The sequence below is a fragment of the Anopheles moucheti genome, chromosome 3, assembly GCF_943734755.1.
Source record: "Anopheles moucheti chromosome 3, idAnoMoucSN_F20_07, whole genome shotgun sequence".
Classification (NCBI taxonomy): Eukaryota; Metazoa; Arthropoda; class Insecta; order Diptera; family Culicidae; genus Anopheles; species Anopheles moucheti.
This window is the reverse complement of record NC_069141.1, coordinates 40551784-40623872: the sequence shown is the minus strand read 5'-3', so window position 1 is coordinate 40623872 and position 72089 is coordinate 40551784. Positions and strand designations below refer to the sequence as shown.

General features: G+C 41.9%; 3 protein-coding genes across 3 annotated transcripts; 2 read left to right on the top strand and 1 right to left on the bottom strand.

Annotated features, from left to right (window-relative positions):
• The first annotated feature begins 21468 nt into the window (after positions 1-21468).
• Positions 21469-25413, top strand: LOC128304678 (tubulin glycylase 3A). Its single transcript, XM_053041887.1, has 3 exons — positions 21469-23002; positions 23646-24158; positions 24236-25413. The coding sequence occupies exons 1-3, from the start codon at positions 21469-21471 to the stop codon at positions 25411-25413; spliced, it is 3225 nt and encodes a 1074-aa protein (XP_052897847.1).
• Positions 25414-26286: 873 nt separating this feature from the next.
• On the top strand, positions 26287-32483 carry LOC128304270 (tubulin glycylase 3B). Its single transcript, XM_053041431.1, has 3 exons — positions 26287-27628; positions 31411-31932; positions 32019-32483. Exons 1-3 carry the CDS (start codon positions 26287-26289, stop codon positions 32387-32389), a joined length of 2235 nt encoding a protein of 744 aa, XP_052897391.1. The 3' UTR covers positions 32390-32483.
• Positions 32484-33637: 1154 nt separating this feature from the next.
• On the bottom strand, positions 33638-39312 carry LOC128303313 (UPF0430 protein CG31712). The gene is made up of 5 exons (XM_053040229.1): positions 39056-39312; positions 37750-37909; positions 37092-37292; positions 34964-35047; positions 33638-34885 (listed from the first exon to the last, which is right to left on the bottom strand). Exons 1-5 carry the CDS (start codon positions 39190-39192, stop codon positions 34718-34720), a joined length of 750 nt encoding a protein of 249 aa, XP_052896189.1. The 5' UTR covers positions 39193-39312; the 3' UTR covers positions 33638-34717.
• Between the last annotated feature and the right edge of the window lie 32777 nt (positions 39313-72089).

Genomic DNA, 72089 nt, shown 5'->3' with positions numbered 1-72089 from the left:
TTTTTCATTTTTCATCTTTGCTAACTAATGGCCATACACAAGGTGCCAAGAGAAATTACAAACTTCCTCCGGGCACTACGAAAGCAACACTTTTGAGTGAAAAAAATGAAGGAAATGTGTGTTCGTAACAAATTATCTTAATACCTCTTTTGCCTTACAATTAGCCACTTGTAACACACAAAAAAATACTTCGCATTATTGCGAGTTATACGTTTTTCGCGATTTTTAAAATTCATATTTTTATATGCAGCATGAAGCTTACAAAAAAAATAACCAGCATAAACCTCTAATCCATTTTATATTCTTCAGTGTCATGATAAGAAACGTAATAAACGTCCTTAAATATAGCACTGATGCAAAACCCCGCGATAAAAACATATCTATCAAGGTAATGCGTCGCAATAAAATTATAAGTAGAACACAGCATGTCTGGGTTTGTAATCCATGATAATAGTTACAGATAATCTGAATATACACGGATCATTCTCTACAATGACTGTTCCATTTACTGTTTATGTTTGTTAGAAAAACGTGCCACGACACAATTTAAACACTCCTAAAATGCGATATTTAACAAATTACAGTATACCGCTCATACGAATACATTTTTTTAAGCACTGTCCGTCTACATGTAAATTTTACATGTTTATATTAATTAGTTATTCTCAACCTATGATGATTTCAACGAAAATTAATGTTAACTGTCTGTACCCTTTTTTAAGAATGTTTTCCAATTCTTCCACTTTGCTTTGATTAGAACCCCTTTGAGTTGTGCAGCTCTGGTTGAAATAGCACAACTTTTCATCGCCGTTTAACCGTACTAATGCATTCGAACACAATGTGTAAGTAATTTTCCCAACGCTTTTTCACACGCCATAAACAAACTATTGACAATAATCACAGAATGTGGAATCACGATCACACTGATAATTATTCAATACACATCAACTACTACTGCACGATCATTTTCAACACTTTGTTAAAGATTGATCATGTCGATTAGAGTAACTTCACTAGCAATATCACATCTATCTGGTTAACACCATTTTTTTTTCTCTTCATTCTACGCAGGTCTATCCTGGACCACATATACAAACAACTTTACACAAAATATTCACCAACCGTATAAAAAACACGACAGCTTGTTAAAACATCAGTATCTTTCAAGTAACTTGCAAAGCAGAGATCAGACGGAATAGACTCAAGCTTTTACGCGCAGTTTATTTTACGTCTCAACGTGCATAACGTACGCCACCGCAGCGTTTCCCGACCGAAAGTTCAACTGAAACTGAGCGCCTAAACCGATCGCGCAACGGAATCAACCACGTCGCGCACGAAACCAACACATACCGCTTGGCCGCGTGTGCTCCCGCGGCTTTTACTCCCCTACCAGCCCGCCTGCCTACCTTAAAAAAGCCCTACGAAAGTAGCCAAACGCCAAACAATCCCATTATACGATTCAAGCATCGCGACGCACCCGTCTACCTTCTGCGTGGCGCATTCGTCGTAAGGGTAAGGGAAGCTCAAGCTGAAAAATGGAGATGCGTCTCGCGAGCGATTGTTTTTCCGTCTCCTCTCTGCTTACTCCAACATATTTGCTGTCCTGCTCTTCCGGTACGACCGTCGGGCGAAAGAAGTCAGGCGTGTGTGTTGCGCTACATAAAAATTAAACTCGCGTTTCAAGCCACAAAATGCTTCAACAAGCTTGAAAGCATGCTAGCAGGGGTAAACCGTACTTAAGGCTCTGCATGTTACGTGGCTCCAACATCCGAGAGCAACACACAACGCCGAACCCTGCCTTGCGCTACGGACAAACATATGCTACAGCATAAACATTCCATCACACCACCACGTCAATTGCCGCACGATATGGTTGTGAATGGTGCACGGTGGGAGGCAACATCATCAACGCCGTTACGAACACCATGATGCGGACGTACACACGGCACCGATACTACAGGTGGATTGGGGTTTAACAGACACCAACATAAAATCGTGCACTGATCAACATCTGTAGCATTTGCCGCCAGCTGACGACAAACAATTCAGTCACTGTGCGGCATGGTACAAACGAACGATTATGTACCATCTTTTGTATCTCCAATAAAAAAACATTCTGACTTTTCATATTGTAGTGAAAAACAATGTTAAAAAATTTGTAACATGAAATTATTAATAATTTTAACTAACAATTTACTTTGAAAATTAAATATAATTTTCACATGATATGTTGTTTTAAAGCTTCTCAGAACAATGCCACCAAAGACCAAATCGTTAATGTTCTTGAAACATTGGCCACTAGTTCAGCAGTGGGAATTGAGAGCGTTGATATCAAAGAGTTAATTAATCCTTTTGAAACCTCCGAACAACTTGTAGAGTTACCGATAGCAAAAACCAATATTCTGTATCAAAACATAGAACCTAAATCTTCCGAACACAAAGGCATTGAAAGCTTGGGACTTTCCACATATTCTATCAAACATAATCCTGTATGGGCCAAATGCTGCTTCTTATTTTTAGTCAATATGCAAATTGACCATTACTCCATTACGGAAATAAATTCATTACAAGTTAACAGTAGTATAACAATGCAAAAACCTAGTAAATGAATTGTAAAATGCCAGTTAATACGCAAGCATGAGTAGTAGATCATTATGTCCAGAATAATAAGAACACTAGTTCAACAGCAATAATAAAAACGATCAATTTCAACATGTTCAAAATGAATCAGTCTGGATCGCTATTAAAATATCCTCGTGGGTAAAACATTATGCTATCACGCGCTTACTTTATCAACTTCATCTATTTTCTACAGGCTCATCGAGTGTATTGTTTAATTCCGCAAAGTACAATCATTTCAATAATTCTAGTTTAAAATCTCGACTAAACCCCCTTTGAATGGACAATAAATCCACATTATAAACATAAAACAATGCCTACCTCCTATATATCAACACAGTTTGCACCCAAATATCAGACCAAAGTAAAGTAAACTTTAGAACATTCACAAAAAGAACAATATCGTCTACTCGTGAAAATGGATACGTCACGAAACCGGCAGCAAAAACGTGATATAATGCCATCGGTAACACGAGCACTTCACGTGCATTACGTGCGGATCTATACGAAAAATATCGTGCACACTTTATATTCAAAACACGTTTAACTGTCATCAAAGAAATCTTGCCCAAAATGCAATTCTTCAAAACTCCCTGATGTTTAGCATGTTTGAATAAAAAATCACTTAATTAATGAACGCACTCACTGGTTTCAAAGTACAATTTTCATCAAATACTTGAATGTTACTCTTAATTACCGCAAATGATGTCAGTCACAGTTTAGTTACTCACCTGAAAAGAGAATAAAAAAATGGATTATTTTATCATTTGTATACAAGTTTTGGTACTTCGGCGAAATACGTAAAGAATACAATCGAATGAAAGTATAATAGTTTTTAAGATCAAACAACTTGACATTTAGCAAATCAGAGGTACAGGTATTTCCAAATGTACTACGCTCCACGTTGCCAGTTTCGTAACCACCTAACCAACTACTCCCTAAGTACTGTTCATATAATTCCCTTTCATGAAGTGATAATTCCTGCTTCCAAACGTAGCGTTCACGTTTGGTAGTGTTATGTTTGGAGTGCTTACATTTAGCACTTTGTACACTCACTACGATCGAATGCCATACTCCCTCGTCCCTCGTGGACACAAGCGACAATGACACGTTTGTCACGTTGCTACAGGTTCTTCTGGGTTCTAAATCCCACAGCTCTCCACGAAGCTGTGCGAAACGAACATGCTACCCTAAATATTGCTACACGTAGCCGCATATAAGCAAACCAGAGAAACGTGACATTTCAGAGTCTCACAGTGTGTCTAGGGAAGGCAAAGTCTAGCAAGCTGGATGACATGTGTCAGCTGAGTGAAGAAAAGCCGAATGAAAGCTTAGCTATTTTTAATTTGCCACTACCAAAGCCACGCGAAAGTTGGCTAACTGGTGACAGGCTTTGGTTTGCAGCACTATACCTGCTATGGAATACTCTCTAGAAATCCTGTCGACCATTTGGAATATACCTTAACTTTAGTCTTGCTACGTTCCAATGGCCCCAAACACAGAAAACCGAATTATTTAGGTATCTAATTGTGCCTGCGGTAAGCGCTTTCTTTCCATTTTTTCCATCCTCAGCAGCTGTAATTCTCCACATACATCAATAAATGTGGATTATATTTACAACTTGAACACCGTATCCAGTTATTTTGACAAGTCTGGTGACTTTTGCATGACTTTTGCATTTAAACCTTATCCAGCTCTTCGAAATTGTTGCGTTAATCATAACAAATATTCGAAAAACTAAGATCTTCAAAATTTTAGTGATTAGTCATATTTTGTAGTATTGTAGGCCCTTTTGTGAATCCAATTTACTAATAAAAGAGCAATTGGGAGAGTACATCAAGATGGTTTATTTGTTTAACACATTGAGTTTGATGTGGCGACCAGACTGATCATTTCTTGTAAGTGTTGAAGCCATCAACCACTCGAGGGACTTAGATAACGTTAAATGCTTAATAAAATATCTTCAAGTCACATAGAGGGACAAGTTAAGTACATCATCATTATCAATACTGCATAAAAAAATATAAGCAATACTGAAACACAAATGAGAAATTTTCTGAAAAGTTCATTCATACTAATTCAATATTTAAATATTTTTAATCAAATCATAGGCCATTTATACCGTTGATGTTTTAAACAAAGTTTGAATATAAAATTAACCTAATTCCCATTGCATTCGAAAGAATATTAGAAAGAATTATTGATTCAACTAATTCAATCAATATTATTTTCTATATATGCGAACGTAATACCAATTATAGCCAAGAATGCTAATAGTAGTCCCGTGACACATATTTCCTGTAAGTAAATTGGAGCATTTGTTCCAACAAGTTACCGCAAATACGGTAGCCGATCATGCAAAAATATGGCAGTTCGCCTTTTAAAAGATTAATAATTGCTTCGTCTGAATCAAACAACCCCTCTGGAACGCGACCAATATTGAAAGGAGAGAGCGAATATCTCAGAGGAAAGTAGCCCTATCTAGCGATCGTCCGCTTTAACCCAGGTCAAAGAAATGATGCAAATAACATGTTTCAAGTCCGGTCACTCATTTGAATAATAGATCAACGATTATTAAACACGCTAGTCTTCATCTTACTAGCGTTGATTAATTACCCTTCTTAAGAAAGTAGGTGCTGTTAACGTCTTTATCTGTAGGTCATTTATATCGCTATCTAATCGGTCTCCTTCTATTGATTCTGTAGCGCAGATATATTGGAACAATAATCATTTATATCCTTCAGACATAATTCTTAAGTGAAGTGCAAATATGTGTAGTAAACTATCGTATGTATAGCATAACTTAGTACGTCGATTAACTAAGAATATGGTAAACAAATATACAAATTAAAAATTCTCTTGAAATAAAACCATCACAAAATAAATCATCATAACCCACCATCATATTGAATGATGTAACGTAGATAAAATAAATTTCAATCAACAGCTAAATTCAATTTAAACGATGAACCCAATATTCTCATTTTAGAGAATTTACAAGAACTGTTTTATTTATAGACTGTATCGATCGATGGTAATAGCAAATAGCCATGTTGTTAGACAACCCATATGCGTTCAACGCACTTAGGAAGGATTGTGAATTACTGGACGAACTTAAACTCTTCGGTGGCCATTACATGCTGTTCTAATCGAATGCTTTTGAAATTGCTCATAGGTAGAACGTGTACATGGAACGTATGTACCCAATAGCTGAGAAAAGTCTATTTTAGGTTCAATTTTTTCAGGTCACATACAACCAAATGAGGTGTGCTAACAACAACCTGGTAATAATAAGAGATCTTCACACTGCGTATAAAACAATAAAAAGAACATATGCTCTATGCAGTTAAAAATATATCTCACATTGATACAATCCTTCAATTACTTAATTGCTTAAAGTGTTTGAAATAACTTCCCTACCAAGTAATATATCGCTCTAGTGAACACCCGCCGGATTTTGACCATACACATTATTTAGAAAAATTAAATAATAGAGTGAAACGATCAATTTTTGCTTACAGAATTTCAAAACACAAATACATTTTTAGATTAATAATAAACGATAATAAATAATGCTCGTCTCTGACTTCTATGAGAAATCTATATAATTCTACCATGAGCAAGAAATCCTGCGAGGAAAACACGATATCTCAACCAATTGATACCATAATGGAAACCCCGTGGCGTGTAAGTCACCATTGGTCGATTCATTTTCTTACGATACACAAAGCAAACATACAGAAAATAGTGACTCAACAAAACAGCAACACCATGCCCGCATATTATGGTGGAGAACAGAGGAAAATGAAAAAACGAGCGCTTCCTGCCATCGTCCAGGGATATAATCCAATAAAAAGTTGTTCATATTCGTAATTTTCTAAAGTCCACACGGCATTTGCAGTATGCAAATACGTCCTACCACAAGCCGGAGTTCCGGTTATAAAACGAAATGCTATTGCCTAGACTAGAGCTGCTAGACTATTCCACCACCAGTTCCTGTTGGTAAACACTCCTACGTGGCACCTGGTGGAAAGTACGTAAAAATCGATAAAAATGTGTTTCAACACATTTCATATTTTTGTCACGGTATTAGCTAACACAACATTGATTAAACCGTTACCCAAACGTATTCACTTCGACATAGACAACGATTATCACTGTGAAAGGGTTTTATTCCAGCGTATTGTGTTCTCCAAATTTTTCATTAAATAGTCTCATAAATATAAAAATTCGCTTTCGTTTTTAGAATGCGGAAGAAATACACGAGGAAGTAACATCGCCTGGAGGATTTTGGCCACAAATTAAAATTCCTTCGCTGTGCGATCAAACAACCTTTCCCAACGTACCATCGACATTCGGCATCCAGCGTTGAGTGCCTTCGTCCTGTGAGAGCCGTCCACATCATGCTGTTGTTGCGATGAACGACCCGAGGAGAAAAGCGACGCGCATACTCCTTTCCCACTGACTGTAGGATGCTGACGTTTGCCTCCACCAGTACTTTTGTTATTGTTATGATAGTTGTTGGAGCTGTTGCTGCCATGATTCATCGGCTTGGATGACTCACGGTGATGGTATTTCGCTTCGTCCACCTTTGCTACTATCCGATTCCGGTTGCAATCGGTGGTCGATGAGTGGATCGATGATGACGAACATGGCGAAGAAAGGCCACAGTTGCCATTATGGCCAATGTCGTTTCCATTTCTATCTCCATCGTAGCAAATTGCATCGGTGGTATCGATGTACCGTTGGCCACAATGCGACAATGTGTTCCCATCGTTGCTGCTAGCAGTGGATGTATTTGTTGCAATCCCAGAGGCATTTTGGAGAACCATCGCAAATCCACTGGGCGATGGACACTCCTCAGCCTTGTGGACTGTTTTCCAACGGCGAAATATCGTAAATGACAGAATGTACTTAAAGAAGTTAATCCTTTTCTTCTTCACACCTGCCTTGCACCGCTGCACGCGATTATCAATGGTGACAACTTGTTAATCTAACACGGCGTTGGTGAGCTTTCTTCGGCAAAATTATTAAGATCTAAATCGTGTTTCTGACGACTATCAAATGCTTGAATTAATTCGAAAAATAACTAATTGCAAACTGACACTGTGTTGCATTTGTTTTATCTCATTTAATTTTTTTGTAGCATTCAATAATAATCACAATAAAGCTCAGAACATCACACCACGTTGGACATATGTTTTCGATTTGTGGGACCTTCTACAAATTACTCCCCAGCGACACAATCAAACGAGTGTGGAGCACGAAAAATCCATCGAACCGCAACATGGGCACCGTATAAAGCAAGCGCGGCATCCGTAGGGAAAATAGCTTCGCTAAATAATTCACACACAAACACAAACAATACACCACACGCTTAACCGCGACGTATCGCCGCCCCTCCAAATGGGTAAAATGCACGTTCTCACAAAAAAAAACTCGAAATTAAAGTGGAAACTTTCACTTTTCAAAATTGGTCGAAATCACGGAAGGACAATTTTCATCGCTTCCTGCTGCCAAACACGAGTGCCTGTAACACTTGCTACTGCCAAACGGCATCTGATTTGAGAGTGTCGGCAAAAGACGATTGTCAGTTCGAAAATTGTAACACAACAACGATGGCATTCCGAGCTGACGAAGAGATCACAAAGCCGTTTCGGGCCGACAAAGGAGAGCCCACTATTAGGTATCAAGGAGTATTCGAGCAAATTTTCCGGTGGGAGTGAAAATGTGTCTCGATGCTCATTTTTTTCATGAAAGTGCGACATCGTGAGAGTAAAAAGGATACCACAGAGAGTGTGCGAGCAAGAGAAAGAGCGAAATAAGACCATATTGAGAGCGTGAAATAGTACAGAGGAAGCCGGAAAACTCTTCAAAGGACGAACATGTCGGCTAGGATGCTAAAAAGGCCGGCTTTCCAGAATCATGTTCAACCGTAACATGGGGAAAAATAAACAAAGTTGTGCTTTGTGAAACACTCCTTGGTACATGGAAAGCATTTTCTTCATCGAAAAATCATAATTCAATTGCAAAAAACAAAACTTTTAGTGAGAAAACTTAATTCGCCACATTTTTGCCTTTTAGAACAATCATGTGAGAAAAAATTGTAATCATATGGCTAAGGGGAAATGACAGTTACTGTGAAAAATAAACCTCACGGATCCCGAAGCTATGCTAGCAGAATTTTAATAACGCACCACAATTCGTTTCTTCCGCAATGAAGTCCATTTACTGATGAAAGATTTTGTGGAATTCACAGGAAAAAAGATATGCTACTGAGCACTATTATAGGAACAGATTGCTGCATTCATTTATGATTGTGAAAACTATAAATCCATCTAATCTAAAATATTATTCTTTATGTGGGATAGAGTTCAGAACGTGATAACTGCATAACCAATTTTTTTATGCCAATTCAACTTAAACCAAATCATCCATAGAATTGATTAAAATGAATGGAATATGGTGATTTTTTGGGGGAATTTCAATTCAGTCGAGATTAAAATGTGTTCATCAGTTATTGGTGTATGAGAATAAATTCTAAAATAATTCAATGTTATAGTAATTATAAAAATAATTCTTAATAATAATATACAACATATAATGAGACGGCCCGGTGGCATGATGGTAGCGGAACCGGTCTTCACACGAACGGACCGGACCAAAATCCCATCCGGACCAATCCCCCGTAGCAAGGACTGACTATCCTGCTACGTGGTAAAATAAGTCGATACGGCCAGGCCGTTCTAACGAAACAAAAAAAAATATATACAACATATAAGGTAAGAACCACACAGTTCAGACTGGACATTTAAATTTAAAAAATAGTTTAACTGGTTTAAAATAATCTTATATTAATAATTTCATAATCACAATTCACCCAATAACTGATGTATCGTCTTCCACTAATTTGAAACTGCCACACGATTTCTTCATAAACTATCATTGTATAACAGTATTATAGGTCGTACATGTTACAGTATATAAAATATATTCACAAAGAAATGTGCCGTAGTTAATTCAAAAGCAACATATTCTAGTTGTGGGATGCAAACGTAGACGAACTTGAGATACTTTTTTACTCTCAGTTGGACGCATGCCATCTGGAACGAAGCAGCTTATTTAATGGAGATGTAATCTGAAAGAAAAAACACTTAATGCAACATTGTGCGGAATTAAAAACTTAACAATATGCACATTTTGCTCTGCAACGCAACATGATTCTACGAATGCAGCTAGCTGCCAACCCTTGCACATCATGTTGGGCCATTCATTTCGTTTTTAATGTGCATTTTCTGTGCCAACCATGGCTATTATGCGTGCTAACTTCCGGTTGGATAATGGAAACTGTCATCCCTAATCTATACAGCAATATTTCATCGATTATCCACACGATACTAAATCTGAAGGCTACAACAGACTAAAAGAGCAAAAAGTGCGATCGATATTGACAGAGCACCAAGACTAAATATGAATAATGTGTAACGCCGCTGAGCAGCAGCACTTTCAATCTTTGTAACGTTAGATTGAATTTATCAACCTCACGTGAAGTCATGCCTCAGTTACTGCAACGTTCGTTCTAAATGTTATAAAATGTACCCCGAATTCTGGCCTACCGAATGGATAACCCCATTTTTACAGCTCCTTTTTGCGCAACGTTTGTTCAAAAATCGATATCGTGTCATCGGTTGACAGTGCCCGAATCCTGGATGCGAAAATTTAATTACTTTTCATCCCATCCACGACGGATATCGTGCAAACACTGTACGTTAGCAAATTCCTATGACCTAGCTGCTCTACTTAATCGCCATCAAAAAAATATACCAAAAAAGGTTGAAATGTTCATTTCTATTACATCGTCATCGCATCAAACGGGAAAATAAATTACACTAATATGTAGTTCAACTTGTTCAATATTGCATTTTTGTTATGATTAAAGGATTATACGAACATGTGAATTTGCAACAATTGATTCAACTATTGAAGAGCTACATACTATTTTTTTTCAGTTTTAATATTCAATTTAAAATTATAAAGTGTAGAATACAAACATTCAACATGGCGTTTTGATTCATTTTCACTAAAACAAACGAGTGAATATGATTTCGAAGTGAAAATGGCGATCACAAGGAAAGAGTTACTTGTTGCAGTAGTGTAGTGTACGAAGAGTTAATATAATGATTTTATAGCAAAAACCGTTGTTACGTAAACTATTTTTTTTTCATATTGTTATTAATGTGAGCTATTCATCTATTTTCAAATTTCAAATTATTAAAAGTAAGTGATAGTGGAAGAAATGCACTATAAATAAAGGTTCATAAAGAAACTTTCAAGGTGCAGTTAATAATCGTTATAAAGCAAAACAAATATAACTAACAAATCCAGAACCATTTAAAAAGTAGAAATAAAAACAGGAAAATAAAACATTTATTAAAATAAATGTGCATATAATTGCGTCAACGTCAACCTGGTATATTGTACTATGAAATGGATTTCCTAAAAACATATTTAGTATCTCACTTTAAATACACTGAAAACCCGTCGTACCCCGGAAAGTAAGCCGTTAATGAAGAGGAAATGATCAACCAGCCATTTGAGGCCATTAAACTTTTCCAAAGCCACATAACACAAACCACTAACAACCATCGTCTGGCGGTGTTTCTGAAGTAAAAGTAAATGAGAAAAATCTGTCTAAAAAAATGCTTCCAACGCCAAACCTTTCGCCGATGGCAATCCACCCTCAGAGCTTAATGAATCAGTCAATGTTTTACTGGGATATGATCCCAGTGCATCTTGTCGTTTAGCCGTACCGATCTAAATCATGAACCAAATACCAATTTTCTCCCACAGCAATTTTCTACGTTTCTGTTTCCTGGCAAAACGTTGGATCTCGTATTTTTATGTGTGATTTTTACGAATTCCTCATTTAAATTTTTAAACTAGCAAACGTCAGAAAAAACCGTAAATAGAAAACAAATAAATGAAATACAAAATTCCAATGGCTCGCTATGATCTTCAATGTTCTAATGTTTCTAATATCCTAATTCGTATAATCTGATATAGAATAACAAATTACTTTGTTAAGTATAACCCCATTATTTTCCAGACACATATAGAGCATATAGAATACAAATACAAATGATAATGGTTGATAAAGAAGATAGCAATCGAGAGTTGGGATTTTGTGATAACAATCAATGTTTTCAAAAAATCATCACATTGTAGCTGATCCCAACACTGAAAGACTAATCCGAAGAGTTTGATGTAGCCCCACAAACCCAAACACCACTCAAAATAAAACAAAATAAATATTGTGCAGCAAGCACTTTGGCTGCGATAAAAATACCGCAAAGTTGTGGAGAATCTTGTAGTGCCGTCGATCCCATCTTTCCTCACCCGATGGTTTGTAGGCCACTTGCTGGTGCTGCCATCTTTTGCCTATCACCGATTACATTTTCCTGCTACTTCCACATTTGGGCCAAGTTCCTCAACATTAGAAAACCGGCCAGCACCGGCCACTGATCACGTAGTCCAACAGCACGAAGTAAGGGAGAGAAAAAAAAACAGCAAAAACGAACTCGATACCTGTTTTTCCGGCTGCTGATGGTGCTGATTAACGGTGAACTCATCCGTTGCCGATTCGATACCACTTGCCGCGGACCAAGACGTGGAAGCAGAACCTGCCGACAGTGGCCGTTCGGGGGTGCACGACGATTGATGGTAGGCGGCCAACAATGCTTCCTGGCTGTCGGTACAACCAACGCCACCGGTGCTGATCTGCCAATCGTGGACAATCGTTTCGTCGACGATTGTCAACGGATGTGATGCCATTTCGGAATCTACGGTGCCCGGTGAAGTTGCCGGATCATAGGACACAGATGTCCTCATCATTGAAGACATTGGATAGTTGCAGCTGTCACGGCTGGAGTACACCATTGTGGACAGACGCGACAAATGACACCGATAATACACAAACAACTAAGCTACAATTAGCGGCGCAATCGCAATCACACAACCTTTCCACTCAAGGAAATTTGCGCCCTCTACAAAGACTAAATGGATCGTTGATTGACGGAAGGTACGCTCTATCAGTCGTGATACCACCACCTGCACACGTTGGGCCCTACGGATACTTGCGATAATTTTGCTAACGACCCTGGCTATCTCACAATACAAAAGCACTGTTAGCCACACATCACCCGATAAAGGTATCCACGATCAAGCACCTTCACATGATTCATGAGAGTGTAAAATTAATTGAAATTATTTTCAGCAACTCTGCTAAAACAGCCTTCGCACTATAAATACACTTTTAATAACAACGACGCCAACAGGCACAACACAAAATAGGTCACCCCACCACAACCAGACACAGGACGTGGACGGCTAATCTAGCTAATGCAACAAATTTTGGAACACCTTTTATCGACATTCAGCAAACGGATGAAAATTGCCACTATCCTTATATGCTTTCCCGACGTTCCCAGTGAAAAGGGATGAATTATGCACTGCCTATTTGTGTCGCGCAACAGGTTTCACATGTTTCGATCGAAGAGTCGGGTTTAAGTTTCGTTAAACCCAACCCGGGTTTGTTTTTCCACGATGGCAAACCTCGGCAAACCGGCGATTGGGCAGAAAAAGAAAAGAAAGCGCGCTCGAAACACGAATTACCCTAGCCGCGATACACCGGCGGACGCTGCGAAATGCACAACCGTGTGCTTCCGATGAGAGAAAGATACTGAACGCGACTGGCTGAGAAACGGCGCAGCCCGACTGCCTTCAGATTGCCTCAAGAGTCGATTATTGCACCCAAGAAGTGCGTACATGCTGTAGGGTGCCTGTCTATTGTGGGCACGGCGCAGTGGGGCGAGCTGAGAGGTTACCTCTTGCACAGTCAGCCAGATTGTGGCAGGTTGCTCCCGGGATGAAATCCACTTCCTACTACGGGATTCGTGAGTTTTGTGGGAGAAATTAGCTTCGTCATTCGCGTTCTCTTCCTGACCATCACCGGTTTTTTAAGAGGAGGGAATGGAATCTCAAGAGGTGCGTTGTGTTTGTGTCGCCCTGGGAACGTTTTTTTTTTCGGGGGAAAGGTGCTACAGCGAATTATTCCGCCGCTTGAACGCATACAGGAAAAAACAATCTTTGGGCGAGCGTAGTGACTACAGCATTCCGACCTGTCACAAGAAGTAAGTCAACGGTACGGCCTGCAACCGGATCCACTTCCTCCTGCGCGCGATTGCTTGTTGATCTTGGGTATCATCCGCACGCCGTTGTTTCAACAGCAGTTCTCGCAATCCTCTCCGGTGTGTAAAGCCCCATTGAGCATCAGCCCCATCGCCGAGAAGATTGAATAGAAGGTTGAAAATGTAACAGCCCAAGCCAATGCCCGACCTACTTTTGACGTTGGAATAATGGAACCCGTTTTGTTTAGCGTCATTGTCTTAGAGCTTCTAGCAATTGCAACATCATAAATGTTTCCCCTGTTGAAGGTTACCTTTAATAAGTATCATGTTCTTGTATCTTAGTAAATAACACACTGTAATTTTATATTATTGATTAGCACTATTCGGAAGTAAAAGAATTATATTACATTAGAATTTAATAGTCTCTTAATTAAAAAATAATCAGAATTATTATTCATTCCTTTAAAATAATCCAAAACAATAGATGTAAAGTTACAATTTACCTAGCTGAGAATCATTTATGAAAAACTTGAAATATTGGAGAAACAAGTTATCATATTTCGCGATTATAATACCAATTTTTCCAAAATAAAGTTTTATAGTGGCACGGTGTTATAAACAGGTATGAACTTATTTAAGCTAACAATGTTTACGTATTGATCACAGCCTCAACAATACTTTGTTCAGATTTGTGAGCTAAATTGATGTAAAATTTTTAATAGAAGAATTAAAATGAAAACAAATGTCCAATATTTTAATACAAAAATGCATTGAAAACGGGCGTCTTAAAGGCATATTGGATTTTTAGTTCAACCATTTCCAGACAAACGCACTACGCCTCTTGAATTTTATCAAATAATAGTGGAGTGCGTTTTTTATGCCCTCTTTTATTCTCTCTTTCTCTATTTTTTTTTCTTGCAAGCAGCCAACTGTTGGCGATCATCTTTGGGAGGAGCATAATGTTTCACAACCCGCCGATTGTTGAATTCAATAGCACTTCAATGTTGGCCATACATAAACATCCCGCGCATACATAAGATTATATCTTTATCGATGCTTTAGCGTAAATCAGTTCAAAGCAATAAGCACAATTCATTTCACAAACTTTATGAAGCCCACTCAAAATCGATCCACGGTGCGATCGATGTTTGAACATCAACCCAACCTAGATTCGTGAAGCGGGTCTTGCTAAACCGATTCATTAACTTAAAACTGTGTAACCCAGTAAAGATTCGATCGAAACGATGCAGAAGCTTAATCTCATATCAACTAAATATTTACGCCATTCTTGGAATATTATTATTAAAATAGAAAAAAAACGATCAAGATGTTGAGCGATGCGACATAAATATTCATTGCGCGTCAATAAGGCTGTTTAGTTTACTGTGGATGCCCTCTGCCGATGCTCTGGGCCCGGATCAAGAAGCATCCAAGCATGTAAATTTATTGCACAATGCACCTGGTGAAAACCATGTCACAAGAGCGAAAGTTGCCAGACAACAAATAGAAGAATGATCATTTCCGAACTGTTCTGCCATTTGGAAGCATGTTGAAAGTTGTGCGAAACTCCTTACAAAGCGCCTCACTGTTCCTTCGTCTGAGGGAGAAAAGGGTTTGCCGGGAAACTCATTATCATTATCATGACTGCTCATAATTGTTCAGAAAAGAAAATGGTTCCACCTTTGCCCACCAAACATTCCGTTTCGCGTTCGGGCGTGCGACCCCTTACGAATGAAACTCTGTGCAGAAGATATCAAATAAGTCGCACGCAATCATGCACTATCTCGTTCTGTCCTTCATTGACGGTGGGAACCGTCGCTTTATGCACGATTGCAACGTGTAAGCATTGTTTGCCACGAGGCAACTACAGTTTTGGTGCATCAGAGTCTACGTTTAAACGATACATACTTTTGCTTTCATTCAAAATAGACGCAGTTTCCATAGGGCACAACCTTGTTGAATATCATGTATCCCGCAATAGCAATGTTGCAATAGCAGTTCTGAGAAATTTGTACACCTCCAAAAAAACTTTGAAATTATTGTGCGAAAGTTTGTGGGTATCGAACGACTAACGTTATTGCCTAAATGACCGTTGATACATTGCATCAGATCCCTTCTCAAAAGCCCATAAAAACCCACGCATCCAGTGAATGGAAATGTACCAACGAGGCTAGCTAAATACAAAACAGATATTGCAATTCGTTTGCGGTAACAAGAATGACCGTGAGAATTGGTAACACATTGTGTATTACTTAAATTCTTATTGAATCACGTCGAAGCGCTAAACCACAAATGCCAATAAATTAGTTAGTAATAAAAGCACAAATACAAAAGTTGTTCCTAAATCCAATCTGATCCGATCGGAATCCGATTTCAACAAACCGTGGAACATGAAGGTTTGTTGAAATGTATGTAACTAACATCCTAATCGGATTCCTTATCGATATCTAAACCCGGATGAAATTTTTCCACAGCGATGCGAAATATTTACAGCTGAACATGCCTGATATGAATTGTGACTTGCACCTTAGTCCTTATCAAACGAAATGTGTGATTCATTCCATAGAACCACAAACAATGTGACTGCATGTTTTGCTACATCCTGTATATCTATTTTTAGAGATAAACACTCGAGATTTGCGAACCTTCAATGAAATTTGGCTAAACAAACATTCGAGTCTTTTGTTGAGCAATAAACAAGTTACAAACGTTTATGGCTTTTGGAACGCATCATGTAAAAAACCTTCTTGCTTAAACATTGCTGTACTTGGTGGCCAATTTCGACGACATTGAGGAAAGTTAAGAAACTTTGGAGCATACAATATTGCCTATTGAAGCATAAAATTGCACATGTCAGATCGTATCATTATTTAGTACGCGTCCTCAGGTCAATGAACTTCATTTCTTAGTGAATAGGCATCGTGAATTAGCTCCAGTATGTCCCACCTCAATCGTCGATATTCAGCTACAACCCCCAAAAGTTTAAATTCTTACGGACCGGACGTAAAATTTCATTCTTCAACGATAATGTGTTTTTTCGGCGTTTTGGAGCTATTTGACGACATGTCAATATGTCACCAGCGGCAACGAATGCACGCACTGGCTGCCGTTAATGATATCGAATGTGTCCTTTTCCGTTGGTCGCGAATCGTTAAACCTGCAGATGCGAGTGACGCACAAGTGAGCATGATCGATAAGAATGGAAGGTTTATCTCATGCCCTCTCCTCACACGGTCGGCTAACGTGCGGTATGTAAACCGCAACGTGAGAAGCATTTCGGTCAAGGTCGTTGTCCGGAGAAGATAAATGTCCTGCAACGTTCATCTGCAGTCTGATCCGTATAAGTGTACATTCGGTCATACATCCAGCGATCTCGGTTGCGATACACCCAAACATAGGGAGTTTTTCTCATCGTTACACTAAAATTGATATCAAAGCATAAGTTTAACATGTTTTAGCAGATTCAGACACCTACCTCGTTGAAAGCCATGACGCGTTGTCGTTGTTACTGCGTTCGCTTCGGGATGAAAATCTTGAATGTAATGTTGACGGCCGCAGGATCTATGCACTAGATATTACCGTTCTTACAATAAATTGGCACACTCGTAGGACGATGCACTGAGCACATAGACTTGTGTTTGCATTCGTACGGTACGTCGAACCATATGCACACACACACATACACACGCGCACGATGGGGATCCTCTCTTCTCCGCACTTGTTTTCTGCTTCACCAGATACTGTGTTTGTAAATACACTTATGGCCTTTCCCTATGGATGCGCAAAATAAACGACTGCTGCGCTATGTTTTCTCTGGTATTTTCGCACCACGCTGCCGTACTGTTGCTGCTGTTGCCTGTATGCGCTGCGACGTACAGCCAGAATCAAGCAACGAAACTGGAGGACATTCGCGTTTTGTCCTACACCTAGTGAACGCTCGGAACCAAACGTTTGTTTGGTATGATTGTGCTGACGAACGGAAGCAAAGTGCAACAAATGCGCGCCTTTTGGAAAGCTGCACGCAAATGTAGGCAAGGCAAGAAATGGTTTTAATACAACAAAAGTTTAAAAGCGAAACAAAAAAAAAACAACAACTTTGAACGCGAGCGGAGACCAATAGTCAGGAGTTGTTGGCCAAAATAGCGAAAATAACTGGTGTGTGACCAATTAAGTGTGACGTTCTCTTGGCACGGGCCTTTTACTGGCTCACTTGCCCACCTAGAAATCAGCGAAGAAGGTTGCTTTGGTTACTTTTTCTGCGTTTTCCATTCGGGAGGCAACCGCACTAATTGACACGTTCGATAGAGCTAGCGCCGCCGTGTGTTTCTGCTTGGTTTTCAGCTCGTTTTTACCAAGGTCGACTTCGATAAGCGGTGGCCAGCCACACTATTTTGCTAAATCCAATTGTAGCCCGGTCTCTTCTTGCTATTATTGTTACGTAACGTATTCCGGTGTTCTGTTGCCGTTACGGTGGATCAGCGGAAGACATAGATTCCTTTCAGGCGACACTGCCCGGACCACCCGATGGGAATGTATACGATGATGAAGCTGGTCGGAAATAGAACCGAAACATTTCCGACCTAACTGCCAGCATCTACCCCTAAGGAATAGACAACAAAACACTTAAAAGAGTAATACTTTGCGGTCACGGGTTAAACAATTCTAGTCCAGTAAGATCTCTCCGCAATCCAGTTTCAACCGTGGTGAAACTGCGGAAGAAATCTTAACTTCCAATGCGGCGACGTTCACAGCGGTCGAGTTTCTATATTCACAGTGATTTAATGTTTTCGTTGTAGTTCGTTTCGTTGGTAGAATCGGTCGATGAGAAAAGTAATAACAAAACGATTGCCCTACGTTAGAAGCACTGATCGCGTTGCATCACCGACTGCGGTAAGACGTTGTGCTGCCACGGGAAAGCTTTTGCTGTTTTTTTTTCTTTTTTGCTTGGATGCTGTCTGGTAAGAAGACTGCCGTTTGTTTCAAGTACCTCCGTCGACCACGATGAGGAGTGTAGCCACCACGGTTCTTGCTTTATGTGTCTATTATTCGGAATACGGTGTACACACTATGCCCAACTTGCCCGACGACGGCTGTCTGAGACGACGGTGGCGATAGCAGTGGCGCAGAAAATTCCGACAAAGTACGTATGCTTTTTGGCTTCACACCACGCGTGGACGAGCTTCTCCCACGGGTATGCGCCTTTGCCGTTTTTTCGCAACTGTGTTTACCAGCACTTTACTACACACTACAGCAAATTTCGTGGGTAGCGGTCGCAGTTTCTCATTACCGACTTTGCAAAATCGCGACACAACCGAAGGTTTGCTTTGCTGCCCGAATCGCTTGAACTGCTGTTTGCTTTCCTTTCCCTACCTGCGATTCAGCTACGAGGCGATCAACAAATGATTCATTTTGTAATGTTAAATAACCGAAAGAATGTTAAACTAATAGGCAAAAACTGTTCTGTTTTCATTAATGTGCCTTATTGAATTTTTACACTTTTCGTCGCGAGAGGAACGGCTTTGACACTAGTTTCGTCAAATAAAACGGCACTGGCATTGACGTTTGTGTTTCGTTCAGCGCTGGATGATTTTGACGTTCGTTGAAGTTTGAACTGCCGTTTGGTCGAACCCAATTCACAAAACATGCTTGTCGTTAATGGTTAGCGAACGATAATTATTTGCATTATCTATCTTTGCGTATTAATTTAAATCCGCCAATAGGAAATGTTTATGTAATTCAACACACACCTATTGTGGAGTTTTTTAAAGGTTATTGATTCTTTGGTCCTCGGATTGGCCACTAATGTATATCTAGAATGTTTATCTTTTTACACATTATAGTGCAGCGACGATTATCCGTGCTTTGTTGGTTTTTTTTAGACCTTGAGATCTTTTCATCTTATCAAATTCGGTGTTTCATTTCTTCCGTCAACGATACTGCAGGAAATATGTCAAATTTCCATTGGAACTGTCATTTCCGAGTTGCACGGATAATCAGACATTCGGTGAAATGGCACTCGCATAATCCTGGATAATCAGGGCAATAATTATCCCATTGTAAACACTAGAACCACTTTTCCATTTCTTATATTTTCATATGTCTTGAAGGTCAAAGTGCCCGCATGTTCTACCTGTTCTTAGACTGATCGTTTTTTAAGGATTAGGGTCCTTTTAGTTTGAAGAATTTGCACATTTTAAAAATATCCTCCAGCAATTGACATACTGTTTTTTTTAAAGAATTTTATCAACCGCACGGTGCGTCGCTCACTGCATTTAAATCGTTACCACTCGGTCTGACTGGGACACCCGATATCCCGACTCACCGAGGATATATCCCTACGAGTGCCAAACAAACCCGATACTCACGACCGACTGTGTGGCGACAGGGTATAAAAACGGGCTAAACATTCCAGGAAGCATTCAGTATTAGTGCCAATGTGAACCCACGCGGTTGGGTCCTGATAGAAGCACGTGTTTGGTACTGGTGTCTACTCGTTTTTGTTTCGATCCACGGTTGAACTGAAATCCTGTGCCATGTGGACACCAACGCAGTGAAGTTGTGAACGTGTGGTCGTGTTTGTATTTTTTTTTTGTACGAATGGGTTCTGGGGCCGCTTTGGGAGTTCTATGTGGGGTGGTTGGGGAATTCCGATTCCATAGCGATGCAAACGGTCGTGCTGTTCCGGGTGGGGCGAGTTGGGAAATTATTTGCGCTTGGTTTTGTGTCGAAAAGTACCGGAAATAACAACACAGACAAACAGCCGAACATGTGCTTTCGTGTCCGCGCACAAACCTGGGGAGGGTCGCTGCGATAGTAGGCATTTAGTGTAGTGTAGTTGCAAATAGTGATGATGATAGTAGCAGCAGCAGCAGCAGCCATTTCTGCCCATAGTGAGCAGAATTCCAGTGAATGTTCGTGTGGAATTTGAGCGTGTCCTCCAGCGTGTGTTGGGGAATTGGTGGTTGTTTGCTTAGTTTTGCTTTGATGCTTAGCTGCTTAGTGTGTGGAATGCGGACACCGATTACGTTCTCGGCTACAACACAACCACTATCCTTTTCTGTTCCGTTACAATCTTCCGATCCAGCCCAAGCCGAAGAGACGGCAGATGCCCGCGCCCAAGCATACCGGTGGTGTTCGCTAGTGCTTGTATCGATTGTAGACGGAGGGAAGGATTTTTGTGAAATACTACGGCAGGCGCAGCGTGTTGATTGTGTTTGACTGGGCGGAATACAGTGCGGGAGGGTAGGCGAAGAAGCGAAGACACGACGGCATGGGAGCTACAACTGCCAGCTAGTTGATGCCCACAACCCACATTGGCCCGAAACCAAGCCAAACTAGACCAGCTGAGCATATCCTTTGCTGGTAGTTCTGGTTCTGCTAGGGCAATGAGGTTCCGTCGGTGGGGCAGACGACACCGAGGACAGAGCCGCCGCGGTATGATCGTCAGTTTTGGCGGGCTGACACAGTTCCATGCAGAGCACGCCCAGCGCCACGAATGATTGAGGCTCACGAATATCTGTAGTTGGTCGAGCAAAACATTTCCCTGGGCCTCTGGGTAACCTGCTTTGTGCGACGGTCTGAGCAGTTCAATGGAAGGCTCCGAAGCGGGAAGAACTGTGCCATCTTCTGCAGCTTGATAACGACGCCGTCTCGCACATCCAGCATGAGCATGGAAGATGAACTGAATAGCTGTAGCAGCAGTGATAGTGGTTCGAGCAGCGGGTGTCGAATCAGCTGCAGTACTAGTAGTAACAGTGAAACGGGGCGAACCAGCATCAGCAGTAGCAGTGGGGAGTGTACACCTGCCGCAACCAGTACCAGCAGTGACAGTGATAAGACCAGTGATAATAGCAGCAGTAGTTTGAGTAGTGAAAACGATAAGGATAACGAAAGTGATGCGGAACGGAAAGGTTCTGCGCGGTCCGGTGCACAGAAAAGTAGCACAACCACAAAAGGCGATACGGTCCACGGGGATCGGGCCGCCAGTGCGGTAGGCGACATCGACAAAGATACTCCTCCGGGTGGCGGCGTTAGTAGACCGGCAACGACAGCAACCACCACCACCACCACCACCAGCATCGGCAAAGTTATCGAGGGCAATTTGGGGCCGCTGACAGCGACAGTGAAATTTATCAATCCGTACAAAAACAACTGGATCAATGCGGACCGATTGAACGAGCTGCGGAAAAAGGTACAGGACGCGACCAAGCACCATCGGGTGTTTCTGCTCCGTGGATCGTTCCACACCGTCCGGCGGGCACTGGTCGAGCGTGGCTGGGTGGAAAAGTTGGACGGGTTTCGCGTGAAAGCCCAAGCGTCCACATCCTCTTCCGGTTTCATACTGGAGGATCTGGTGTCCCAGCTTCCGGAGCGGAAACCGGGCGAATCACGCAAAAATCACATCGCCAAATGCGAACGCAGCATTATGTCACGCTTTCTGGAGCACACGCCGATCGATTTCCTGTGGACGGCTCGCCGCGAGAAGGCGGACTGGTTGGATTTGACGAAAAACTCCTCGCTGATCATTAACCGCTTCGCCAAAGCGCCGTTCACTACGAAGGAAGGCCTCTGCTCGGCGCTGCACGATTTCCATTGGTTCTACGAGGAGGGCATGTCCGAGACCTACTTTCCCCGGTGCTACAACGTCTGGAATCCGGAGGAACTGAACGAGTTCGTCGACAATTTCCGGCTGACGGCGTCGATGGGTCTGCTCAAGTGGCTCATCGAACGGCATGCGACCGAGGAAGGTCTCGATGCCATCATCGCAGACGATGGTAACGTGCCGAGCACGTGCATTACCTTTGCACTGACGCGCTGCAAGGAGTACCTCGACTACTGCCTCCACAACGACATCGACATCGAGGAGGACACCAAGGTGTGGGATCACGATTGGGACGTCTTTCTCACGCACCACTATCTGCTAACGCACGAGGACAACCGGATACAGCTGCTGAAGGAGGAGCGCGATACGGACGCGATCGATAACTATCTGGCGGAGGCGAAATCCGTGCTGGAACAGATCAAGAGCTACTGGCCACAGTACGCACTGGACGGGTATCTTAACATTTGGATTGTGAAGCCGGGCAATAAGTGCCGCGGCCGAGGCATCCATCTGATGAACAACATCAAGCAAATCATTGCCATGGTAAATCCACCGATTGTCAGCAAAACGCGATACGTGATACAGAAGTACATCGGTAAGTTCGCACACTAACCCCCCTGCTCTGTCGGGCAGAGCGAAGGAATGCCAATTCTCGGGGTAGTGTTTGTGTGGGTGGCGCGTTGGCATGCATGTTTTGCAAAGGGTTGGCCTCCCCGGGCACAGGGCACGCATAATTATTCCATGCCCCGAAGGTGAGGTGTGGTAGTAGCATATTTTATAACCAGCCAGGGACTATGTTTTTTACCATAGAAACAACGGTTCGATTCCAGCTGTTTTTCCTCCTGCAAACGCGTTGGATGTTTGTGTACGTGTTGGAGGGCAAGAACTGCGCTATGCAATTTTTCATTCCCGTGCATTCGCGTTCAGTTTTCGGTTGGCCAGAGAAAAATGTAGTTTTGTCGGAAAGAAGTTCGATATGTGCAACTCTGTGCAGTGCAGTGTGTTGGAATTCGTTAATAGTACCAGAAATAGTTTGGGCATTTAATAGACCTTTTAGACAAAGGCAAAGTTTTGGAAGTTATTGTTAAACGAACGAGGGACTTTTTTTATTTGAAAATGGACGACGCAAGATGTTGCGATGTTCAACATAGCCATTAGGACAGTGCAATACCCTGTGTTTACGAATACCCCATTTAAATTGCTTTGCGTGGTTGGATACGCTGATCTTCCCATTTCAGAGCGTCCACTCATTATACACAACACAAAGTTCGACATTCGGCAGTGGTTTATGATCACCAGCGTACAGCCGCTCAACATATGGTTCTACAAGGAAAGCTACCTACGCTTCAGCTCCCAGCAGTACAATCTCATGAATTACCACGAATCGGTCCACCTGACGAACCACGCGATACAGAAGAAGTACCACAACGCGGTACGGGACGAGCGGTTACCGCACGAAAACATGTGGGACTGCCACACGTTCCAGGCGTACCTACGCCAGATCGACAAGTACGAGATGTGGTCCGAGCGCATCTACCCCGGAATGCAGAAGGCAATCATCGGTTCCCTGTTGGCGTGCCAGGACAACATGGACCGGCGGCCGAACACGTTCGAGCTGTACGGTGCCGATTTTATGATCACGGAAGATTTCTATCCCTGGCTGATCGAGATCAACTCCAGTCCGGATCTAGCGCCCAGCACAAGCGTTACCGCTCGGCTCTGTCCACAGTGTGTCGAGGATACGATCCGAGGTAAGTTTCATCAGCAATGAATGGATCGATCGATTGATGTGGATGTGCTTTCTGTCTGTCTGTCTACTTCCACACAGTGGTGATCGATCGACGTACCGATTCTAACGCACCCACCGGTTCGTTCGAGCTGATCTACAAACAGGTCATACCGAAAACGCCTGCCTACATGGGGCTTAATTTGCAGCTCCGGGGCCATCGCATCACGCCGAAAAGCTCCATCAAGAAGGACCGTATGCGTATGCTTCCGCTCAAACCGGTACAGAACGTGCTGCAGGTGTCCCGGCTGGCAACTTCGGCGACGGCCGCATCCGTGGTGAAGCAAACCGCCTCACCGGTCATAATGGATTTGATAGAGTGCATGCAGTTTCGGGACGGTAAACCCGACGATGACATGTCCCGCCATCAGCATGGGCTGGTGCGTGGTGCATGCGGTGTCACCTCGGCCACGCTCTACAAGCGATCGAACTTTTCGCACAAAAGCACCAACCTGCGATACGACTTTGAGAAGAAAAAATCATACATCATCTCGAAAACGGGCGAACTGTTCCGGCGTAATGGGGCCGGCGGCCACGGCACCAAATATCTGACCGATGGTGATACGTACATTGACAGTGTGGAAGCTTGGGAACGGGCCACGACTAGCTTCTTCCAGCATAATTTCTCCAACACGCTCAGTTCGCTCACCGTTAGTAACGGCACTAGCAATAGCAACGGTAGAGAACGAATCGGGTCGGAATTATCGGACGAAGGACAATCTCGGCCGGCTCCCGCGGTGTCTAGCGTAGTGGCATCGGGCAACGGTTACTCCTCCGGCGGGACCAACAAGTGTACGATCAAGATAACGGATTGCGATGAGTGCAGCAGCCAGTCGAATTCGGACTCGGAAAAGCGTACCGCTAGTGTGGAAAATTTGTCCACCGCCAGCAACCTTCACACCACCCATCACGCACCGTCCAGTGGGTTTCCGGCCACTATTCGCTACAGCACACGGCACGCCGGTGGTGGTCGTATGACGACCTCCAACAATTTCTACACGCTTGGATTTAGCTTGCGCACGAAACCTCCGAAGTCGGTCGGTTCGCGTACGGGCAACAACAAACTGCATCACGCACAATCAGCCGAGGACCTGCCAGCATCGCTGGCCGGGGAACGTTCGTCCGCAATGCTGCACCCTGGTAGCATCGTTTCGCCATCGTTACACCACCGTACCGGTGCGGCGGAATCCTCTGCCGGCGGCACATCCGGGGCGTTCTAGCAGCCGTGGAACACCGCCGCCCGTTGCTGGGGCGGAAAGAACGGTGATGAATTTTCTCAGCTACTGCTAAGGTCCAGCTTTGCACCGTACACCGGCAAATCCTCCGCCCACCTGATCCCGCCTATCTATAGCTCCTCCTGCTCCCCAAGCTCCTCCACCGCCTCCATACCGTCGGCCAACGCTTCCTTTCCGTGCAGTTCGCTGCAATCCCAATGGCACACGCGCTGTAATCTTCCCATCACACGGGGCCACTGCTTCATGGGCAGCAGCTCGAGCAGTACCCATGGTTACGGCATCAGCAAAGCAACAACCACTTCTTCCACTGCTATAAGCAACAGCATGAGCAACAGCAACGGCAGCAACAGCAACAGCTATCATAACAGTACTGTAAAAAGTAGTAAACACAACGCAGCAACCCCCGCCACACGTTTCCACGAAACGCTTTTCCGTGTACCTCTGGTGAAAATTCAAGGTTCTTCCTTACTTAAACCAAATTGTTTTGTGTTTCAGTAGATTCTAGTGTACGTTTTACTCGGTGTATAAGTGTGTTATCCTGATATCCCGGCCGGCAGCAGCAGCAGTAGCAGTAGCAGGAGCAACAGCAGCAGTAGCAGTAGCAGCGGATATTCCCGTCCCCGAAAGGATATATCAAATTTGTTGTCCATCCCTGGCGTCTGGGATTTCTGGTTCTTCATAAGCGATCGTTGTTGTGAACAAGAGATACACTATTTTAAGTCCCCCTCTTCCTAGCCTCTAGTTTTAGCTAATTATATCAAACGCGTCTGATAGACTGCGCGGCCTGCATCTGCGGATGCCAAAATCCGCCGTCAGTTGTTGAAAATAGTTCGCGTTGAACGGGAATAGATAAATGAAATGCATTTAAAAATCAAATTTGTTACCAGTGATGTATGGGACAGTGATCCCGGTGTTGATCTAGCCGACATAACGCTGGAACTGGGCGAGATCGACTATGGCAGGCAGCTTGATCACCGGTACGAGCAGGCACCGGTGCATCTTTCCAGGCGCTTTCTCAAAGCTTTACCGGCGGTGGAACCACTGCCATCCCATCCTCACCGTAGTTCTCCCCCCGTTGCCACCGGTGATGATCGTCCGCTATCACCGCTATCGCGACCATTCCCGAACCCCAAGGCAAACCAGCAGGTGCATACATTCCCGCGCATGACTCCACGGTTGCACGCCCTGGAGGACGACGATGACTCGAACCGTACGCCGAAGCACAAGTTTTTTCGCAACTACAGTTTCGATTTTCTGAAGCAAAAGCAGCTGAAGGCCAAAATTGCGTCGGCAGTGGAGAAGAAGCACATTTTTTCGATTGTTGGCCACTATCCGGCGTTGCGGAAAGCACTGAAAACACGCCACTGGCTGGAGAAGCAAACGTTTCGGAGTGTTTTGTTGCGTGAACTGTCGCATCACGCACTGTTGCAGAAGGCATCGAATGGAAACGAGTACGAGGAGGCGCTTGTATCCAAGTACCTTAAGTCTTACCTGCCGTACTTCATCTGGCAGCATCGGAATATGCGCGATTGCAAGCAGGATCGGTTCTACGCGCCGTATCGCAGCCGGATTCACTACGAGCGACCGTACGATTTTGCTGTGAAGGAAAACCTAATCCGGTTGATCAATGCGTCCCACTGGCACCAGGAGGAAGGTTTTGCGGAGTTGGACTATCCCCGCACCTATCTGCTCGATACGGAGGATATCATTACCAAGTTCCAGGAGGATTATCAGCTTACGATTGTGAGCAGCTTCTTGTACCACATGTCGAAACATTTGGAACACTCGTTCGATGACGAAGGCACGCTGCCGACGGATGTCCTGACGATAGCGATGAAGTATCTCCGGTACTATCTCGGTTGCGCCCAGCATGAGGATATCGACCACGAAGAGTTCTGCGAACCGTTGCTGACACCCGAAAACCGGCACGAGATGGAACAGATACTGGCGGGTGAGGCGCAGTTCGGTAGTATCCCGGGCTATGAGGTGCTGTCGCTGGTGGCACAGGTGAAAAAGCTGGTGCACGAGGCGGCAAAGATTTTCCCGGACATGAAGATCGACGGCATAAGGAACATGTGGATACTGAAGCCGGGCAATCGGTGCCGGGGACTAGGAATAATGATCTTCAACGATGACCGTAAGCTGTTGGAGCACGTGGACAGCAATCCGGATGTGAAGTACGTGGCACAGAAGTACATCGGTAAGTGAAGTCTGCTATTCTCTGTAGCCAATCCTAATATTAATGTAAATGAATATCATTGATTCTACTATGTTGTGACTGTATTTAATGAATATTTTGCGAAGAATCATGTAAATCATGACGCTACTCTCAAAATACTCATAAATCCTTGAAAATTCATAAGTTTATGGTTTTTTTTTATGTTTTCTGCTTCTAAGGGTTTTTCTATCGATGGATTTACTTATGTCCGCTAGCAGCTCCATTGCATAGATCAGATGAACAGAATATTCTAGCGAATTTTCATGATTCTCAGATCAAAGTTGATGAGACTAAGGGCTCAGAATTCTTAGACGAATAATGATTCTTTGAGGTTTGATTTTTCTTTGAAGAGTCATAAATCTTCCTATAGTCAGAGTCATTTAATCAGTTCATAGGTTTTTTACTCAAACATATGAATCTGAACCAAATTCACCCAGTTCTAGTTAATTTTATTGCTAAATGATGATAACTAGAGTTCCGTTACGATTTCATTCAATATTAGCCGCGCATTACGGGTTTATGTAACTAGCCACAGTATGAGCAAATCGACAACCGTTCGCTAAGCGATAAAACTCTGTTCCTATTTCCAGCACGTTTTACTGTCAACCGGGAACTCACGAAATGATCAAAAAGTATTTCGTTGTCGTCGACCCACCTTAACTGCCGCTTTTCAAAGTATTCTCCCCGGTTCATTTTCCTAATTGCTTTCCGTTCCCGTGCTTATGGGTTTGGGCGAAGGAGCTTGAACTGATTTCATTACCTGATTATCCTTATTTTCCGCTCGGAGGGAACTTATTCCCCACTACACCGCCGCTTAAGCATTAGGTTCGTTCCCGACAATCGATCAGATTTCAGGTTCAATTCGGAAACGGAGCTTTAGCTTACTCCACTGTTGTCACAACATAAACGGACGGGATAGTGGCGAGGGAAACAGCAGAGGACCTCAAAGGAATGAACATAAAGCATCGTAATTCCTGTCTTTGTTACATGAAATCGACTAAATAAGATTCCAGGTTCGGAAACCTAGTTTTAAGCGTTTTTTTTTGGGAACCTGTTACAGCTTGCATACGTACAGTAACGTTCATTGTTGAGCATAAATAGGTTGAGCTGATCGATCGATTTTGTCCAATATTGAATTTGTAAAGATTAATATTTCGAACACTTTTCAACGGGTTTTCCTAGCACATGGCATAGGGAATCCATTTTAAATGTAATTAAAATTTTTGCTACTAAACGCACAACAGGATGAGGGGTCGTTAAATATAAATTTGCTCAATTAACTCATATCCTGATAGGAGACTTAGGACCAAACACGGGAATGCGCGAAAGAGAGAGCTGGTGAGTTGAGGGGAAAAAAGCTGAAGAAAGTAAAACGGGGCCACCAACAGACTACACTTTGCATTCCCAAACACTGCCTTGGTAACGGATCGCAGGTTCGCATAGCGTTGGCACATCCACCCTTACCCACCCACCCGACCAACTAGGTGGATATCGGTGGTATGCAAAACGGAAAAGGCCTTCCCCAGTTGGAAGTTTCGCCTTATGCCGCCCACGCAGAGCAAAGATAATGCGATAATGTCAAACGACTACAGGGAACCGAAGCGTTGCTGATAATTGTACATCTATTGTTTTGTTTTCGTGTTTTGCTGGATATTTCTTTGTGCTATTGGTGCTAGCTTTCGCTGTGGAATCATTATATTTCACGGTGACTCACAGTTTACCGGGTAAAGGCAGAGTGTGTAAAGGTGCATTCTGTTTTGACCTCGCACTTTAGACTTATTTTTGTGATTGTTGAAGGTGAGAACGTGGGTGAAACGTGGAGAAATGAATGCATGTGCCCTTGAGATATGTTGCTGATGTTCCAACGAGGTGTTGGTAAAGACGGAAGAAGTTCAATTAGCGAGCGATTGCTTAATGGACGCATTTGTTCTTGTACTTCACTCGTATTCATAATCGTGCCGTTGAAGACTCTCTGGTCATAATGACAAGGACAAGGATTGCGGACTAAGTGTGTTCCAAAAATAAGCTAAGTGTTATTGCTTTCCTATTAATAGTCGAGAACGGCTTCTTTTTAGGTCACAATCTCGTGAGAGGTTGTGTCTTGGGTCTATAATTAGGGATCTATTCCTAGTTTTCTTAACGACTTTAATAACATAGTCCTAGACTGAAGTTGGATAAGTCCTAGGCCAGTCGGACTGGGATTTGGTATCGGTTCCATCGTGTGCTAGACCTAGACCTCTAGATAGACAACTACCTTTGCAGTCAAAAATAATCTGATCATTTGGGTTCAATGCCCTTCTGGATGTATTGAGCAGGTTACATCTGCATTGAATAATGTTAAATAGACATTATCCTATCTGCCTCGAGTACGAAGAAATCCCACCGTGTATAGTTTTCCATATGACGCGTAAAGAGCTTTATTGCAGTCTCTCAGCAATATGTTGCGACAGGTGTTCCAAACATGCTATGCCTTAAGGGCTGGAGAGCGTAAATATTCACCCACATTCCTGTGGTAAACTTGCCATTGTTTGGGTGCTGGCACCGGTTACCGCAGTGTCCTTTTTCATTCGCTAGGTGTGACGCCGATGCACAACATCTGGTGTCGTTAGTCGACCGAACCGTTACGCTTGAACCACATGAAAATGCAATCTAACAATAGCTTTCGACACTTGGGCGGAAATTGAATACTTTTCAATAACTAGGCCATATCGGGGCATGGTACTGCTTTCGTATCGAAACCTTCGCAAGGGCTCCTTCGTGCAAGCAGGTCAGGGATGGTAGTAAGTAGCGGTTGGTTCACCTCAACACGCCTACCCAGCGCACTGAATTGGGATAGTAAAATCAACTACAAAACGATCGGTGTGCGTTACGGTAAGTGTTTGGGTGAAGGTGGTGTTGGTGGCAGTGGGGTGATGTGCGTTAGAAGTTAGTTGAAGCTTATCCTGTCTTCCGGTGGTAACCTGCAGCCCGAAAACACTCCTCCGGGACATTTCCAGGTGAAGGTCGGCAGTTCGATCCAACAGGTACCTACCCGAGGAAGAAAAGCAAACCGAACCGGGGGATGGGTTCTTTTATTTTTGCGATCTTCAATAAAAGCTCCGGGCGTAAGCACAATGTATCGCCCCCCGGGAGAAGCGAGTTTATGCGAAAGCTTGCGCTACTACCGTATTTATGGTGTAAGTTGAAAAACGATATCGCGATTCCGTGATTTGATTGGATAATTGGCCTCATTTCTCGGGCAGAAGGAAGAACCTCGAGGCGTTAAACAATAGAAGCTTTTGATTGAAGTTAACCATTTGAGGAATTCAACAGCATTGGTTGGGGGGTTGGCTTTATAAATGAGGGCAATCGTATCGGTTCTGACGATGGAGAGCTTTATATTCAATTTTAGATAGTAATCTGTACGGAAGCGCCAAGCATTCTTTGCCTACAAGGTATGCGGCAGGGGCGGACGAATCAATGTTTAAATTGAAAGTCGTTTGCAGACATCACAACTATATTTAAAATACGTCCTGACGAAGAAATGGCAATGCATTAGCATGGACTATTCTGAAACATTCTTCAATATCCCTTATCGGGATAATTATCACGCGTTTTGATTTAACCCTGTGTATTATATGTTTGATCGCGGTCGTTATTTATTTCCAAGCAGTGCTTGCGTGCTGCTACCGTTTCTCTCTCAGGAAGGGCGATATGTTCCTTGTTTCTCCAAACATGATTATGCCATTTGCTTCCGAGATTCGTTGCTTTTTGCCTACTTTCAGAACGTCCACTGTTGATACATTGCACCAAGTTCGACATTCGTCAGTACTTCCTGATCACCTACACGAACAATGTGCTGAAGGTGTGGATGTACAAGAACTGCTATTTACGATTTAGCTCACGCATGTTCAATCTGGACGACTTCAGCGAGTCCATCCATCTGACGAACTATTCCATCCAAAAGAACTACGCCAAAGAGGTGCGCGAAGGTGCCGACGCACTGCCCGCCAGTAACATGTGGTCGCTCAAGCGCTTCCAGGAGCATCTACAGTCGTTAGACAAAGGTTTCTACTGGGAGCGTAAGATCTATCCGGACATGAAGAAGAACATCCTCGCGATCGTCTGTGCCAGCCTCGATGGGATGAAGATGGAACGGAACATGTTCGAGCTGTATGGGGCGGATTTTATGGTGACGGAAAATTTTCGCACATTGCTTATCGAGATCAACACCAGCCCAGACCTTTCGTCCTCGACGGATGTAACGTCCGTGATTTGTCCTGCGGTGCAGGAAGATCTTGTGAAAGGTAACACAAGCCCATTTGCCCACGCCGACATGCTTCGGGAAGTGAAATAGCTAATCGAAACTGTTCTTGTTTTGTCATTGTTCCAGTTGTAATCGACAATACGAAGGACAAACGTGCCGGTACGGGTCAATTCGAATTGATGCATTCACTCGAGATACCACGCGTTGCACCTTACGGCTATGGTTTAACCGTCGATGGACGCTCGATGCAGTCGAAACATCGCTCCAAAAGCCCACTATCGCCAATAAACACATCGACCGGTCCGACCGTCTCCTCTACTGCCACATCAACGCCGAAAAGGGTGCCGGCAACAGCGACAGCAATATCGACCGGGATTAATACCGGAAGTACGAAATATACACGCTACACCGCCAGTAGCTCGGAATCCTCCAGCAGAGGAAGTAAAACATCGCTCACGAGCGTTATTTTGGATCGACCGCGTACGACGCTGAAGTGAGCGAACGCCGCGCGCGTGCCTTTTGGTGCTGCCACGATGGGTACCCCTAACTGTTCCCATCCTTTTTATTTATCCTTTCTAGCAAAATAGTTAATCAAAGCAAAAACTGTATACTTTCGTCTGACATAGCTATATTTCTAAATACATTTTATGTCGTTATCAGAGGTTAATGTTTCGTTTTCGCGTGTGTTTTGTTTGCTTTTATTTGGGTTGCTATCTCTAATACGTTTTAGATAATGAGCACGGATAGTGCCTTAATTTTCTTTGGGACAGATCGGCGTGGAATGTGTTCTAGTTATTTCGGCAAACAGTGGGACACCCTTGGGGACCGGAGTTGGTTTGAAGCAACAGCAATTTTCTAACTTTAAAACGGTACTGACTCACGCGCGCCGTGTGGTTTTTTACATTCGTTCCGTCTCCTTAGGAAGCTTTCCGTATCTGCAGTGGATGGTAGCATGTCCCAGAGCAATGATAATCAGAAATAATTAGACGAAACTTACACCGTCCTATAATGGTTCCTTGCTGGGCACCTGGATGGAAAAGCTTCACCTATTACCGCCTCCCATCTGGATGTAACAGTTACAAAAAAGGGCAAGGATGGCGATGCTCGCTCGCACCGAACAGTTTGTCGATAACGGTAAGCTGTTGCTAAGGTGGTGTAGTGGAAGAGTATGGGGCCACTACTATCAGTCAATCGGCCGCATTCGCAACGGTAAGCTATAACCCCAACCGGAAAACGCAAGCGACCTGACCGCGGCATCACGTAGACAAAGTTTTCGGAAGTAGTTGTCCAAAAGTTTGGCGAGGTAAATTAACTTCCTGATACGGATTTGGAGCAACCGCGACCGACTTAGTGTGGTGTGGTACAGCTAAACCCGAGCTAAAATGGGCGAAAGCTTTCAAGTTTGTACCGTGCCTACGTAACAGTCTAAAAATACGTTTTGTAGGCATCTGTGTTTGACGATTTTGGCATCAGGTTCGTTGGCCGTAAAAAAGATGGTTGTTGAAAATAAACGTGGAGTTTGTTCCCGTTGACCGCAAATTAGTTATTGTTATATCTTTAACTTCGAGTTTTAGCTAATTGGGTTAAGTTTACTTCTCAAGTACCGTTTGAGTTACGGAACGTTGTTTCAATTACTGTGTAATTTGATCAAAAAATACATGCTGGGTGTAAGGCAGAATGTTTTATTTAATGAATAGTTTAATGAATTAAACATTTTCTTTCAAATTCAACTTTGTGTTATGTATATAGTGTTTCTGAATTCTTTAGTAAAGGAGGGGAAAACTTTCTCCGAAATTTATTATTTGACTCAAGTTTATCGTTATTCTGTTGCACTGTTCGACACTTCCATGATACGCGTCATTATTGCCCTGCAAAGGATTGCGATCGAATCATTCTGGTCTGTACAGAATATTACTATTGTATTGTTTGCATTAATTTGTTTGTCTTGCTGACAAACGATAAAAAAACTCGACACAGTACTAAAAAAAATCACATTAATAATATAACACATCAAAACTACGGATCATATACTGCTCAAAGTTTCACGCTGAATTCGTCAAGCAACACAAACAAAAAAAAACATTCAACAAATGTTGCAATTCAATGTTGGCTAACAACACTGGCAACACAGATCAATAGAGCTAAAAGGTGAATCAAAAAGATCATTAAACATGTTGGAAGAAACCACCATTCGCGATACGCGATTTTATCAATATACACCGCACCGCACATGCCATTCCGTGCGTCTACGGTGTGCAAAACGATCTGCAAACTACAACAGAAACCCGTTTACCAAGCGAAGTCTGCAAAAAAATGCACACATACTCCGAAAATGACTATCATTTTCGCCATTACCTGAAAAATTACATCAATTCAAGGACTGCCCATTTGACTCCGTGATAGACGTAGTCAGGTAGGGTAAGAATAATCCAGTAATTCACAATTTAGAATGACACAAATTCGATTGCAACAGTGATTCCTTTGTAACAAGGAGCGATAGATACGTTTCCCCCGATGCGAAGTTAGTAGCGGATGCTACTAGTTATGTTAGATTAAAGGATTGCCCCCAAATGACTTGCTTTTAAAGATTTCCTAGCAAATTCTTACATCCTACTGCTTACATGGATGAATCACACACGTGTGACAGTGAAAACATAGCGCCATACAAACAGAGGACACACGGCAAGGATTATGTTTGGATTGTGGAGGGGGTTTAGTGTGTGTGTGTGTGTGTGTGAGTTTGCTCGTGTCGTAAAAAGATATGATGGACATTACGGACAATGATCCGTTGAAAGTCGCACGAACGAACACTATTATCCACTCATTTACGATACACCCGGTTTCAGCGAGAACGACAGTTTCGGTCTCGAATTGTTCTTGCCCAGGATCATCTTTTGTTCTTCTTTGATGCGTTTCTCTTGCTCTTTGCGCATCTTTTGACGCTCTTCGTCCATCTTTCTTTGCTCTTCGATAATCGCAAGACGATCTTCGGCCTAGAAGCAGCAAGAAGAAAAGAAAATCAAGCGTTAGAAATGCGATCATACTACGGATGGGAAACCGCTTTTACTTACCAACTTTCGCTGTGCCTCCTCTATTTTGCGATTATTCTCAGCGAGAATATTCTCGAGTTCCTGGCGCTTTTTAAGCTCTTCCTCCTATAAGAACAGAAAACACGATTAGAACTACCATCGAGGGTATGGGACACTGCACCCAGGGCAACGGGCTTGCACCGGGTGCGCATATCCGACTACACCGACGCCGATATAACGTCAAGGAAGGTTGTGCGACAAGAAAACGAAAGAGATTGCCTTTGAGAGCCATTACAGAGAAGCCTCGTTCTTTTTCTTTACTCCAGTCGACGGCGACGGCACGATCAACACACACTGGGTGGCCGCTAACTAGCGGGACGTTAAACGACCGACCAGTGTCTCGAGTGTGAGCGGGGGAGAAGTAGGATGAATAGGATAAAACAAACAGGCAACATGGTTGCCGCGTCCGCGATTGTTGTCCTCGCGCCACACGCTGCCTGTTTCACACAATAATGCCACACAACCCGGAGTACTGAGACCGGATCGATCGATTAGAATATTCAACGTAAATATCACACCTTACAAAACATACAGAACAAAAACAAAACATCAGTCAGGTGCTGTGTTGGTTCCGTAGGAAGAGATCGTACTTCTGTTGCGTTCATGGTCTATCTGTACATACACATAAGGGTTTTATACAATATGGCACATCGCTACCGGGCATGTACATCTCACTGGGCCCTTGATTTCATATCCGACATAATGTTTCACTCTCGCTATCAAAAGCATTTCAAGTAACTAAACTAAAATTTTCAACTGTTTTATTGTGCAGAAAGAAAAACGGTTAAAATAAACTTACATTGCCGCAGTACAATTTCATTACTCAATAGACGAGTTTTTAAAACCGGCACCACCATCATCACTAACAAATTACACCAAACAAAAAAATAATAAATCCAGCATCATTTATCCATGTGTCTGCTCTCCTTCGGTATCGTTCATTCATGAAGGTATTTGGTCCAGAAATGTGTAACCTACTATCCGTTAAAAACTAACACACATAACTTGTGGGCAACTCAAGCCCTCGCAATGTCTTATCTGACTTAACTATCGCGCGGTGAATTTAAAATTTGTAATGAAATCGTAATATGAACGCCCCTTGATTGTATTTTTTTTTTGGATAATTATTTTTAACTTACGCACTTGCATGGCCACTGTTGCCTCTTGATTCCTTGGCATCGCGCACCATCCTGTTAAAGCTTTTCTTTTTTTTCCTTCACCTTCGATTCAAGACTCTTTTTTGTTTGTTTTTCAAACTGATCCTCGGGTATAATTCCTGTGTGGTTCGATCAAGTCGGGCAAACGGAATTACAGCAATTGGTGGGGGTTTAATTTTACACAATTCTTGCCCATCACGGCAAGCGAATACTGCCTTTATTACTGACATTAATTTAGTTGCATCGTGCGACAGATTGCGCAGGGTAGGTAGTTAATAATGCAGACCACAAAACGAAACCAATTTTCCGAAGAAAATTTTGCATTTAAAGGTATTAGACCCAACCCAATATTGAACACTTTCGTCCACGGATGACAAGTTCAACCGGTGATATGCTCTATCGCAATGACCATTGCAGCAAACATAAGAATGGAGAGGAAATTACTATATTCATACGCGACACAAGGTAAAGAAATCCGTAAAAGGCGAACTATTTGGGGAAAAAACTGAAGAGAGATCTGGATTAAAAGCTAGTGTTATAAGAGAAGGAAATTTTTAATTGAAAGAAAACAAACGATAAAATCCATTTCATAGCTATCAATTGAAGGATGTCCTGTAGTAGTAGCTGGGAAGCAAAAGTAAAATCGGTTTTCAAAAATTATCCGGATGTATCCCTAAGAAAAAAACTGAAACGATGGGCCCATCGGTGGGCACATGATAATGCTAAATGAATGGATAGACTTCGTGGCAACAAAGATGCCAGCTTTAGATGAAGTGAATAACCAACTACATCAAGAACGGGGCCACCAAACAGCTAAGGATGTACAACGGTACGGGAAAGTTCAGTACCATACATTTCGGGGCCCATTCTTCACAAAGCTTCACAACGATAGCGGTTATCGTAAACAAAGAAAAACAAAACATCCGGTAAGATCTTATGGATGGAATGCTTACCTCACGCCGTCGCTCCTCTTCCCGTGCCTGCTCCCGGCGCTTTTCCAGCTCGAGCATCATTTCCTGTTCCATCTGTTTTTTGGCGGCTTCAACGCGCCGTTGCACCTCCATCTCGATTTCATCTTTTCGCTTTTCTAATTCTTCTTCGACACGTTTTTTAACTAACAGCTCTATCCGCTTTGCCGCTTCTTCTTCGATCATCTAAAATATAGAGATACGTATATGGGAGTTAAATGTAATTTTTATTCCACAAGAACGCCTGTATGAGGTTGGGGGAAAATAAATCCATTGTTTTGCCGTGAAATTCGTTACTTAATTCTATTTGGTTTGGATTATACGATATGAGACAAATCGAATGATTTGTTGCTATTTAAAAAAATAATTTTATAATGTTTCTCTCATTGTAATCATTATCCTTATCGGCAAAAAACTTAATTAATCTGTTTTTAGAATCCTCGATCCATAACAGTTTCTTATCATTCAGAGGGAAGTTCGACAATCGCTGGAAAAAAAGATGATCGCTTGATCACAGGTCCGTACGATGGACGGTGTCATTTCGGTCGATTTCAATTATTTCTGTAGGTTTATCGACATTTGTGATAAAAAAAAAGATTTCTTTTTTCCCCTAACCTCACACAATTCATTACACTGCTATTACCTTTTGTTCAGCTTCCTTCTGCCTCCTTTGGCGTTCCATCTCGGCTAAACGTTCTACCTCCGTTAGCTTCCGGCTGCGAGAGCTCTTTTTGTGGTGATGCCGGGAGCCACTGTTCGATCCATCGCTGCTACTGTCGGAGGATTCGGATAGCGATCGTTTCCTGCACACAGGACACATTAGCGTCGAACATGAACCACGAGCAAAGCAAAGGAAGTGGTAGTGCAGATGCGCACGGTTACCGAAATGGAACCGCAAGCACGGTGGGGGAGTAGCCGGAATTTAACAGGCACAGAAAAGAGAAAGAAAAATGACCAAAACATTCCATCAGTATGTTGCACTGGGATTGAAGAATTTCCGTAGGCTGATATGGGTGGTATTTTTATATGTTTGCATGTATATATATACAGACAGGACTACGGAAAACAATTATTCTTTAGCAGATGAGCATCAACAACGTAAAGTAAACAGAGGGTTTTAACTTAAACTAGATAACAAACCGATTTCTGTACGCTAGAACATTCTCTAGCCGGCAAGACGCTCTCTAAAGGTGCTGGGGGTCGTATTCATATCGTATCCCAGAATCGCACTGGAATCTGTACATCATTCGCACTCAATTCTGGGCACCATCGATTCGTTCAGTTTAGTGATTTGATTGCAATCTATCTTAACATTTCTTCCGCGTTAAATTGTGCTTGGTTTGGTAACTACATACGCTTGGTGGAGAAGGAAGTTTGGAATTCAAATACGTTCAACATATCCCCCATTGTGAAGCTGAACATTTCGTTGAACTATCGTGTTGCGGTGCGGCACCGGCGTCGTTATCCTCTTCGTCATATAGCTATTTATGCGTTCCGGCTTTGCAGCTCCTGCAATATTTCAGGTTCACCGTCGGACGGCCAGGATAGGAGTGAGTGATTTATGACCTGCGGAATAGAACGAAAAATCGATTCCCGGTTCTATGCTCGGTGTGCGGGAATGGATTTTACGTTCCCACTTAGAAAAAGCAATCTATTCGGGTGGAAAGTTGGTTTTAATGTGTGTTCAAGTGACTCGGATGGCAAAATTGCCGGATCTGAACGATCAGCAAACGGATGAGATTAGCCATGGTAGAAGCGAGGTCATTGGATGTAGATGAAGGGAGATGGTGTTGCTTCGGGGTGGTGGTAGCGAAGGATAAAGAATGTACGGTTAAGGTACGCGACCACGTTGGATGTGGCGTCGCGCAATCTGGAACGTAATCAAGCGTATTTGCGGCCACCGGCCACTGATGGACTGCGGGCACTGTGTTTCCGCACGGCAATATTACCTGGATTTCGAGCTGCGCTCTCTGTATTTATCGTAACTGCTGCGGTGATGATGGGAGGACGAGCGAGATTTGCTTCGCTTGCGGTGCTTGCTCTTGTGCTTTTTGGGTGACCGACTGCGGGATCTCGAGCGTCCCATGCTTGGAAGAACGAAACTTGGCCGGTTGCGGTGTGCGGAAAATTCCGCAAAAATGTTCAAAAATCGATTTTACGACTCGGAAATCGGTTGCGAAAAATGTACACACACCCAAAGCTTCCTTCTGCTTGACCAAAGTGAGAGAAAGCCAGGTCGGACCATGTACAGACGTTGACAGCTCGACGTTGACGGACGTTGAAGTTTTTTGACAGCGACTACAACGGCTGCGTACGTTCGATCTGTTCAATCAATCTATTATTCGACAAAAATCAATTATTTTGCCTTTATTAGCATAGAAAATCTCTTGTGAAATAATTCGCATCATTCGTTAATATAATGGCAGGATTGTATCGATTGGTTAGATCAGACAAAACAGATTTTTTTCTAATTTTGAACAAGTACGGATAACCGTCATTTCAAAAGCATCCGACACGATAAACATTGGTCCTCTGGTGGATTTTTTTGGAAAACATGTGCATGTCCGTTCTCGCCCGATATGTCGGATAGAGTTCAATTGTGCAGTTGTTTTTCATACGAACAATGGATGTAAATGTAAAAATATACTGCAAGATTTTTAGAATTAACTCTTTTAGAGCAGATGTTTACTTTCGTACCAGGTGAGCGATCTGCTCCTACTGCAGGAGTTCTCTGGACCACTCAAGGTTGTCAAGGCAGCGTTGTTAGCCAATCCAGAATCCCGGTCTTACTAACGGACGCCTCATCGCCATCTGAATTTGGATCTACCACACTTTCTCTGTCTATATGGACGCCTTAAATGGACGTTACGGGCTGGGTTGTCCGGTGTCATTCTTATGGGTCATGACATGAATATCCCACCGGAGCCTGGCGAGCCTAATCAGCTGAACGACAGTGAGTTCGTCGTACAACACGTAAGAGTTCGTCATTGTAGCGGTTCCAAAAATCAAACAAAAAGAGCCAAGTTCATGCTTGATGCTTTAGATTTATTTGGTACATTCTTCCAATATTGCCGATGCGCCTCGCGTCCTCGTATTCTTGTTCTATAATTTTACCATTGGGGCAACCGGTGGTGTATTGGTAGCGGCGCTGATTTTTACACAAGGTCCTGTCCAAAATCCCATCCGGACCAATCCTGCGTAGCAAGAACTGTCTATCTTTGGTAAAATTAAGTTTGTAGTCACAAATGGTCAGTCATGAACCTGCAAGATCGTTACTACAAGAAGAGACAGAGAGAGAATTTTAGAATTATTCAAATATAGAGTACTTGTTGCTTTAATCATTATGAATCAATTAAACAAGCGATAATACATTACAATATTTGACCACAGTACGTTAGCATATGTCGTGGCACTGCAAGAAAATCCATCAGTTTTATTTACAAAACTTCACAGCTACGGCAAAAGGTGAAACGGAAATCGCAAAAACCAAGGTAAAAAAAAAATCGGAATAACATAAATGAACACAACAGTTGGATGATTTTCCAAATCACTATCATCAGTCGTCGTGCTAGATAGTTTCTAATTCGAATCAATGATCGAAAAGCCCACCCCCTCGGTCCATAGCGGGATGCCGGAACGGGCGCGACTGGATATCGATCTAGTGAAATTTCCTACCAATCAAAATCCACACGCCCCTCGCCCAGACAATGCTTGCGGGCGTCCTTGCGCAGCGACCGACTCCGCAGCGTGCCGCAAAGATACACGGCCGTATGCGCAACAGTTTGAGGTTGTGGCCGGCAGTAATTAATAGATGAGGTAGTGCTTTTCTGCCCCTAATCCCGCTGTCAAATTTCTTGTTGCCGCTTCGTCTCATCACTAACCAAGCTGTTTTCCTTTTATCATATTCCCCATCTAACTCCCCTTTCCCTGCCCTTTCCGCACTGCACACCAACGTGTGTGTGTGCGTGTGTGTCTCTATTGCTGCTTCGCCGTGTAAACGGAATTCGGATCTTTGCGCTTTGGCGGTCTCGCTGCGATCACATATCGCGATCGCCGATCATCGGCATGGGGTTTTTGATGCGATAATTTCAATTTGTCGGTACCGCAAACCGATTGTATAGGTGGAGAAAATGGTGCTTAGCAGGGCCGTCGTCTGCCGTAGTGCCAGCGGTTCCTTCAATGCTGGCCGAGGACCCGAAAACGTACAGAATTAATTGGAAGGTGTGATGCTTAACACATAGCCAAGCACGTTTCGTTTAATAAACGGAATACCGTCTACCCGGTCGAATTTAGCTGCCTTTAGTTGATGAGCTAGGAATAGTAAATAAACAAATACGTTTGCAGGACAGGAGTTTGTAATAGGAGTAACTTTAAAGTCATTTATCTAGATCTGCTTTAACATTGCTCGATTAAAATCATCATGGTACGTCTGAAATAGGATCGTAGAATAGATAGGCAATGTCCTTAATGAGATATGTAACTAAGATCTGAATAAATATATAAATAACTAAATAAACACATTAATTTAATAACTAATTAATTGACAAAATGATTTCTTAAATAACACATTAAAACTCACATTCAGTAGTGTAAGTGTACTGTATCTGGTTCCTTTCTGCACAAGGATTCGCAATTCGTGAAACTATAATTTACTGGTCTTATTGTTTTGTACAGCTATTTATGCTTTATATAAATAAATAAATACAAACAACCCACAAAAGTTATGAAGACAACATCCAAAATGTGCACAAAAAGGAGCGAAATCGAATAAACTCAATTGACAGCAAAAGAAAACCACTGCTAATACACTCGGACAGGCCAACAGTGTGTAGCATTAACTTTTAGTGATTGCAAAGTTATGCATTCATTCGCCTTCCTGCCAATGACTTTCAGCCGCTCCCGGCGTGGCGTGGCCCAGCTGTACCGAAGATTGGAGAGGAACCCTCTGGTTTGTTTTCGTTTTACATACGCACGGACCGGCATCGATAGTGTCATGCGAATCGAATCAATCCACCTGCTTCGGTCCGAAGTGGCCCACCAGATTGACTTCACTTGCTGCCGAGGTCGAACCGGAATCAACCCGAAACACGTAGGGGAAAAGGCAGGTTTACGAACTGCACCAAACGTCTTGCCGGCCAGCGGGATGCACACACCAGGCGGGAAATGATGAACGAAAAAGCTTTGCAAAACCCTCCTCGAAGAAGACCCAAGGAAGCGGCAAAGAGCACCGGGGATGAGGCGAAGGTGAGATCGTGACAAAGTAAGTAAACCACCCGGGGGAAACCCGCGCCTCATCCGACGGAACAGACATCCAACTGTTTGTCACGTTGAATTAATACCCACGGCGAAGGTGATAAATTATGCCCCGAAACTCGACGTGTGGTTTGTTTCCATCATCATCATCAACGGAACGTTGCGTTGCTGGCCAAGCGTGCTGCAGGAGGAACACACTAGCGAACGGTTTCGTGCACGGAACGTGGCCACCGGTGTCACACGCATCTTACACATCGTAGAAGACGTAGTAGCGCGAATAAAAAAAGACTCCCCAACATCCTACCAAATCCTACCAAAAGTACGCTAAAGATCCAACACTCACTTCCTGAAAGTGGAGTACCGGGGTTATTTTTATTGCAGAGAAGGGAGTTTGCGAGAGTTTCAAACTGTCGTAAGACGCCGGATGGATGTTTGATGCCCGTGCCACCCCGTATGGTGCCCGAGCACAACAACCGAGGGCCAATTTGTAGACTAACCTTGCGCGGCTACATCTTCCGGTATGGATCCATCATACGACCGGAAATAAGGGTTAGTGTAGTGTGTACCTCTCAGCGAGGAACCGTTTTCGTATGATGATGAGGGTGGTTTTAGTTTAGAGAGCAAGCATCGGGATTTGGTGCATCATCGAACAACAAAGAAACTTTCTCCTCTGCATGAACCGTACGCACACAAAACATGTATACAGTGGTGGATATAATTTTATGCGGGCTAGAAGTTTATTTTCGTCCTATCGTATCAAACTACCTTCAAGCTGTTTACTATATTTCATGTGTGGCCTATTGGCATGATGGTAGCGGCGAAGGTTTTTACAAGAACGGACCGGACCAAAATCCCATTCGGACCAGTCCTCCAGAGCCCTAGTACGTGGTAAAATAAGTCTAATATGCCAGAAATGACAGACATGATCTATTAGGTCTTAACGCCAAGAAGAGAGAGAGAGAGACAGAAAGAGAGAGGGGAAGAGAGAGAGAGAGAGAGAGAGAGAGAGAGAGAGAGAGAGATTATATATCAAGACTATATGACTACGTTATCCAATAAGTGACAGGCATGATCAGAAATGACAGGCATGATCTGGTAGGTCGTTAGACCAAGAAGACGAAGTATATTATGGATGAGTAAGTTTTAGAGGACACCAGGTATGTATTTGTGGTAGCTAATTGTAGTTGGGATGTTGTACATATAGGTGAGAACACCTTTAAAGTCGTCCCGCTTATCTCAAGTTAAACGACACACCGACAAATACATTTTTGATGATATAAACATGGCAGAGTGCTGTTTTTTTTGTCCTCAGGAAACTCTAACCACTCAAAAACACGTTAGAACTTGTCTAAACTTGTCGGAACACTTTTCTGCCGCTTTTTAAAGCTTTAGGAGATATTTGGTACCATGCGTTGTTTGTGAGTTTGTGACCATGAATTGTAGATCGAATATGACTTGCCAGATTCTGTTAGGCCGATGATTCTGATATGATTCTGATTGACTATTGCTTAAAGTTATGCTCGTTATAAGACGTTCAAATGGAAAGAGAAGGTGTAATAGTCCTTAATTCAGGTGGAGTAACGGCGTACATGCCTGTACAATAGTCGCTATAATGGTATGCCTGTAGCACAGCCAGAACTCCTATGCCGTAATTCATGTGTTCATTCATAGTACTCAGATGTGGCTCAACATTTACTGATCGGTCAGCTCTATCATAACATTTTTTATGACACAGTCAGTTTGGTGGATTAGTAAACTGGTTCAAGTGCGGCTTGTAATGTAGACCGCCCAAGTGCAATTGAAATCTTTTCGTTAGAAATTGAGACAAAAGAAAACAAAATTGAGCTTTAAAAGTCTTTTTTAAAAGAACTTTTACATGAGATATTGAAGAAAACTCTTTAATTGTATATCTAGTACATCATCGACAGGGACTTGTCGCAACAAATAATATTCCATTTATTTCTCTTTGCACATTACCGAGCATTTGTGCTATGTTTAATGCTTACACTGTAGCAAATTTTATGCAAGAAGATAATTTCGACGGTTCTAAAGCTTCCTTCTGCAAGCGAATAGATCCGGGGCGCTATTCAGGTACGCTGCATCGTGTGCACGTTTGTGGTAGCAGCAGGAGTGGGTGATAAATTTGAAACCTTACACTTTTACTGCTGCTGCTGCTGTTGGGTTGGATCGCTGATGCTTCTTCCCCTGACATTGCGGTGGCTGCCGTAAAGCGATGCATCATTTCCGAACCGTTCCGTTTCCCAAAGATCATCCCGCAAGCTTGCGACACAACTGGTTGGCAGGGTGGGTGGTACGGCCACCTTGGAATTAACCGATCTGCAACGATCCGGTGTGAATGTAAATACGATAGTAGACGGTTTCGTTTTTTTTAACTTTTCGTGGATTGGGTTGTGCCAAGCATAAACAGTTCTTCCTGCGTCACGAACTCAGAGTTTCGCTTGATGATGTTGAGCATTTGAGACAAAAAAAAACAGAAGAAGATCACTCATATTCTGTGTAATTGAATACTTTTGGTAGAATATAAATCGCCTGTCTTAGTAGAGATAGAGCCAGATTTTAAAAAAATATGACGAAAACATATGGAGGAACATAATGATACAAAACTAATCAACAATTTTAATAGACTATATTTCTATATATCAATTTAACTAAACAAATAGAATCAATAAAAATTCAACAGAGAATTGAAGATGCTATAAATTTGTAAATGGATGTGCACAAAACGAACCAAAGCAAAAGTTCTTCTTGACCTCCCAGAGCAGTGCTAATGTAATAGAATAAAATCATTAAAATCGTAAAAAGTCTTGTAAATTCATTGTCAATAGATCATGTAAATCATGTTGTCTTCTTCTATTTTTTCAAGCCACACGATGAAATAAATTCGGCCATAAAAGAGAGTAATGGAAGTTTTTAATAACACGCCACAAAATTCGTATAAAATAAATATCGGTAACGCCCTTGGTTTTTAGGTATCGCATATTGGGAGGCATATAAAAATCCCTAGCCATTGCATCAAACACATCCCAAATCAATACATCATGGATTAATCCATTCCCTTAGAGGAGGGTAAGATATTACGAAATAGTTGATAAAAAAGTACACATCCACCAACACACACACACTTATTCTGAAATTTGCAGTGAAATTTCGAGCTGATGGAAAAGGTCCGCTATGGAACGGCAATGGGACAGAAAATTGTGGCAAAGATTATTTATTTTTTACCGAAATGTTTTTTTTTTATTCCTCAAACTTCGTTACGCATGTACCGGTGAGAGGATGCCAAGCGTACGAACTGTAGTGAAGTGTGTGTGTGTGTGTGTGGTTTATGTTTATTTTATGTTCGTTGGTTGGAGGTTTGGTTTTTTTCATGCTTCTTTTTGTGCTGGCCATTGGTCCTTCCTTTGTTTTCCGCGAGCGAAAAACAAATCATATAAAGATGTAATAAAACCGATAACATCCGCTATATTAATGGTGTCCATTTTATTATGAATGAGCTAAATTCAGTAGCGTGATCGTGATGAGCTTCTTCTTTTGCATACTCTGTCGTTGGTGTGCTTATTGGAAGCACCGTACCGTGGTTCTGTACAGGGCATTTTGGATAATGGGCTTACGATGGACAGATTATGCGTGCATATTACACTAGTTTACATGTATTCTCAACTAGCGCAGGAACTTAATATGGAAAAATTGAAGTTATTGATATTAGATATCATTGGTTCATCGATTAAAATATTCGCTCTCAAAGTAACAATAACTAGCTTCACAAAGGACAGACACGGTAAATGATTTGAATATGTGTTTTTTTATTTTTATAACATATGAAAATAGAGCGCAGAGCTTTTATTCGCAAATAATAAATCGTTGAATAATAATAAATAAATTTTCAGCCAAATAATTCCGTCTTAACTGTTCTATTTTTTTGTTTGTTCTCCTTGTTTAAATTGTAAGTTAGTATTTAAATATTCGTTTCTTTTTTCTTATTAAATACATTTTATAAAAAAAATTTCGTACAATTTCGGAATCTGGTGTTGCGATTTGTATTGCGTAAACAATCTGTGAAACACTTTTAATTGATGATTTCAGTTGATTTCAATCATTAAAACTCTTCAAAGAAATAAATTAAAATTGTATTATTAATTGTATGTTTTATAGACTTATACTAACTAAACATATTTTATATAATTTTGTCCACAACTGTTTTCACCATGGTCGTGGTCGTGCAGGCGGCAAGCAAATGTGTTTTATGGCTGGTATTTATTTTCAATTTCTGATATTCACCTACCGATAGTGCCCGTCGTAAAAATGCATCATTCAACAAAGGAGGAAGATGTTGGAAAAATGCAATATGCCACTACTGCAGCGCAGCCACCGCATATCGACCGATCGCGACACGTTGGTGTTTCGTTACGAGCTGAGTATTTTGTTTCAATCAACACAGAATTTGTGGTGGAATTTTGGAAAGTTTTACTGTGAGCTTCCTACACTGTAGAAGTTGAAGAAAAACAGGCAATAGTGCTTCAGTAATGATAACAGGTAAAATATAAATAACAGTATTGATAACGAGAAAAAAAAGCGGTATAATGCGTTCCTTCCTTACAACCTTACCTCATCACAATAAACGGGTGACCTTTTCGGGTGGGACCACATGGAATGGTCAGCTAACACGAGCAACAGGCACGTGCCGAGTTGCGTGTCCTGCGCCCACAGCGCAACAGTTGTTCTTGGAAATTAGTACCTTCTGTTTGTCCGCTCGAGGACAGAGCGGGGGGGCGGACCACAAACCTGATGGAACCCGGTCGCCCGAATGTTCATTTGAAACCTATCATTATTGTTGGTCACACGGTACAAGAAAAAAAGGACGACGCAAACTGTTGTTGACGATGTCCTGCAAATTAACTACACGCTCCCTAAGGGCCTCAATAATAGGAAGACTTTATGACTTGTAAAAAAAGAATGACTATAAGGGCAGTATGGCGTTGGATGGAATCATCTCAAATCTCTGCGATTTTGGAGCGGGGAAAAAAGCAATTACTAAATTAGCACCTAAATGGTGTCTTAAATCTCTATTTCAGAATTCCTTTTAACTACAAGAAACCACGCTTATGATGATCATTTAAAGCACGTTGAGTATCGATCAGATGATCTTTCTTTACAGTTCGAAGCTCAATAAAAAGCTCATATTATATTCTTTTGGATAAATTTAACGCCTTTCAACGTACAACAATGTAATAGCAAACATAATTCGCCCTGCAAAGCAATCAGCTCTGCCCTATTAAGTTGGGCACGAGTTTTTTGTTACTTCATATGCCACTGAAATGGTGAGGTGAGCAGAAAAACTTGCAGCTCGAGATCACAAGATTGCTTCAAATTACCGAACCAAACTACCTTCCCTAAATCCTAAATAACTCTCACGCATAAACACACACGCATTCTATTTTTCCCCCCCGAACACAGATAAAACAAAACGACTGATAAACTGCGGCGTCTCATCCGTAGCAAAAACGCTAATTAGTTTGCAAAACGAAACCGCTAAACTGAACCCCTTTGCACCATGCTCACATTTCGAACGGCACGCCTTACTCGCTGTTATTTCTGTGATCGAAGAGGATTATCTACTTTGTTGCATTTGAGCTAAGCTCTGCTCCCCGAACGCGTTGGGTTCGAAACCATTTTTCTAGACGGTAACCTCAACCAGTCGGAACACTACGAGCGACAACAATAAACTGAACATTTTTATGATCATCGGTCGATCGAACTGATCAAAGCGCCCAAGGAACGCCGGGTGGTGGCTTCCACGGCATGGCTGGAGGCCGGAGGCAAAAAACCTGCGGTCGAAAGCGATTCCGGTAGCTCACGGTAGCGTGTTAAGCTTACGTGCGCGGGCAGGCGGCAAATTAAAGTGAAATATGAAGATTCGATCGTTGGTTGCCGTGGCATGCTACCGGATGTACGCCGTCAAGAAACCACGCTACCGGGCACACCCATCGCACAATGGATGCATGCGTGCGGCGTCAGCAACGATGCCTTTGGCGCGAATCTGGAGCAGCATCTGTGGTTATGCTCGTGGCGAGAAGAAGGGGGCATCGCACATCAGCTGTGCGATCGTTATAAAACAAAGCAAAAGCGAAAAAAAAACTCTTCCACTGACGTCCCGCACACGTTTCAGTTTCGTTTGCAGGCGCAGGACCTCCTTGGGAGCGATTCTCGACATCCCATCAGCTAGTACCATCTGGCGAGACAGTTCGTGGAAATGGCCGCGTGTGCGTTTCCGCCAACGGTGCGATGGTTCGGATGGTTGCTATTTTCCATTCTCATCTGGCGTCTCCGGTAATGATGAGAATCACACTCATTAGCTGCGAAAGGAAACGCGTACGGCGTCGCGGCACAATCACCTGCACTTGCAAACCAACGCACACCGCAGTCCCACTATATGCATGCAGAGCACTATGCGCTTATGGGCGGCTTTTCCAAACTAATCTTAAGCTTAGAAAGGAGTCGAAGTTGGGGATGCAACCGTGCGATGGAGCTAATTTCGGGCAGCTTCGTGACCACACAATGATAGACATTTGTACAAACAATTGTGCACTTTTGCCAATATACCACTGATCAGCACACACACACACACACACTTGTAACGAAGAAGAAAACGAGCTTTAATAATGCACTGCTCATTTAGGGAACATCGAGTAGCCATGAAGTGCCGGGCAGTCGTTAAAATGTAATACAAGGTTAACATACAACGTGGCTTTATTTACCCAAAAACAGATATAGTACCACAGAGCAAAGTAAAGAGTTTAAGTAAATAAGGAAAATAAAGAACAAAATGATAACAACGGTGTATTTTATTCTACGATTAATTATTCTTCAATGTTACACAAGATATACTAGAATGAATTACAAAGGGAATTCAATAAAGTTACCTTATAAGATAAAGATAATAGTCTAGGACCAATGACTATTCCATGTTTCAATTATTTCAACAAAGCACTCATCATCACAGTTGGACATTCTACTTTGCACGAAATATCGCATACATGAGTTTATCTTTAATTGCGCAAAGCAGTTTGGAGAGCAGCTCTTTCAAATTATTATTGTTTGAATAAATAATCTTTTGAAACTGTTTTTTCTGCGATTTTTAGAGAGACATTTTAGAGAATTGTACACATTTCACAGCAATAGGGGCCTATAATATGGTGAAAAGCTTTTAAAGTTATAAAATAATACTTCAGAAATTCTATTCGCACTATTATTATGAAGCCTCATCTGCATGGGTTTCACCTTTTACTGAATAAGAATTATAACAAAAAGAAAAATGCATTAAAACCACGAAGATATTTTTGGTTGGCCATTGGATATTTGTGATCAAGTTATTAAAACTATTAGAACGCAATACAGCTACGAAGTACTAGTACGTACATATCAGATTTGAAACAAGAACATTTAAAATCATTGTTCAGGTTAACTCAATTTAATGTAAATTGAAGGTTGCAGGAGTGTATTTAAAAATAGAAAAATCCTCTAGGAAGATCTTGAGGAAGAGAAAGATCTTCAAACGATGTAGATGGATAGATGGAAGAGGTGATATCATAGGACAAAACAAAACATAAGAATTATCGTAGCATTGTCGGTTCTGCAGCAGCAGCTCCTAACAGGTGGGCTGATGATTGTTTGGCCTAAGACACTATAATCCCTTTTTTTGCAATTTTTTTGTTATTCAACATACATTCTGTCAAAGGTGATACACCGATTATAGTGATCTTTAAATTGTTCGATACCATTTTTGTAGTAGTATTTGCCCCTTGCCTCAAAAAAGGCCTTTGTTTCGGCGATCACCTCTTCATCCGACTAAATTTCTGCCCAGCGAGCATCCTTTTGTGATTTGAGAAATGGAGTTAGTCACTGAGAGCCATATCTGGGGAATACGATGGGTGGCGAAGCAATTCGTAGTCTTATTCGTGAATTTTTGCCATTATTTTCACTGATGTGTCTCACGGTGCGTTGTCTTGATGAAACAAAAATTTATTTTCTTCAAATGCGGCCGTTTTTTGGCGATTTCGTCCTTCAAACTTAATGTAGTAGTCGCTATTAATGGTCGTTTCTTTCTGAAGGTTGCTTTTAATAATTTTGTGATTTTTTTAATGTTTTCTTCTGTAACCTCCTCTTTTGGGTATCCACTGTGTTCACCGTCCTCAGTGCTCGTTTTACCACTTTTAAATTCAGCATACCAATATTTGATGGTTGATTTTGGTGGAGCAGTGTCCAAAGACTCTCAAGCTCATCAAGGCAATTTTTGGCTTTAACTGTATTTTTCCCCTTCAAAAACTAATATTTTATCATCACGCGAAATTCCTTCTTTTCCATGATTACTCAAAACACAAAAGTTGCGTCACACGAAATGCTCTATTCTACTAGATTATTGTACGAGTGCTGTCAAATTTTGACAGAACTCGTTTGAAGGTTGGTATAAACTAAAAATGATATAAATTTAAATCTTCTAGCGCGATCTATGTGTTAGGCCAAACAATTATCAGCCGACCTGTTATGTCTGTTTTCAAATCAAAACAGTTAACTCCCCGCAATGCTATTTAAAATATAATTTGGTCGAAAGATGTTGACAAGTATGACACATTTGTTGTTGATGTTCATTCAAATCGATACATTTTTGGTGTTGTGGTGACGAGAGTTTGAATTCTTTTTGAGATCAAATGATGGGATAACATCAAATACCGAGCCAGACATTGAGTATCCCTGCTCTAGTGATTATTGTAAATCAAAATAATTATTTTGTTTGCGCTAATATATTTAAATAAACTGAAAACTGGGTCGATAGTCCAGCAGTAGTGAAAAGAACCATTTTTTGAACTTCGTTGATATCTGTCTCAAATAAATCGTTTTCTTTAGTGTAAAGCACGATTTTATTTGGTTCCATCTTGATTTACGGGCACGTTTACACAAAACGCTTAGTGTCAACTTTTCAAAATACCACTGCATTACCAATTAAAATTATAATGCTACCAAAAAAAACCCCCCATGTTGGAAACATGGCGCATCTTTTACTTCCACTTGCAGCGCAACCCCATTGCCATGGGATCATCAACTTCTTCAGCACCTGTTTCGAGTTGATGTCTTCATTAGCGTTTCACAGTATGTTGATGAGGCAAACACAGACTGATGAACGCGCGCGCAAAAAAAAAAAAAAACCGAGCTGGAAAAAGTCCAACTATGCTCAAAAATCGATTGAGAACCCCAAAGCTCACCCGCTGCCTGGGTGGGGAGTGTTGAAAAACCTACCGTGCGCGCCCGTTGACGCCTTTTCGGTAGCGGTTATAGCCATTATAACGACAGAGCCGATACAGTGGTGGCAGATAGGCAGATAGGCGAAACAAAATCCGAAACGTTACGCTCTAATGATGGCAGCAATTAAGCAAACGTAAACGTTAATTGCAAATAACATTTCATTGCGACCGTTGACGCGATTCTTGGTGAAGCAGCTTTCCATTCGCGCATGGTACATAGGCACAGAACGTTCCACTGATGCTTTGGAGCGAAAGTTCTACACAGTGCTGTAAACCAATGTTTAACTGTTTATCATAAATAGGATGTTCGGTTTTGTTCCCCTATCCAAGCTAGAGTCATCGGTGGTTTGTATACAAATGAAGTAAAATGAATGCTTATGATTTTAACAAGGCATGAATTCCTTTGCCGACTATGATATTTTGCACAGCGAAAAGGAGAAATGACATATACAATAATAATATATGAGTGAATGGATTTTATACACATGAACTTAAAATAAAGGCAGCAACAAAATGGAGACATAAAACGGCGTTTTATGAAGAGTGAAATGCATCATCTGCAATAGAAACTGAAATAAATCTAAACATCCTTTGTACGCTTTGAAATGATTTAAAATGTGTACAGAAACGATTACTGCCATTATTTCGCTACAATTTTCTTAACGTTTATCCGCCTTTAGCGTCCGCCATGTGTAAATCATTCAAAGCCTTTACTTGTTTGGAGCGAATGTCCCCATAAATAAGATCACCGAACACTACTGCCGTTACTCATCGCATCTGCGTGCCAAAACCTGCAAACGGCACAGCATGCAGCACAGCTCCACATTTAACCGGTCAAACGATCGGGGATGACAAATGTGGGAAATTTGTCGCATGCCTTTAGCGGATCATCGTCTTTTCCCTACCTCGCTTCCCACCATGCGAAGCCGATCGATCCTCTATCCGGTAACGTCGATTCGTTATGTCGTTCCGTGCGTAGTTGGGGCTGACACACGTATCGAGCTGAGCATTAATATTAATCGACCGGCAAATGAGCCTTTACACCTGTTTTAATAAAGACATAATTTTCTCCAACGGCTTCCCATGCCCGCAGGGCAGCGAAAGCTGTCTTAAGCTTAGGTGATAATCCTTAGGCGATGAGAAATCGAGAGCACTTGGTGTCCAGTTTCATGCTACGTGTAGATGGGTCGCTCCTGCGTCTCGATCATTAGGCTTAATTTGCCTAAACGCATACTTAGCTGCTGGCATAAGGGGGGTATCGGTTTTGTGTTTCGTTTTGTCCGTAACATCTTTTTCTCGTTGAAATTGAGCGTTGATTTTTGTTTTTCCTCTCGTTTGTCGTTTCGTTTTTGTTTCAAGCCGTCGTACCCACCTGAACCACGTTCGGTTCGGTATGAAGATTGTAGAAGGCACACAAAACCTCGCGTTTTGATCGAGCCCCGGGCCAGATACCATAAAATATACAAAATTATGAAGTTCGTCCTCAACTTCGACAAACGCTTGGTTTTACAGTCACAGCCGAGCCGACCTTTCTTTCGTTGGCAGCGGGCTGCTGTTTTACCAAACAACACCGGGGGGACAATGGTGAAGAATGTTAGAGGGAAAAAAAAATCACACACGGTGAATCGCTTCTGTAACGGTGGAATTTTGTTTGATTGCTTTATTCCCGTCCGTGAACCACTTCAGCTAAGGTAAACGAATCTTTCTTTTCTCCATTTTGCTATCCACGGCAAGAACAAACCGCCAAACGGCCGCTTCGGACGATCTGTACCAGATCGAAAGACTTGAACGCTGGTTGTGGCACGTGGAAATCAATAATTCACCGTTCAAAGCAGGGCGCTTTGTTCCGGTGGTGATGAATAAAAAATCGGACGCCAAACCATGTGTACACACACTTTTGAGCATGTGATTATATATGGCACCTGCAGCGCTACAACAATGGGACGCTGTACTGCAAGATCGGTTACGTCAATTTTGCGCTTAGCGTAATGTCGCAACGATGAAGCTTGAAGCTTCTTATCGTTTTCTTACGCATACATAATGCATGCAAGGATGTATCAACAATCGGAAACAATGTGTGAAAGGAAAAGGATACACGTTGTTACGGTTATAACACGATTGGAACATAAAAGAATAATCGTAACCGACTTCAATAAATCCTTTTCATTTAACTAAGTAATAATCATACAAAATTAAACGTATTGCCTAATTTCACAAAAACTAATTGGATTTCTACTTTCTCAAACCAGCCACAGCAGGTAAGACTTATCATTTTCATCTTCATAGCATAATTAAAACTATATTAGCATCAAGCGATCATAGAAGTAATTTGATTTTGTCAGTCTCGCCCGGACCAAGGTTCCCATAATCAGAATCAGTCTTGTCCTATATGCATCTTTTTTGATAAATATTCTAATTCTGCGAGTTGTACCGTCAGATTTCAGGTAAACTTTTATGTCATCAGTCATTAATTCATACATCTTCAAAACTTCACGGCTCTTCATATATTTATAAAATTTCTCAGGCAATCTTGAATCCTGCGACGTCCATCATTTTTGTTTGTAATTAGAGATTCATAAATCTTAATAGTGACGGTTAAGAATCCTATACTCGATAAATAGACTTATGTTCCCTTAATACAAAGAATTTGAATCAGATTCGTTCAACACTAATCAGATCCATTTTATCGGATATGAATAAATTGTTTCCATCGGATATGAATAAAAATCTCAAATTAAAGATTAACTAGGAGTATTCCTTAAAATGATCATCACAACACTAGCTATCACCACCTGCTAACAAATAGCAGTTTATGCATGGTGGATGTACTGATGGTGACACATGGTGACCGCATCGTTGAAGTCAAATTGAAGCAAATTTCACTGATCTTGAGGCAAAAGTCCACATTGACGCTTATTCTTTCCAAATTCGTGTCGCATTGTTCGAATCTGAGATTAAATCATCTTATGTAGTCCCAGTGTTCAAACACACACGAAATTTATCCAAAGGTAACGAAAGCTTTCTAGTTAAGGTCGAACGAAAAATGTCCAAACAGAATTATAGGAGTGCGGAGTTCTATGAGTGCTAAGCCTGCTCACTGTTGTTCAACGAATTAAACTTACCAAGCCCCGATCAGCTAATCAGCCCATACACGGTATTTTTTTCTCCGCAAGCTTGGTTCTTTATTGAGATGGATGGTCAAAATTATGAAGGTTGAAGTTTAAAACAAAAAATCGTTTAGATTACAACAACTAGATTTGAATTGTTTGAACACAATTCTGCAGAGGATTGATGCCCCATAAAGTATATTATACGCACGTTCCTAACATCATAACGTGTTCGTAAAGCCTCTAAATCGAACTGTAAAGTTTATTGCTAGTGCAAACAATCAATTAGCTATCATTAACGATAAAAACACGACAAAGATCGGACAAATATGTCATAAACTCATAAAACGAACGTTCGAAGCTGAAGGTTGATTCATAAAACGTTATGCCATCCGCTGGCTGTCCACCGGGTTTTCTAAGGCCCACATTGTTTCGAGTACCGTGATTTGATTGATCCTCGATCAAGACGTGACTTCCGTACCACGCATGCTACCGACCCGAAAAATGTGTCTTGCATGCCTTCCATCGTTCGGTATCGATCAATCATTGAGTGTGATCTGCGGCGTTTGTGCGTTCGGTACGTTCGCCCCCAGCGAGTGAGTGGGCTTTGTTCCTTCACTAATTACTTCACGGTTAGCTTTGGCACATTAGCAGCATTCGTTTTCAGTGGTAAGATGTTTTTTTTTCTTTCCACCGTAGTTTAGTTAGTATGTTGCACCACTAGACGGCACCGTTCACCCGAATGCCCGACAGTCATTAAATCACTGCACATAAGAATGTTATAATTAAACGATCTAATGGCTCGTGTTTGATCTGATCACTTTGGTGAGGAATGAATAAAAAAAACTGGGGACCTAAGCTTCTTTTGCCCCCGAGAAGCTATAATTGGCAATCCAAACCAAATCAAACACACTGGCCGGCTTAATGGGCGCATGCAAAGTGGAGAAGCATAGCGGGTCCTTTAATATCTGCCTTCATCGTTCGTTCTAAGCAGAAGCTCGGTGCACCAAAAAGTGCAATAATGGACCGGAAGCAATCGAAACGAACCGGTCGGTGGTATAAGTGCGGCAATTATACACCACCATGCACCACCCGACCAAATTCTTCGTGCGACCGCAACTTGAGCAGTCGATTTAACGCTACGCCGAAAAGGAAATGCAACCATAACGGCCTTTTTTGTTGCTCGGTTTTTTTTTATTCCTACAAATGCTGTTGGTATGGCAAACCTACGCTGTTATTTTTTTTCTGCCAATTCATTCGTTATGATGAATTATGAAAAATTGCAACGCATTTTTAATACACTTTCGGCACAGTGGGATATTGCGTGTCTAAAAGTAAAGAATGATTCATAACTCTTTTCTTACACTCGTAGAGGTTTATCGTTAAACTGCACAAAAGTTCAGTTCCGCCGCATTTTACCTTATCGATTGATGCAACATATAACTCTTATCGAACATTTTGCTTATTGATTGCACAACTACCCAGCCTAGGCTGATGCAACAAGCCGGCAAAACAGTTGACGAGTGAAGGTGAACTTGGTTACAAATTTGTTGCGAAATGCGTCTTCGGGTTCAGCTCCGGTGGCAGCCATCAATCAACATCATCGATTTCGTGCCTTCAAAAACCACAAACCGCACACTCGCAAGAACAAGAAGTCACCAGCCGTCCTGCATCCGCCGCATTGATCCGGCAGCTACACGTCTGTTTGCGATTCTTGCCGCGCAACACCGAACCGGCTGCGGTGAAACACGAAGACGAGCGCGCTTGGCGGCATTAATGTGCTGCACTCATTAGCTGCACCGGCAGCAGAACCACTCGCACTCGCACTGTTAATCGCGGGTGATTGTGATTGCAGCGTTTTATACATCATCAATCGAACATCCGTTGCAGTTACGCCAATCAACCGCGCGAGAACCAATCCATGCGGCCAACAATAGGTCCGCCACCGGCTGCCCAACAAGTATATCCTGGGAATCGCGGGGGAAGGCAAAAGGATTCAAACTTCGATCTCTGCAGCGAGTCCTGCGCCTTCCGTCCTGCGCCCGGCCTGCCTCACATATCGGCAGCGAGCGCTAATATTGGGTCATTATTTTTTGGTTCCATTGAACGTTTGATTTAAATTTAATTACACCGAAACGGCCCGATACCACCGAAACCACCGTCGAACCGGTTGGAGCTGAACCGACCTGACGGTTAATGATGGCGTAGCTACCATTTCCGTCGTTTTCACTGGCATTTCGGACGGTTACGGTCGCCATTGGATTGCATTCGCAAATTTGCTACCTGTGCGCTGATGAGGTGCTAATTGAATTCCATCGCATGAGCGACCGTTGTTAATGTTGTGAATTTATGTGCGAGCGCGTTTATGTGCACTTTTGCTGCCCTGTTTCTTTGCTTTTCATCAACGATGGGCCCCCGGGTGCAGTAAAGTGAGCTAATGTGCGTATCGGTGTGATTTTACTAGTATTGTTTTGATGAAATGTGAATCCCAAACAGCAATTTCCGTATCAACGAAAACTGTTTTACAACACATGAGAAAGGTACATAATTTCAGCATGATTTAAAAAAGAGAACTGGTAATTCCTAAAAAACATTATTGCCCTTAAATTTTTGAATATGACGAATATCGTTTGTTATCGAAAATTTACCATCGGAATCATCGCTAGTAACGCATTTAGCATTTTTAGTGACTTAAACCAAATTTATTCAATCGGATTACAATTACTGTTGGGAACACTACAACAGTGGGTGAAACGTTCCCAACGACCTGTTACATAGCGCTAGGGAAAAAGAAAAGTGGCATACAAGAGGAAGAAAATAGGATAAAACCGATCACAGGATGCGCCTGCGATCTTCTTTTAAAACGACACGTGTATAATAAAGCCCAAAAGCCTCCCAATAAATGGTTCCGGCAAAAAAAAATTTTTTCATTAAATTCGTTAGGAAACCAGCAGTCTTCTAACAAACACATTTTTTACAATAAACTCACCGAGTTGAGAAATTCCAAAAGTGACATATCTGCAAATCCACGACTATCAGATACCGAATGATACTTCTTTTAATGCCTAGAGCCTTGAGTATTAACCAACTGCGAGAGGTAATCACAGTAACCATTGCACTTTGCTGCCAACGTTAAAACGCCATTGAATTGTAGTCTTTCGTTCGGTGCATTTGCTTTTCGATTGTGTTTGGATGTCTCGCAATCGTTTTTTTTTCACCTAAACCTCAATCTGTATGCTTGTTTTCCGGATATACGCTATGATCTGACAGAAAGCACAAGCCTATCCCTTCAAAATTTCTGGAAGGATATCTTGTACATAGTGGTACATCTAAGAATTGTTGATTACAACGAGGACCTTAACTACTGAATGGACGAATGCACTGGGCTTATGTTGTAGCCGAAAAGATCTTCGAAGGGTTGGAACCTAAAGTGTCACAGAAAATTGTTTCTCTGGTAAAATTCATAAACCTGAAGATATATGAGAGAGATCTGAACAAATTCGTCGAGAGACAGTCTCTGCAGGTGACAACCGAGGAGTTACACGATCTTTATTCTTAACAACAGCAAATAAGTTTAGTAGAGGAGCATCGAAAGGAAGAGGTTATTCTACAAGCGATATAAATTAGAGCTTGGTAATGTGGGAGAATGATTAAGTGTTTGAAGATAAAAATCAGAATCATTAAAGATTAAACTGTCGGTACATCTTTCTTCTTTAAAAAAAACTTTAAAATCTCATAGTTTTTTTTTCAATTGCTACATTTAACCTTTTCAATAATGGTGTTTTTATTAGAATATGTACCGGGAGACTACCTTCAAATATGAATATATTGGTTTCGTTTATTGTTTGTTTATAATATACACACGAACTATTATTTTTTAATTCTGTAAAGTAGAGCAGCTTTAACTACTATATTGAGAGTAAAAACAAACTTTCCTACAAACATTCAAAAAAACTGCGAAACTCGCAACATTAGCGTCATGAGCAATAAAATTACCGTAGGAAAAGGTCAATCACCAGTTGGCCACCGTCGCCTGCTGGGACTGATAGAATTTCGACCACATCCCATACCAGTGGGCCCCTATCCCATCGATCAGACACCCTCTCTGTCCATAACGTGTCGTCGAAGCCCCACGTCAAATGTGTGCCGAACCGTGGCAGCCTCTTTACTCCCGCTTCCGGCCCACAACTACCCTCACGCACCCAACACATCCGGTGACTTATGTTTCGTGCGTAATAAATATTTAAAACCAAAAATCACTTTTAACAACTCCCATAAATCTGGCGAATCGAATTAAATTACCACGAGGCAGCAAATCCCATTCGGTCTTCGGGTTTGGATTCGAGAAGGGGACGGGGGGCACGGGCTCTACGCTTACCGCGTGCAGATTTCCGATGAGGCGGAATCGTAGATTTGGTTTCGTGAAACCCATGGGAAAACGTGAGCGAACCACAACACGGCAACAAAACATGAAGCAACACACAAAAAAATGGAAGGAAAACACAGTATCCCACACTTTGAAGTGCTTCGGTGGTGAAGGAAAATGTTTCGGTTCAAATGAAGGTCCCCTGGTCGAGAACCCCTCGAACTGAAACTATCCGCCAGTGAGGCACATTTTTCCCCGGTCCGGACCGGAAAATACCGCAAAAACCTCCTACACAATTACAACCTACCGGTCGCGGCAGGGCCGGAGGGAGAAACCGCCCGGAAAAAGGGGTTACCTTGGGCCGATGATCCACCTCGGTGATAATGTCGTCGTCGCTGTTGTTGGGTGCAGGGCTCGGAATCGGAAAATGTTCGAAGGGTGCATAAATTTAAAACACTTTCACACATTCATTAATAACCGACCCCTTTACGAATGGGTCGGAGTAACAAAAAAATGCGCACGATAAAATATAGTTGTCCTGCCGATTACGCTTGCTCAATGAAACTGCTCTCGAGCGCATTGGATGTAGCAATTTAGCACGGTGAAACCGAAGGAGCGTTTGAATTTGTGTCATTACTGGCAACAGGACTCAATTTGACCGAGAAAGGATGTAAACCGACGGTCCGTGTGTAGGTGCGTCAGTGCAAACAACCTGGGTACCTGGGGAGTGTTCCTGCCTTTGGTTAACTTGTTTCCCAATGTTTCCGATCAGAGTAGTGGTTGACTCTGTGGTATAGGGGCACTTTCGAGGGTGGGGTATATTCTTTACCGAGACCGAGATTACAGCAGGGGCGTACAACCGACGAAAGTAATCTGTTTGCATTGCAAGAGGATTAAGGCGTTTTAGTAGCGTTGGTTGCCAGGATTTTTTCAAATACGAATCGTTTAACACCGCATCCACCCTTGAGGGTGGAACCGATCAGAGCACGGATGGGATGCAATGGCACGATTGATGTCAACATGATTGATGGACAAGTGTATCGTGGTAGGCAAGCCGTAACTTTTGGGATAAATTCATCGAAATATTCGAAACAATTGCGAGGTCAGATTGTTTTTTGTATTTTGGGGGTGAATAAATGTCACATTCTTTGGTGTTGATAATACTTCATGGTAATTCATATAGATATCAAATAGATTGCAAACCAACAAGTGTAATTTATAACTAATGTTATGTAAAACACAAAATAAATATGATAATAAACTTCATTTTTTAAAGCAGGAAGTAAAGTAATTCCAGCCGAATAAGACTCCAATAGATACGAGTTGTCCGATCTTCGTGAACAATAAAAAAAATAATTAAAAAACTACTTTAAAGTCAAAGATACCATAGCATAGCGCAACATTGTTATTCTATATACGCTGAAGGTCATGCATCCCATCTGGATTATTTCTTGCAGCAAGGACTTTTCATTAACATCAAGCTAAGTACTCCAAACATACGGGTTAAACTGCATGACGGCATCATCTCCTCTAATATTTGACAACAACAACAACATCATCTCCTCTATGTCAATACCATAAGGTGATATTGAGGAAAGGAGATGGTTTCTTTCTAGAGCATTTACGCGGCTTTTAAGCAACTATGATGGGAACTTCAAGTGACAACCTTAACCGTGCGCTGTCATGGATGCAAAATCACCTTCGATTGCGGATCGTCACTACGACTGCTGATGTATTCTTCGAGGGGAAGATCGATTGGACATGAAGAATCGGCCCCATCTGCTGCTGATGCTGCCGTCTCCTCACACATATACGCCAGGCACATTCACATGCAACATGTGGCGAGGATGGCCAGAGTCGACTTATATGTAGAAGAGACGTGACTAACCCGCTCCTCTAGCGATGATGTGCCACGTTTCGACGCTGGTCTCACGTCTCCCCTATGGCCGAAGAATGTTCCAGGTTCGATGTCGTAGCTATAGCGCAGGCAACATTTGCAGGGCCATAGATAGTAGATGGGCCATAGATAGATACCTGTGCAAGGTAGATATTCATATCTCCGTACTTCCGCAAGTGCCAGCCTGCCACGTCTGGGATGTCGCGGAGGATTTGTCGTACATATCTGGATGTATGTTCATCCGCAGCTTCATTATCCTACCTCCTGTAGCAAGGATTGACGATCACCCAACGTTATTCATTTCTGTGGCATGACGCTATAGGATCGCTTCGATGAACTTCGATGAAGCTTCGATGAACACTTAGTAGGTCATAAAGAAAACTATCGATATTTTCATAATTTTTGGAATAAATCAGCGGGTTGGTTGTTGTGTTGCATGTGAGTAGAATTATGTTCACGAATTTTGTCTTCTTTAGCGGCCCTACATCATCAAAAGTTCTGTCATTTCTAGTTTTTTTTTATTTTATTTACCCGTAGCAGAACAGTCTGCCATGCGGTCACGAAACTACGATTTTTATTACACGATATTACACAATATGTGCAAAATTTAAATTCTTACATTCCGCTATGTACGGCGTCAGACTGCAATTAAACAGATATAAGAATTGTGTTACTTTGTAACAGGTGCAATGCTATTAATAAAGAATTTTCATACTCTTTAAAAATACAGTAAAACAAAAAACGGATGTAAAACAATTATTTCGATTATCAAAATTGTCGTGCCTAACGCAACAAAATTAGCTACCTCAAGTAGAAGTAGTAGTAAATACCTTTAATTTTGGCTCTTCCAATGATATAACGGCTACAAAACGTTTAACTTTGTGAAGATAGCCAAAATTAGCAAGCTACGGTACTAAAACCTTGGAACAAATGTTATTTAAAATCTTATCTCCCATTATCAAAAGAAAGTTACCATTAAACACGATTTAATTTTATTGGTAGTTTAAGAAAACGAAGAAAAGCTTACTTGCACTCAAGAAATTTATATCACAGTAATTGTACCTGCAAATGTAAGAACGTACCGTGCACTAAAATTCCCCTGAGCCCTTTTTCATAGTTGCTAGAGTGCGAATCATTTCTAAACTACCAGACAACCGGTACCGAGCACATCAAACAACGTCAACAGTGCCAAATGAAAATTAATCTTCATCACTTAATCATTACAGCACTTCCATCAACGCGGGTACGTTCGTGTAGTTTTTTTTCTCGTTCGCTTGCCATCACCACCTCAAGTTACTCGCGACTTGCCACCAAAAGGGTGTCTGTAAGAAGCTTGAAGGAAATATATTTTTTCTTCTCTAAATTATAAATAACTTAATTTTGCCCCCTTCCTAGTCGACACCGCAAGTCCACTGCAACACCTTATTGACCCTTTCGCTCGAAAAAGTGAGGCCGTGGATCGTATCATTACACGGACCGACCCGACGCGGTACGCAGGTGATTATAAATTGCATCTAATTAACGTGATCATCAATTACGGACCACGGGGTGCTGCTGCTGCGAGGGCTCTTTCTGCGAGCCAGTATATACAACTACTGTTCGTCACTCGGTGGAAATTCGCTTTGATACGTACCGCCATCCGGACGACCCATTTCGTTCCAACAGACAGGGCCCATTCCATTCCATTCGTTCCCAGAGATATGTCATCCAACTGAGCTTGCGCTGACGTTACTGATGGCTCTAGCAGGGAGATTTTTTGTTCTTGTTGTAATGCTAAGTTGTTAATTACAAAAATAGTTAAACCAGTTCTTTTGTAATTTAAAAAACAAAGCACAAATAAAAAAAAACAAAGCAAATATGAAAGGAAAATAAAATTCCGTGCATTCTCTTTTGTCGTGGTATGTAATTCCCTGTGTCAAAATAATGGAAAACATGCAAAACACGAGATATGGTTTAATTGTCAAACCCGCAGCACAACAAAATCGAAAACCGATCAAAACACCTGATTGGCAGGCCAAGGATTTAACATTCTCTCAGTCTCGCAAATAAACCACACCACACACAACTCTTTGGAAAAACGCAACCCACCACAGCAGAGGGAATATGTTGTTTTTGCTCGATCAACTATTGATACAATCCGATCGCTTTTTAATAGCGTTGGATTAACGGAATATTTTAAAATGCGTGCATCACGAGCCGTTCTCAGGAATGCGTTTTTTTGTTTGTTTGTTGGTTTGCCCGGTTGCAAAACAATCACAACAAGTTCTTACACTATTATGCGGCACCAGCTTTTCACCGAGCGCTCTCGGGCCGCTTTTGTTTTGGGGCGAAACACATAAGCTTATGATAAATATTTCAGAAATTTGTCCCACATCATTTAGCGCTTGATAAAAACAACATTCTTTATTGTGCAGCTGTTGTGCTAACAAACAGCTGCTTTTTTGTGGTTTTTCATCCTTGCCCCGGTGGATAGTTGTGGTGTTTAAAACATGGCCACCACTTGAGCCACTTTGTATAACTTTGTTCGGCAAATGGGATTGATTTTGCGTTTTTCGAACGGTAGTTTTGGTGGATGTTTTTTTTTTTGCTTAGCTCCCAACGAACCTCAAAAATTGGGTCCTGTCAGAGTGAGAATGGAATAGAGGCTGCGTTTTTCTTTTTTGAACCCACCTAATACACGACCCGAGCTATAGGTGAAAAATTGAGAAATTATATTCCGCTATACTCCCCGGACCCGGAGAGCTCAAGAACCGATCGAAAGCTTAACGTTCAATGTGATCGAAATTAATCCTAAGCAGGGTAAAAAGATACATCCCACCGCAAGATAGGGCCAAAAAGTGGGAAAAACACACCGCAAAAGGCTATGAATAATTAATCGAACAACCTAGAGCCGCTTATTAAGACAGCTAGTTTTGGCTTGACAGGTTATTAATTCGCTGGGTGAAAGCTTGCACGTTGGAGCTGGGAAGTGTTTTTGCCCTGCAGACTCGATCCGGTTCGTGTGTTTTTTTTTGCTCGAGCTGGTCAGAAGAAAGGATAAGGGACAGAGAGAAAGGGAGAGAGAGCGAGTTGTACAATAATGTCCCGAAAACGACCTTGCCTTGCTTGCGGACCGAACAAGCGCCATCGCTAAACCATCGCCGCCGAAAACTGTGGCCACTGTGTGTATCGGCGGCTGTCGGGTGGTTTTAATTTGTTTGCGAACATTCTATCGATAGTCGCGTGATGAACAAATTTATAAACATGAGCCATTTCGAGGCATCGAAGGTGTTTTTTTTTGCTTCTTTCGTCTTCCTAGTCATCGAGTGTCTGCCAATACACCAAACCATCCAAAAACCACCATCGAGAGAGCTTATTGATTGAGATATTAGGATGTTTTGATGATCGCACTCCATCGATAAAATCGATAAAATACGACAAACGGTAGTTTACCCGGTGTGTCCTAACGGGAACCGAACCGATGGTATTGACCCGCAGAAGGGGCAGAAAAACATCGCGACTCGATCCTGTCCCAATCCGGGTGCAGCCAGAAGTCATTTACATGTCGTAAAAATCAAAATCACTCGAGGAGTTTCTTTCCTCGACTGGGAACTGTTCGCGTTTTATTCTTGCCTTTCTTCCTTCTTTTTTTCTCACAAAGCCGCACATTCGTTGCGCTGAAGAAATTCAACGGTGTACGATCGCATGGCAAATATGTTTGAAAGGTACAAACAAAATCCGAATGAGTTTTGTTCCATCGATCTATTGAAATAGCATTCCGCGCGAACCCGTTTGGCTGAATATTGTTTATAGTTGTTTTCATAAATCGTCTGTGAGTAATAAAATTAAAAATAATTTGCAAATATTGATAGCTTCCAAATACCAAACCAATCACAGATTTAAGGTTTGAACTGGTTCCGAATGTATCGATATTCCATTGACGTATGGTTTTATGAAATATTAAATCAGGCTGTAAAACTATGATTTACAATCATCCGCATTCACGGAGGTATTCAGTTGTAAATCAATCAGAAGAAAACGGTATTCAAAAGGACATTACCCGCAGCAACAGCAAAAATTGAATATAACGGTCACAAAACTTTCAAAATTCATTAAAAATCTGAATTAATAGCAACATTTTCTAATACTCCCCAGAATTTTGGTGATTGTCTCATGGACCATCTCATACGAACCACATACTGTGAGTAATCTGCAAGTGTATTTTAGGTATCAAATAAAGAAAACCGATGTTACAAAAGCAGAGAAAAACTTCAACCAAACGACATTCCGTGTCACCATTTAGCTAAATGAACAGAATTATTTGTAATCGTTGTAACGTGCTGGTGAATCCATACAACCACCGCATGATTGTTCCATTGAAAAGAAAGCTTAATACCATGACGAATGTCATGATCATTGCCTTTGAAGCTGCACACGTCAAGCATCCGCCTATAAGTCAGCGCGGCCAATGTGTAACGAATACTTTACATAAAGCCCGGCAAATATTTAGGTGCGTATAATTCATACTAACCGCTTACTATCTAACGCACAGAGATGTTGTTTCGGTGGTGGAAGCGTAGGAAAAGCAACAACATCACAAAAAGTTAATGCCATCTTCCGAATTCCGCCAACCGCAAATACTTTCGATCCTGGCGACAGGCACGTGCACAACCGCCAACAATAATTGGCCTGTCAGAATACACGAAACCACGGATTTGCCGCTTCCCGGAGCACGCGAACAAGCGCGCGCTTGAAGAAAGGTAGGTAAGCCGTACCTTTCATATGCTTTGCGGCTCGCCGTCGCGTTGGCGTAGAAAATGATCCTTCAGTGCGGGTGGTATCATCATCATCGTCATCATATCGGTCGCAACGGTAACCGAGCATAAACAGTTTATGGCTCGCTGGTGCCTTCCGCACAACCACAAAAAAGGGGGCTTACGGTTTCTAAGTCACTCAATCGTTAGTAGCACTTTGCGGCTTACCTGATTGTAGCGTTGTGCCGGGAATTTTCTTTTAAAACCTCCAGGATCTGAATCTGTGAGTTCGCGGTGGTACGATGCGAACATTCCGAATTGTTGAATTAATTCGGTCAAAGCGCAAACACTTGTCCGTGGGTCTAATCTTTTATTGGCAGTGTTTTTCACGACGATGCGAGGAATTATGAGCAATTATGGTCGAAAGGATGGGTGCTTTTAGCGGAACAGGCAGTTCAATCTCGTAATTGGGGTTAAACATATCATTTAAATGATAATGTTGAAAAGAGATAAAATATTTTCTACTCATTATTCTCTGTACATACATCGTGCATGAGTACGTGCTTTCTGAAAAGATTTATATGAATAATTATCAAAAAATACATTTTTAAGAAGTGTTTTTGTGGGAAAATCTTAACTCGATAGTTTTCGGCGACATTTTTGGTAGTCTAGCTACACCAAGCATAAATCGCAGCCTGAAGCCTTGAAACGGAACGTTATATTACTTTTCGTTCTATTTTTATCATGTTTATACGACAGTATGAACTGATGAGCATGAGCGAGAAATCTAAGACCCAAAAAAAAGACACACAAATATGAAATGAAGTCATATTATTTACTAATTAATATATCTGAGAGCAGTAGCGGATTAATATCCTTGGTGGATTGGCTGTCTAGCCGTCTTAGGGCTTGGCACTTGAAGTAGGTACATCATTTATTATTGGTGACGTAGTGGATGGTCCGTCCAAGTCAGACAGTTTTCTTAATGTTATTGACCGTAAATGCATCTGAAAGCAAGGTTTGACGGTGACGAGAAACGGCAATTTTGAATTAAATCAATAAACTACGGATACATTAGGTAATACAAGTACAGGCAGTCCCCAAGATACGCGGTTCCTCTTATACGCGGATTCGGAGATACAGGGTTTTTGGAAATTTGACAGATGAGCTAGTTTATAGCACAAAATCTAAGCAAAAAGATGAAAATTGGTCGAAAATACCTTTTTTTGTCACATGAAACATTTCTTTATAACTGATTTTAATGTATTCTTTCTTAAAATCGCCTGATTCGGTGAAAAAATTAAGTCCAGAGAAGGGAGTCGACTCTGTGACTTTGAAGCATAAACGAAATTGCACCAGGATTCGACTTACGCGGAAATTCGAGTTACGCGAATTTTTCCCGGATTATAGCGGTCCGCTATAATAGCGTATCTCGGGGACTGCCTGTACTTTCATCAGGGATGGAAAACCGTAAACTCTGAGCATCATAAAAGTGGTTTACAGACTTCGAAAGAGTTGACTAAAGATCATGCATTGATGCATTGCTGTGCAATCATGCAAATTTAATGATCATCATTCATGCTTATGATAACATAAAATACTGCACCATCTGAGGCCTTCTATATGCATGGAATACAATTCTATCTATAACAGTTATTGGTTTATTCAATACATGAAAGAGATCTAAAATCTATTTTGTTTTTAGTAATATCTGGTCGAACCCTCTCGAACTCTTTTACGAAGGACCGAAAGAGAAGCGGTTACTAAACCATTTTATGTTATTCAATTATGAAGCATTAGAAAATCCGTAAGATGTGCAGCGCTGTCAACCAGCGTAAATGTTTCTATGTTCTTATTTTCCATAGTTTTGATGGTGCAGACTTTTTCGAAAATTAAGTGTAATCCTCATCCTACGCCAAAATCGATTAGTGCTCCTCCCGTGCCATTACCCGTTTTTCTGAGGAAACCTAAAAAATTTCGGCCGAATCCTAGAACAATGGAAGGATTGTTTGGATTTTTCGGAACGTTCCTCATGATCGAGACTGAATGGCGGCGGCATTGAACAAACGGTTGGAAAGAAAAGTGAAGAGGAAGGTGAGCAATAGCAACAGGAAAAGGAAAAGAAAATACTCCAAAGCAGACTTTACGACGCGCACGCCGAATATGAACACCGGCGAACATGTGCACAGGATACACCGAGGTGCATAAATCCCTTCTACACATATCCTTGTCACTGTTCGGCTCGTACCACCACCGCTTCGATGGCCAACCCACACTCAGATGTATCTTCATCTTAGGAAATCTCATTCATCATCATCAGCACTAGGCCGTGCATGGGCCGGAATGGTTGATGCTACGGCACATACATGACTGAGCATGAGTTTCCCAACACACCACGTGCATGTGCATGTGCGCCCTCACGCATATGCCTACAGGATACGCGTAAGCCGAACAGAGCGAGGTGGAATAATTCCTCACACAAAAAAAAAATCTCAATATATCCGAAGCACGGTATACCTGGGAGGCGATTCGCTTTAAGGCAGTGGAGAAAAAAAAAGTTCTACACATGCACCATGGAAAAAATAGGCCAAATCCGCTTAAGTTATTCCCAAATGCAAACTGAACTAATTTGGATATCTAAATTCAGCACCGCTTCCTACGTACCGGACCGATGATTTCAGTTAATTCGCTACGGCCCGTGTTTGGAGAAACCGACTGAGGCTGACTCTGCCCTATGATGCCGAATCGGATGATGCCAGCGCAGCTCAAGAGATGCTTCAAGCGGTGGCATTCCGGAGCTTAGGATAGAAATGCACAATGGCTTGAAGAAGGAAGCTTGTGAGGACGCACTTCCTTGTTTTATAGTTGAGCCGCAGAAGCGAAGCTGAACAACGCCCTAAAAAAACTATCCTCAATTGCTCCGGGAACGCGAGAGCAGGACTATCGGCGTCAGGGTAAAAAAAAAGGTTTAAGAAACAAAACAAAAGACAGCATGGAACTCCTGAACCGTTTGGCTGAGCTCAGATATGCTGAGATATGGGACCTTAATCGAGAGTGTAGCAATAGGGTCAAAAGATGCTATCAAAACTTTTAAAGAAAATGCAAACGATTTTCTGCAGTTCTAAGATTCTAATGCATAGATAATTAAACTATTGATAGCATTTAATTGTATAACTTCACTCTCTGAGATAACATCTCAAAAATAGATAATTATTATTTTTTTAAGTTAGTAATAAGATATCTTTATAACTATTCTTAACATTTATGATGCGTTCTGCTAACTTCTGCGGCTTTGTAACTGGAAGACATTTAATTCTCCACCACTTAAACTTACTTTATCTAGAATGAACTAAAAAAACTACAGCTCAGTTTTCATGGACTTGTCTAATATCCACAGAATTACTATAATAACTATAAACTAAATGTCTACAAGAAAATTAAAATTTGCAACATAAAACTTAAACGAAGTGAAGAACTTTATAAATCCAGGAACAGAAATGCCGCTTTCATTAGATTCCAACAGTTAAACAAGAACTTAAATTTTTCATGCTATTAAGCTGTTATTAAACCATTTTCATAATATTGAGCTGTAACCTTTTCTCTTGACTTGTCGTACTTTGGAAAGATTGATCTTTATTGCATTTAAATTTTATTTGTTGTTTTATCTTTTGAAAAATCGCCCCAAATTTTTCAATGAAAATGATTACAAAACACAAGAATGTTTGTAAATTAATTTTAATGCTTCGAAGTTTTAATCAATTTTGGCGAATTTTGTTCATCATTTGCTTATTAATTTAATATTGTTTAATTACAAAATTGAAAAAGTCTTCTCGCCTTTACTAAAAACCCAATGCATAGTTTACGTTACACACCCACATAAAGGTTTCTTCTAGTGTTTTCAATTACAAAAGCAAAGATACGGAGAATTAAAATTTAATAGGAGTTTTTATCTCTGCAAAAAGATAAACAATACACTACAGAATTTATAAAACATGCTAGCTCCATTTGCTATGCAAGCTCGCAAGCACTATTCGTGATTATGTTTCCTTGCATTCAATCATCCACAGAACAGAACAGTGCGTGGACGCGCACACCATGGGATTATGTGAGCTCAATTTTTAAACCTCCCTAACAACCGATCCCATTTTGGAGTTACCCTACCAACGAGTAGTTAACGCGTGCGACACACCACCACCACTTTGTCGTTCCGCTGGCAAAAGCTTACTCACCGAATGGGCTAGGTGTTATTTCTCTTTTCGTTACTGATTGCTTAATTTATTCCTGCTCACCCGCCAAATAATACGATCTTGCTAATGCCTAGATTAATCGATTTGCAGCTCAGCAATCGGTCACCGATGAAGATATCGAATTTTAATGATCGCCGTTACTAAGTTTGGTTGTCGACGGTGCCAAACCCCAAAAAGCGCCCCGTTTGTGCCCCCCGCCATAAATCACACTGCCGATTTTTGCTGTTTTGTTCGTGCTGTGCGACCGCAGTTGTTGTCGGATGCGACGTAAATCTCTCGGCAGCGTGGGACCATTTGATGCTAATCTACGTTTAATGATCGTATCGTGGAGAGCAGCGGAAATAAAGCCAGCGATAAAAGTCACCGAGCGAGGTTAGGATGTGCGGGGGGGGAGTAAAAAACAATAACAACCATGTTTTCGATACCGGCTGAGGTTGAGAGGAAATGACACTTGTCCGGAACGTTTGATGAGGTGAAATTGAACGATTGCGTAGGATTGCGAGCTAGATCAATTTATTTGCCCATCCATTTGTGTCTAACGAGCATGTTTACCTTTGCGGTGGAATTAGTTTTCGTATTATATACTGCACCATTTTAAAAGATGTTTTGTTTTTTGCTGCATCATAGTACATTGTATCAACTTTTAAATTGGCCAAATTAATAGCTAAAATTCCAGTATTCCAGGATTTACATGGTTTACTGTAAACCTCTATAAAACCCCAATTCGACCTGAAATAAATAAAATTGTTTCTAACTTTACCCTATCTAGTATTAATATTTTACTTCTTTTAATACTTAAGCTTACGTAACAAGTACTTCTTTCATCACAAATACATACCATATTCGTGTAGGTGCGTGTACCGATCAGGATACAACGCCAGAAATGGTCAGAATCTGTTCCCTCCTGCATTGCAGACGTTGCTCCATTGCAGTTTTCCGCTCATAATGAATATCATGCTCACATTATTGACAACTTAATCACAATAATTACATAAAAGCCAGCGCAGTTCGCGATCACCTTTCTTTTAATTTCCCTACCATTGGCCGTGGGGTTTCCGTTTTTCTCTTCGGCCGTTCCAGTGGGACCGTTTTAACTCCCCTTAACTAAATGCCACCACCCACCCGGCTAGCGACGGGCGGAGAGGATTGTTATCCCCCTTTTTGAAGCTGAATTCTTTTCCACTCACTGAGCAACAATTTTCTTTCGTCAATCCAGTACGATCCGCTGCCACTACGTACGTGCGCTTCCCGCGTATCGCTCGTTTAAGTCTTTCGTTTCGGTTGCACAGTTTTGGGTCGGCCTGCCCTGTCCCTGGCTAGATGGTCCGTTTCCTAGCGTGCCGTGAGCGCGAGCGGGCTTATTTGCCGCCATATTATTACCAGCTTTGATATGACATTATGCCTATTCATCGTGATCACATCGACCGTCCGATGCCGATCGCGCAGTATTGACCGCACCGAGACATTGATCAGGTTTGCGTATTGGAATCGATTTTAGCGACACGGAATCTGCAGCGTCCAGCGGCCTGCCTGTCCCGGGCTATTGACGTGTGGTACAGTTGATGTTATCCTTGGAATGCGTATACGCGCTAGCTCACGTTTTGAGATTGTTTGGATTGTGTTTAAAAAAATTCCAATCATGTGCCACGCGATCGTGCATCATGTTCCGGCGATCGTGTTCGCCAGCCATTGCAGAGGCCGCGGATTTTGCTATAGTAGATGATAACATCGGAAGATGTCTACTAATCTGAATTACAACTTGTCACAAACACCCACTTGCGATGCTGAACTATCGATCAACAGATTTTGAATGTCGATCGATGATCGTATTTGATAAATTGTATCAAAAGCGAATAACGATCGGTCGGAAAAGTAACAGCATTATTTTTATTTCAATCCAATGACATCAACAGGTCTGATTGCCATAGGATCTCTGGTGGAGATTTATTCCTCATAGATTATGTATTACTATTTTCATCTGGTAAAACTATTCTAATGTTTTTTTTTTTAAATCAGTAGCAATACAATCCTCCTCATTAAAAATGTACAGATTCCAAGGATGG

What these genes read in the sequence shown, in the direction of transcription:
- LOC128303313 (XM_053040229.1), bottom strand. Translation starts at nt 39,192, where the DNA reads ATGGGACGCTCGAGATCCCGCAGTCGGTCACCCAAAAAGCACAAGAGC. An exon ending in AGAAGGAAGCTGAACAAAAG is followed by an intron (nt 37,293 to 37,749) that starts GTAATAGCAGTG and finishes TCTATATTTTAG; the next exon opens with ATGATCGAAGAAGAAGCGGC. An exon ending in AAGAGGAGCGACGGCGTGAG is followed by an intron (nt 35,048 to 37,091) that starts GTAAGCATTCCA and finishes CTGTTCTTATAG; the next exon opens with GAGGAAGAGCTTAAAAAGCG.
- LOC128304270 (XM_053041431.1), top strand. Translation starts at nt 26,287, where the DNA reads ATGCATTTAAAAATCAAATTTGTTACCAGTGATGTATGGGACAGTGAT. An exon ending in CGTGGCACAGAAGTACATCG is followed by an intron (nt 27,629 to 31,410) that starts GTAAGTGAAGTC and finishes GCCTACTTTCAG; the next exon opens with AACGTCCACTGTTGATACAT. An exon ending in GCAGGAAGATCTTGTGAAAG is followed by an intron (nt 31,933 to 32,018) that starts GTAACACAAGCC and finishes TCATTGTTCCAG; the next exon opens with TTGTAATCGACAATACGAAG.
- LOC128304678 (XM_053041887.1), top strand. Translation starts at nt 21,469, where the DNA reads ATGAGCATGGAAGATGAACTGAATAGCTGTAGCAGCAGTGATAGTGGT. An exon ending in CGTGATACAGAAGTACATCG is followed by an intron (nt 23,003 to 23,645) that starts GTAAGTTCGCAC and finishes TTCCCATTTCAG; the next exon opens with AGCGTCCACTCATTATACAC. An exon ending in TGTCGAGGATACGATCCGAG is followed by an intron (nt 24,159 to 24,235) that starts GTAAGTTTCATC and finishes ACTTCCACACAG; the next exon opens with TGGTGATCGATCGACGTACC.